Source organism: Salvia miltiorrhiza, chromosome 4 (assembly GCF_028751815.1).
Source record: "Salvia miltiorrhiza cultivar Shanhuang (shh) chromosome 4, IMPLAD_Smil_shh, whole genome shotgun sequence".
NCBI classification, from domain to species: Eukaryota; Viridiplantae; Streptophyta; class Magnoliopsida; order Lamiales; family Lamiaceae; genus Salvia; species Salvia miltiorrhiza.
Genome location: NC_080390.1, coordinates 42,511,433 through 42,583,521, shown reverse-complemented (window position 1 = coordinate 42,583,521; position 72,089 = coordinate 42,511,433). Strand labels below are relative to the sequence as shown.

Sequence of the window (72,089 nt, the reverse complement as noted above, 5' to 3'; positions counted from 1 at the left end):
CTTCACATAACTAAAGAAATACTAAATCCTCATTAATAATGTAAATACGAATAACATATATACAAAAAAGAAATGAAAACTAATTAACTAGCATATGGTTTGAGCTAATAACTGATATGAACTAGGATTAATTACTTAAATATATTAGCAATAATATCTAATATTAAATGGAATTTTATTAAGGAAAACTATAATATCTAATAATACATAATAAAATCAAGTTATAATTAAAAAATATTATTAATAAAGAAACTAAAACAAACAATCCATAACATAATTTAAAAAGTAAAATAAACATGGAAAGTAAATTGCAAGGTGATTATAAAAAAAAGTTACATTTACAATTCAAAATTTACTATTTTCTTTATGATCGTTCATTATAGATAATTCAAAATTCAAATTTACTCTTTCAATAAAAAATAATAACAAACAATATAAAATAACATCAACCTAAATTAAAAAAATATTGTGAATTTATGATTGTTTTAAGGAAAAAAATAGAATTTTTTTAGAATTAAAACTGCATATATTTAACTAAAAATATAAATATTACTATAGTACTATACTAGTAATTATTTTGAAATTTCCAGTGGGGCCCAGTGCCCCCACTGCCCCCCCCCCCCCCCCCCCCTCCCTCCGTCACTGATTGTTACCTTCGTGTGTGCAATAAGATTCATTCCCAATAATAAGTAGACGTTATAAATTATATAGGCCCCAAACCACACACATGCATGCACATACGTTGAAATACACGAACTCCTTCTTCATATTCGGATATCGTCTCGTGGTGTCCCCTTTTTTATCTATTAATTTTCTCTTCTTTTGTTGCAAGGGAATTAATTAACCCAGCTATTGGAGTAACCGATAGTCGATTTTCGGGCTATGTCATATATATTAGCATACCTTCCAAAATATATAATATTAGTATTTATTTTTTGTATTTATTATTTATTTAAAATATTATTTAATTGCGATGATTAGTGTGCTACTAATATTTATAAACTAATCTCTCTCTCTCACACACACACCAAGAATGCGAGACTCTAGATTTCGTGGCCCATATAAAATTACAAGAATTGCATATCCAGAGTGAAACTTGAGAAGTTTACCAAGTAACTTATGATTTTCGGGCCTTGAAATTTGAATTATGGATCGTGCTTGCAGTTGCAGCCTTTTCCATTCAGTAGATGCATCGTTAAGTGACTTAGACTAGCCACAACGGTGACTTTCCTTCAAGGTCACTCATATAAGACAAAAATCTTGATAATTAAAATTAAATGGAAAGTCAAGCATATTAAATGACCTGGGAGCTCTGCCGCCCCAGGTCACGCCTCTCTCCCTTCATCTCCTTTTGTCACATGTCTTATTTTGATTGGTGTATTATATATTATGATAGATAAAATTTTATAATAATTTTCCTTTATAAAAAATATATTAAAATTATATTAAATTTTTTCTTATTTATAGCTCTATAAATAGAGCTTAATTTCACTATATTTTCACACCCAAATAAAAATTCTCTCTTGCTTTAGTTGTATTTTTAAGTTTCACGTATTGTACTTTCATATATTTAATTTCAATTATGTGTTTAATTTTTGTAATCTTCCTTTGTGATTGAGTTAAATATCAATTACAATATATGATGATGTTTAATTATAATATGATTATAATTTTTTTTAAAATATTTATTTTATTTTATTAAATATAATAAATAATTATTTTATTTTAATTTATATTTTATTTTAGATATTAGATAATTTAAAAATAGAGTGAAAAGAAAAAATATGTAGATTGAGATGGTGTCACCATTGGGAGTAAAAATTGAGTGATGCTAATCGGACAAATTTGTCTAGACAAAAAGCTTATTTTGGTTTACTTCTTTTTCAATTAAATTTATAACTAAAAGCAATACATATAAAGTGACTATTTTGCCCTATATTTATTAACTCCATTGAAAAGCTTCCTTCACTTATTTCCTTATTGCACCGATTCATCCAAAAATTAAAAAGTTGGAATAAAGCATTTATATGTTTCATTTCTCCAACGTAATCAACTCCGAGTCTCCCAATGTTATACTGTATATCATTGGACCGTTTGTATTTTATTAGATAGTGTGTTTTATAAGGCATTTTTTCAATTAAATTATCTATCTATCTATATAAGCATTTTTATTCGACAATAACAGTTTCTTTTTATAAAATAGTTAAGAAGAGAAATCTAGATACTTAATAAAATAATACTAGTATACTAATAATTTAGTATGCATAAAATTAATTTCAGGAAAGCCTAATAACAGTACAATTCAGAAATAAATTGTTGCATTTAGGATGTAATTTATTGTTAAACTATTAACGAAAAGCATATACTAAATTCAACATATCTTAATTAAGTATTATACTTTCTACGAGTTACTTTCATCATTCTTGATTTGCCTAACTCAATTAACTTAATTTTTTAATTGAAAGAAAATAAAATCAAAGGATATAATCGAAAGTTTGTAATTAATTAAATGCATAATTGGATTTTTATAATTAAATTATCTATATATATATATATATATATTAGTATATTTGATTACTAATAATAATTTCGAACCAAAAACTCAAAACCGAAAACCGAACCGATGGTGAAAATTGAAACCGAACCGCACCAATAGGGGGCCCGGAACCGAACCAAAACCGAACCGCTAAAACCGTCGGTTTCGGTTCGGTTCACCGAACCGAACGATGAGGAGGGTAGGCCGCGCCAGAAGCCTAGGCTGTTGCCTGTTGGCGACGCGGAGGAGTGGGCCGAGTGGCGGTCGGCAGGGGGCTGTCGCGCCTGGGCAGGGGACGTGGACTGGAGTCGCGCCTGGGCAAGGGACGAGGACTGGAGTCGCGCCTGGGCAGGGGACGAGGACTGCTGGAATGGAGTCGCGCCTGGGCGGGGGCTGTAGCAGGCGACTGACGCGAGTTGGCAACGAGCCGACGCTCACCGGACGGCCGGAGGAGGGGGGCAGAACTGGAGTGATTGGAGTGAAGGGAGAGAGCAGAGCGGGGGATGAAGAAGGGCTGGCGGCTAGGAGATTGAATTGTGAATTAGGCCATTAGGGTTTTACTTTTAGGTAAAATAATTAGAAAAATATTTATATATTAATGTATCGGTTCGGTTTAAAACCGAACCAAAAAATGAAAACCGACACCAAATCGAAAATTTTCGGTTTTCACTTTTCAAAACCGAACCGAAACCGAACCAATAGATTTGGGACCGAACCGCACCAATCCGGTTCGGTTCGGTTCGGTTTTCAGCGTCGGTTCGATTTTTGCTCACCCCTAATCACAAGTGAAACCCCCAATTCGAATTATTCCAATCGAGCATCATAAGTGAAACCCCCAATTCGAATTGGTCAAATCGAGCATCACAAGTAAAACCCCCAATTCGAATTGTTCCAATCGAGCATCACAAGTGAAACCCCCAATTCGAATTATTCCAATCGAGCATCACAAGTGAATCCCTCAATTCGAATTTGTCCGATCGAACACCTCTAGTGAAACCCTCAATTCGAATGTGTCCAATCGAACACCTCTAGTGAAACCCCCAATTCGAATTGTTCCGATCGAGCATCACAAGTGAAACCCTCAATTCGAATTTGTCCGATCGAACACCACTAGTGAAACCCCAAATTCAAATTGTTCCGATCGAGCATCACAAGTGAAACCCCCAATTCGAACTGGTCGAATTGAGCATCACAAGTGAAACCCCCAATTCGAATTTGTCCGATCGAGCATCACAAGTGAAACCCCCAATTCGAATTTGTCCGATCGAGCATCACAAGTGAAACCCCCAATTCGAATTTGTCCGAGTGAAACCCCAATTCGAATTTGTCCGATCGAGCATCACAAGTGAAACCCCCAATTCAAATTATTCCTTTTATATAAGTTTTTATTTAATAATGTTTTTATAAAAAATCAAGTTGAATCCACATTTTATTTTGAAAAATGTATACAAAATATATTATTTTATGACCAAATTAAATTGAAGATATAATTTACTTAATCGCACCAATTTATTTTTAAAATTTGAATGAATTAAATTATGTATTTAATTAAATAAATTTGGTCAAATTGAATTGACAAAGTAATTTAAAATTGTATTAATCATAATCATTCCACTAATCAAATGTAGATTAATCTTAAAATTGTATTATTATTATGGATGAAATTGGAACAAATAAAGTTTTTAGACATGAAAATTATATTTTTCTTCACGATGCAGATAAAATGTATGGATATATTTTATAAAAGTAAAAATAAAATTTTAATTATTAATTTGGATTATGTGTAAAATTAATATTATATATATATTTACTATTAATTATACTCCCTCCGTCCCGGCCAAGACGCTACATTTAGCTTTCGGCACGGGATTTAAGGAGTTGTAGATTAATGTTTTAAGTGTGTAATAATAAAGTGATAAAGTAGGAGAGAGAAAGTGATAAAGTAAGAAAGAAAATGTAATAAAGTGATAAAGTAGGAGAGAGAAAGTGATAAAGTAAGAAAGAGAAGATAATAAAGTGATAAAGTAGGAGAGAGAATGTAATAAAGAAATACTTAATTAGTGTTAATTAAGTGCTTAAATTCCCTTATTTTTTCCAAATATGGAAATGTAGCACCTTTGTTGGGACGGCCCAAAAAGGAATATGTAGCATCTTGAGCGGGACGGAGGGAGTATTTATTAAGATTAATGAATCTAGTTCAAAGATTTAATGAGGCTCATGATATTATTTTCATGATATTGAAATATTTTTTGTTTTTATTATTAAAAAATTTAAAAACAAGGTAATACATATCAATGAAGTATTTCTTTATAAAATTTCAAAAAAAAAAAAAAAAAATCTCAAAAGACTCACGTAATTCATATCTACACAAACCAAGAGAACAAACATATCAATGTAGTATTTCAATCACCACAAACAAAGTAATAATTCCAACGGTAATGCAATATAATTTTTTTTTATCAGAAAAAGAGTTCATTAAAAGAGAAAAAGTCAAGGTACCAGAGGTACCCAGGAATGGTTCTTACAGCAGCTTTGGTAACAGATCAAAGGAACACCAGTTACAGAAATCAATATCTTTTTCCATAATCTTAAACTCCTTAAACCAACTCCAAGATCTAGCTTTAATCTCCATGAGCGTACCTTTGATATTCCACACCTTCCCATCGAACCGACTTGCGTTCCTTTGCTTCCACAATACCCAGGTAATACACATCCACATCGCCTCTAAAAGCTTGTCGCACTTCTTCCCCCTGCCCAGTTTAGTGAACATTTCAAATTGAGAGTTAATGTCGCGGGGACGCACCGAACTGCTCCCCATCCATTTTTGCACTTCATCCCACACCAACCCCGTTTTCGGGCAAGCAAGAAAAACGTGATCGATTGTTTCGGGAGAATGAAAGCAGGCGTTGCACATCATCTCTTCCTCATTCAGCTTCACTTTCCTCTTCCAAAGGTTGTCACATGTTGGTAGCCGACTTCTCAAAATCCTCCATGCACAAACTTTTGCTTTGTGTGGAGCAGGTGCATCCCATATCTTTGCCATTGCTTTCCTGTTTCTAATAACAAACGTGCTGTCAGACTTTGAGGCTTTGATAGTCGAATAGGCTGATTTTGTTGTATACTCCCCACCTTTTGCCGCGCTCCACAGCCACCTGTCCAATCCACCTGTTTTAGGAGCAAAATCAGAGAGAAAAGAAATCAAATTATTAGCAGCCCCAAGCTCCCAATCGAAGAGCTCTCTTCTCTACTTCAACTCCCACACCCAGACGCCATCATCCCACCTCCCAAGATCACTACCAAGAGCCTCCTTGTTCTCACAAAGATAAAACAGTCTAGGGAAGGCAAACCGGAGGGGGCTCGTACCCGCCCATCTATGCAGCCAAAATTTGGTGTTCTGTCCGTCTCCCACTCCTCTCTTGACGTTTTCCAGAAACCACACCCCATTCGGGCCACCACCCTTTGACACTATGTTCGGCCACCAACCACCTAAAGACCAATTTTTCCCCGGGAGACTCAGACCCTCCGCTCCCCAAGTCAATTCCCCATGAATAGATCTCATGACTCTTGCCCATAACAGCCCTTTATCTTCTAAGTATCTCCACAATCATTTCAAAACCAGAGCATGGTTAAACCATTCAAGATTCCTGAAACCCAGCCCCCCCTCTGCCTTCTCAGTACATAACTCGCTCCATTTCACCCAACTGATCGTCCCTGCATCCCCTTTCCCATCCCAAAGAAAGTTCCCAAGCAGAGAGTTAAGTGATTTGACGGTTGTTTTTGGGATGAAGGAGAAGGAAAGCTGAAAGACAGGGATAGCTTGAAGCACCGCTTGAACCAGCGTGATACGTCCTGCCAGAGACAATTTCTGGTTCTTCCACCCGTCGATTTTTTTCTTAACTTTCTCGACGATGTAATTCCAATCAACCACACTTTTGAGTCTGCCACCAACTTTAACGCCAAGGTACTTGAAAGGAAAATCCTCCATATTGCACTGGAGATTGGTCGCCATTATCTCCATACAGGTCTCATTCACTCCAATACCATAAGACTGCACTTACTGTAATTAACCGCCAAACCTGACATGAACTTGAACAGAGACAGTATGTATTTTAACGTCTCCACACTGTCGAACGCCATTCTCTCCAAACAAGATAATGTAACCCTTCGGCAATAATGAGGAAGAGGAACGGAGATAGAGGGTCCCCCTGTCGAAGGCCTCTCTCCAAAAAGAATTCCCCAGAGGGAGACCCATTCACCAGCACGTTTGCAGATGCCTAGACCAGGCAGCCCCTAATCCATTTTCTCCAAACGATATCGAAGTTAAATTGTTCCAACATGATGTCAAGGAAATCCCATTCAACAAAGTCGTACGCCTTCGCGAAATCAATCTTAAAGATGATTCTCCCGATCCCTTTCTTCTTGGCTTCGGCAATGATTTCATTCAGGATCACCACTCCATCCAAGATGTGTCTACCACTGACGAAGGCACTCTGGTTATCCGAAATGATTGAGCTCATCACCTTTTTCAGCCTACCCGTAAGGACCTTTGCAATGACTTTATAGAGACTACTAATGAGAGAAATTGGTCTGAACTCATCGATTGAACTCGCCTCCTCTTTCTTGGGGATGAGAACTATGAAAGAGGAGTTGCACCCTCTTGGAATTTTTCCATTTTTATGAAAATCCTTCATCACCTGAACCAAGTCGTCCTTGATAATCTCCCATGAAGTTTTCCAAAAGTTAAGATTGAAACCATCCGGCCCCGGGCTCTTGCTTCCATCACAAAGCCAGATGGCCTCCTTTATAATGATACGCCCGATTAAATGATTTGCCCGATTAAATGATTTTATTTTCTGCTTAAAGTTTCCTTGTGTTAAAAGTTGTTTCACCAAAATTTCCATCAAAACCTATATTAATATGGAGACAAGGTTGCATGGGAAACTACAAGGCACATTTCTCAAAAAAAAAACTTTGCAACTATTAAATAGTAATATATGTTTCTCTCTCCACGATAGTAATGCGAAGGTTATTTCTGTACATTTAACCAATGCTATAAATATGTAATTATTTTATTTTATTATAAGATGTACCAATTTACCCTTTTTGGCTGGACAAAATTTGTCCAAATAACTTTACCGGTAAAAATTATATTAGGTTGTGGGTTGTGTAGGTGGATGAGAGAGAAATGAATATTTTCTTAAAAAGTAGAGTAAGGTTGAGTTGGATGAGTGTAGGATGGGTAGTCTTATGTCAAATTGACAAGGTTGCCAATAAAGGTTCACATTACTATTTGCAATAACGCAAATATTTGTGTGAAATTGGCCGTATATATGTGGCAAGTTGCGTGAGGCCACATATATAACATTAATTTTCATTTAAGTATACAAAATTGATGTTGTTGTGGCGCAATAAATACATACTTGTATTCAATCTCGAAAGATTCTATCTTCAAACCCCGTTGAAGGTGTTTTTTTTAAAAAAATATTTATTCACAATTTATCTTTTCTTTTAATAAATAAAGTTTTAAATAAAAATCAATAACAACTTTATGGCCCAATAAATAAGTTTGATTTCTAAGTTTGAGGTATTGGTTTACGACCTTAGAGATTCTAAGTTTGAGTTTTTGGTGGAAGTGTTTTTATTAATATTTATATTTTTATCTTTTACAAAATTTTGTGAATTTTTTTATAAAATTAAATAAGATTTTTTTTAAGAATAAATAAGACTTTTATTCATAAACTCAAACAAACTTTTCTTTAAAGTAAATAAGACTTTTTATTCGTATATTTTTGTTTTTTCCATAAAAATTTGTGTGCGTCGTGCCGCATGTAAATAATAATTTTCATAAAATCAAATAAGAATTTTCTTAAGAGTACAGGAGACCTTTTATTCATAAATAAGACTTTTCATAAAATCAAATAAAATTTTAAGACATTTTATTCGTAAATGAGACTTTGGTTAAACGGAAATAAGATTTTTCATAAAATCAAAGAAGACTTACTTTTTATTTGTAAATAGACTTTATTTAAATGTAAATAAAATAAGATGTTTGTTAATAACAAATACTCCATCCGTCCACAAAGATTGTGTGTTTTATTGTTATTTTCATCCATCCATAAAATTTCATTTACGAAATAAATTTATAATAAAAATCAACAAAACCATTGCAGGACAATGAATAAGATATTAGTTTTGGAATCATAGATCTTGGACATATACGATTTTTTGTGAAGGCGTTAATATTAATTTTTTCATACGTTAACACTAATGGTTTGTCTCATTTCTTTTGGGTACGGTTATTAAGGAGAGTATATAATTAGTGTAGTAAAAGTGTGTAAAAGTGTGTGACAATCTAAAAAGGAAAACAAGACAAGATCAATGAGACGGAGGGAGTATTAATTTTTTCATAAACATGGGTTGATTCGTCTGGACCAATGTGGACACCATCACAAGCATCTAATGTTATTCTTGTTTATTTTTACTTAGTTTGGGGGAGCGATGAAGTTTTTTACTCTAGAGACTTCATTGTTTACAAATTAAAGTTTGTATCGCTTGAATATCCCCTCAGTAACAAGCACCTAGGGGTGTGCATCGGTCGGTTCGGCCGACCAACCGACCATTTTTTTCGAAACCGACCGACCGATCTGTCCATAAAAAATGGACCGACCCAACCGACACATAGGTTTCAAACCGGCCGAAAACCGAACCGGTCAAATATCGGTTTTCGACCTACCGAACCAACCCGACTGAGCTTGGCCATCACCACCAACAAGCCCGAAATTGGCAATCACCACCAACAAGCAATCGCTGAACTCTAGTTTTTTATTCTTTCATTTGGGCATTTTGTCGAACACCTGGGGGACATCTTCTCACCATTCTTCTCGCAATCGTCGCCCACGCCGCCGTGCACAAAGAGCGCAAGCAGATTGGGGGGAGGCCGGAGGCCGGCAGGCTAAGGTTTGGGGAGAGGCCGAAGGCCAGCGAAAAGGCTTACGGGCCGGCGGCGGAAGGGGAGACAGACTTCAGTGGCGTCACATGTGGCGTGTTTGGATGGGGTGGAGGAGGCGCCATGGAGTCCTGGTGCGTCTCGCCGGTCTGGATTGACCTGGGGTGGAGGGAGGGGAGTTTGGGGTAGAGGTGGGAGGCGCCGAGAGACAGAGAGTGAGAGAAATGAGATGAAATTAGCGTGAGAAAGTTAGGTTAGGGTTAGGAAAATCAAAATATATATATATATATAAATATATACTATCGGTCGGTTCGGTTTTCGACCAATCAAATTTCAGAAAACCGAACTGGCCGAAAAAACCGATTTTTGTGGGAAAAATGGGCCGAGCCGACCGACCAATGCAAAAAAACCGACCGAAAATCGATCGGTTCGGCCTATTTTCGGTCGGCTCGGTTTTTGCACACCCCTACAAGCACCTAATGTTATAAAGTTTAAAATATTAACTCATGTATCATATAATTAATGTATGATAATATAGGATATATAAAAATGAAAGAGAGGGATGGAAGTAGCTAGCTTGTTGCAGAAATCTTGAGAATATATTGCCTAGAGGACATGAAATCACTTTGTTTTTTAAATAAGATAATCGATAATGATTCTTTTCGAACGAATAATTTTCTAGGAAGCAAAATATATTTACCAAAGGTTAGATGGAGAATAATCATTGTTAGCTTGTAGTATAAGTTTTGATATATTGTAATTAAGAGCATCCACATTTGTTGAGTCAATTGTTGGCTCATTTATGAGTCAGAACTACTTATGAGTCAAGGTCTGCATTGATCTAGCTCATTTGGCTGACTCATATCCATTAGTTTTGATTTTTTTCCTTTTTCATTTAATAAATTGCGTCAATTTAAATATGGACAAGAAAAACTCCTGCATCCAAAAATAGCATCTAAAAAATGTGGGGTTATACGTCGGGTCGTCGTTGAAGTAATCTTAAAGTCATTGATGGTTGGCCTCACGATCACGATAGACGAAGCCCCCCGTTCAAGATAACTCGTTAGGGTGGTGGTTGAGGAGTGAAAAATCGAGACATCATTTCTTGTACATTCACGATGATTTCCGTAATTTTTTTCGGCCCGCCGTCTAACGAAAAAGACGAAGTATCATCGAACCATGAAGTTATTTTGTGATAGAGAAAAAAAAATGAAGAAGAAAAGAAGAGAAATGAGTGAATTGATGAAAGAAGTGAGAAGAAATAAAGAAGGAACGTGTATAAATAAAAGAAAAAAAGGAAAATAAATAAATAAATAAATAAAATAGTGGTTAATCGCCATTGGTGATTTAAAAAAATCGATTTTTTTTTTCAAATGGCGCGTTTACAACACGCGATGAGCAAAAAGGACGGATGAGTCAGGCTCATCCATATGAGCTGCAGCTCGAGTCGGAGGAGGCTGCATCAGCCGACTCATTGCTTGGGCTGGCTCGAGTAAGCCCTATGAGCCGACCGATGTGAATGCTCTAATCTAATTTATAAATGTTTAATTGTAGTTTATGGTTAAACTTCGGATAGAGTGGCAAAAAAATCTGACCTTTGAAATAATGTAAAGATAGTATGATCTTTGGGTGAGTTGTGAATATGGTACGACTATACATTTTTGGGGCTGAAAATTCAAATATGAAAGGTCCGAGTTCGCGATGAATATTTTAATTCAGTTTGTAAATTGGGTGAAAATATATTTTTCATTTGAGCATCAAAATAATGTCATTGATGTCCTAAAACATATTTTTGACGTTGTTTTGATGTCTGAAAATATATTTTCAAGCATCAAACAACGTCGTTTTGATTCTCAAGCATATAAATGATATAATAAATTCACATAATTTAACATATCGTGATTTCTGCAAGTTTATTGAGGACGCTGATTTTATTGAGTCGCCTTCAACTGGGATCTTCTTTACCTGGTCGGGGCGCTGCTTTCTTCCACGGCATATTGAATCTAGATTGGATAGAGCCTTATTCTCATCCGGATTTGCTGACATGTGGTTTGAGATTGTCACTCATGCGTTGCCTAGACTGACTTCGGATCACTCGCCTTTAGTTCTTCAATGTCGTGAGGCTGCTCAGCCGGGGAAGAGATCGTTCAGGTTTCTTAATATGTAGGTGACGCATCCGGACTTCCACAATTTGGTCCAAAGTTCCTGGTCTGGTGAGTTGGACGTCAGGTGCTCTATCTTCAAAGTGATGGCGAAACTTAGAAGACTTCGATCTGATCTAAAAACCTGGAATCGTAATGTTTTTGGCAATGTGGATGCTCAGATCTTGGCTACTGAGAACGCGCTCATGGATGTTCAGCAGCGTATATCCCAGAATGGTTATTCGGATTTGCTTTTTGATGAAGAGATTGAGGCCCAGGCACGTTTAAACATTTTTCTGGAAAGAAAGAACAGTTTATTGCTTCAGAAAAGCAGGGCGAAGTGGCTGACTGATGGTGATCGTAATACTTCCTTTTTCCATCGGCTTATCAAGTTCAGGAAACCAAAGTATCGTTTGGATCACTTGCGTATTGGGGATCATTTTTCGAGTGATAAAGAGGATATCAAAAATCATATTATTGATTTCTTTTCTAATCTCTTCAAGGAGGAGGGTCCGAGCAGAGATGACAGAACCATGCTTGAAGCAATTATTGACCATAGTGTCTCGGAGGAGCAGAACGATAATTTGATACGGATCCTGGAGGATGAGGAGATTAAAGCTTCCGTATTTGGGATGGATGCCTCTAGCGCTCTCGGTCCGGATGGGTTCTCGGGCCGCTTTTACCAGAATTGTTGGAGCATCATCAACGTTGATATCTGTGCTGCTGTTCGTGCTTTCTTCATGCATTCTTATCTTCCGACTGGATGTAATGCCAGCACCCTGATTTTGATTCCTAAGAAAGATCATGTGGATACGGTGACGGATCTTCGCCCTATCATTCTTTCAAATTTTTTCTTTAAAATTATCTCCAAGATTTTAGCTACCAGATTAAGTGCGGTGGCGGCAACCTGTGTTTCTCCTAACCAGTTTGGCTTCATCAGTGGCCGTTCGATTCATGATTGCATTGTGTTGGGGTTTTAATTGCATGAATAGAACTGGTCGTCGTTCGAACTTTGCTTGCAAGATCGATATTCGGAAAGCCTTTGATACGATGAATTGGGGGTTCATCTTGCAGGTTTTGAAGGTGAATGGTTTTCATGACACCTTTATCAGATGGATATCTGTGATCTTTACTTCGGCGCGCATATCTATTCTTTATAATGGGCAGTTGAATGGCTACTTCGCGTGTTCCCGGGGCGTTCGGCAGGGAGATCCCCTCTCTCCCATTTTATTTGGTATTGCGGAGGATGTTCTGAGCTTCCTTCTTCTTAATTGCGTGCAATCGCGGCATCTGGTGCCGATGGATTTTTGCCGCGGTTTTCATTTTCCCACTCACCTGCTATATGCTGATGATATTCTCATTTTCTGCACAGCTTCGATCAAAAATGCCCAAAAGATCAAAGAAATTTTGAATCTTTATGGTGAGCTATCGGGTCAGATCTGCAATCAGTCCAAGTCTCATGTTTTCTTCTCTTCCAACGTTACGAACTCCATGAGAAATAACATTAAGAGGGAGCTTGGGTTTGCCATTGGTAGTTTGCCGGTTACGTATCTTGGAGTTCCTTTATTTACAGGTCGGATTCGTGCGTCATATTTTATGCATATTTATGACAAAATCGTTAATAAATTTGCCAGTTGGAAAGGGCGGCATCTCTCTATGGCAGGTCGTCTCTGCTTGGTTCGTTCTGTGATTCAAAGCTCGGTTACTCATTCCATGATGATCTATAGATGGCCGAAGTCTCTTATTTATAATTTGGATAAGAAGTGTCGCAACTTCATTTGGACTGGGAACGTGGACTCTAAGCCTACTTACCCGGTGAACTGGAATCGTATTTGTGCCCCTCGCACGGAAGGTGGTTTGGGGGTTCGATCCTTCTCTACAATGAATAAGAGCTATTTAATGAAAATGGCGTGGCGCATGGTTCAAGGGAAAGATTTTGCGTTCACTTTATTGCGCAATCGTTACCTCACCACGTTTGGGTATGCAAAGCATAATATTGCCGCTTCTCCTTTCTGGACGGGAACTCGGGAACATGTGAATCATCTTGTTGAGGATTCTTACTCTTATGTGGGCAAAGGGTCGACTACATACTTTTGGAAAGATGATTGGTTGGGTTATAAAATTATTGATAAACTGAACATCCCTGTTTTCATGCATGATTTCCTCAACCAGGCGATTGAGGACTATTTTTTCGACGGAGTTTGGCATTTCACAGAGGACTTCATTATTCATTGCTCGGATATTGTTGTGGACATTTTGCTCATCCCTTTTGGAGAGGAAAAAGATCAGCGCTTCTGGAAACTGTCGCTTTCTGGTGATGTCTCATCTTCTTTGGCGTTTGCAGCCAATAATCATTGTTTTCCCAAAGTGTGTTGGGGTCGTTGGATTTGGGAAAAATTCATCCCAGAACGTAGATCGCTGCTCACTTGGAGAATCATTCATAGGCGTTTACCTACACAAGATCTTCTCATCCGTCATGGCATGCTGATGGGGCCGACTAGATGTGCCCTCTGTGGTATGGACGAAGAATCTCTAAATCATTTATTTTGGTCCTGTTCGGCGGCAAAGATAGTTTGGCGCGAGTTTTTGGAATGGTTTCAGAAGGCCGAGTTTATGCATCATGTGGACATTCATGATTTCTTGGTCACTGCTTGGAATGCTCAATTCAGCTCGTTGGTTAATTCGTTCTGGAAAGCGGGGGTAATCAATACCTTATGGAAGATTTGGGATTGTCGTAATCAAGTTACTTTTGAAGATAAAAACTTCTCGCCTCGGGATGTCACTTGTTTTATTAAGGTGGCTTTCAAAGAAATTGATGTGCATTTTTCCAAAATTGGTACCTCCAATAACTCTTGGTCGGACTATTTAATTTTACGTAGTATTGGGGTGGCCACTCGTGCTGCTCCTCCACCGGTTATGATTGAAGTTCATTGGTGGCCTCCGGTGGGACAATGGATGAAAGTTAATACAGATGGTTCTGCGATGGGGGCTCCGGGAAGCATTGCAGCTGGTGGGGTTTTCAGGGATCATTGGGGCTGGGTTCGAGGCTGTTATCATTATAAAGGTGGAACGGGTTTTGCTTTTGAGGCGGAACTCCTGGCCGTGATTTATGCTATTAACATTGCGCATCAAAGAGGCTGGCTAATGTTGTGGATTAAAGGGGACTCTGCTTATATTGTTCGACTTTTGGAGTCTAGGTCGCTCGATGTTCCCTGGCGTTTCATGGCTACTTGGAAGAAGGCCCTTCGGCTTTTGGAGGATTTTTCGGTGCATGTCTCGCATATTTTTCGCGAAGGAAATTGTGCTGCAGATCTGATGGCTAATCAGGTTATGCCGGAAGGTTGGTGGCCTTATGCTCGGGACGAGATTAAACTTGCCGTGGCCAAAGACATGGCGACCCACAGTCATGTCCGAATCAAGCATTGATTGGTTTTTTGGGCAGCTCTTTGCGCTGATGTTTCAGCGGTTGATTTGCTGTTGCGGTTTTTCTTCGAACAGTTGGTGGTCTTGCGGGCAGAGCTGCTGTTTCAGAGGTTGGTGCGCTGCTGCGGGTTTTGGTGGGCTTGCAGGCAGAGGTTACTTCTGAGTGTGGTCGTAGCTCGTGGTCTGAGTTGAGTGTCGAGCTGGGTTTTGGTCTGGCGAGCTGGGTTTGGTCGAGTTTTTGGCCTCTCGTTGAGGGTTTTTCTCATACATCTGGTGGTCGTTTTTTTTTTTTTTTTTGTTATGGAGATGAGTTGGGTTGGTCTGCCGTTTCTTCTCATTTCCGTTTTCTTTTTCCTTGTGTTCTTTATTCTCGTGTTCTTTTCTCGTGTGGTGAAGCCGAGAATATCTAGGAACGATGGTGCGGCCGGAGTTTCTGAGATTTTCTCATTTCCGCTTCTCACACCTTTTTCTTAGACGAGTACTCTTTTTCCTCTTCCTGAGGTTTTAACGAGGCTCGGCCCTTAGTTTGCGTTTCTGTGCATTCAAGGGTTTAGGTTTTGTTCGTACGTTTTTCTTCTTTCCTTTTTTTTAATATAACTCTATTTTAATAAATGTGCATTGACAACATATAGTATATAGCTAAAATAAAAATACCCCCTAGAATATAAAATAGGAGCCATTTTCGGCCCTTATATGATTAAGATCTACGGTTGATTCATCAACTTTTTGGATGAATTTATGATCCCGAGTTTGAATCTCATAGGTAGCAAAAAAATTATTTTTTGCAATTCATATAGTTACACAGAAAATTCATACGTGTTCTACATAAAATTCATACATTCTAGCTAGTTCGTATTTTATATGTTAAGAAGTGTTTATACCGTAGCCCCCCTATATATATATATATATATATATATATATATATATATATATAGGAAGAGGTTCTAATAAAAACCTCTGTTAAAATAAGAACTAGGAACCTAATCTTGACCTTTTAAATATTAGATCTAATGGTTAGGAATTAGTCAACAAAAGAAACTGTGCATCTATTATATTTTACTGTGCACTTGAAAAATATGCAATTTATGCAATTGAAACCAACAATGCAAAATACTCAAGCAAATCGAAATTGTGCATCTATGCAATTGAAACTGTGCATCTATGCAATCGAAATTGTGCATCTGTAGTTTAATCTCAGCCCTCTATTTTATTTAAATCAATGGCTTTAAATTGGTTCCTAGTTTTCATCTTAAGATGGGTTTTTATATTAACCCTACCATATATATATATATATATATATATATATATATAGGGTGTGGTTATAATGAGAACCACACGTATCGTGAGAACATAAGAACCATTAAAATCAATGCATCTGCTATATAAATTAATGCATTCGCTATTAAATTTAATGCATCCGAAAATAATAAAAATTTTGCTCCCTTCAGGATTCGAACCCAGGATCTGCATTCATCCACCAAGATGATGCATCCACCGTCGATCTTGATGATCGAATGGCTTAAAATGGTTCTCCGTTTTAATTTTATTTAGTGGTTCTTATTTGAACCTCTCCCTATATATATATATATATATAAACTTTCTCTTATATATGTGTGTGTGTGTTCGATTTACATTTTTCCGTATTAGAATTTTAAGCCCAACAATGTAGGTCGGGCAATGCTTGAAACTCACGGTCAAAAGTTAAGCTATTTTTAAAATTTTTTAAAAATTAGTCATAAATTAATTAACTCTTTTATAAATAATTAAGGGTGTGAAAAGAAAGAGAAAAACGGCTCTTGAAAAGTCGATTAGTCACTCCCTTTGCGCCAAGGCACTGGACGAGTCAAAAACACATTTTCCACGGATAGATAGAGTGTAGTGAATGATGAAGCTCCACATGTAGCTTTGCCACCCATAAATCTTTGAAGAAACTTCACAGTTGAATTCCCATCTACTTAATTATTTTATGAAATAGACTTATAGGACAGCCTAACCACCCTCAATTTTCAAGAACACACGAAATCTTTTTTTTTAAAAATTAACAATATTAAATAAGAAATTTAAAGACTTATCATAGAGGACTCGAACCCAAGACCTTTGATCTTAGACATTAACTTTTTACCGCTTGACCAACACACGCACACATAACACACGAAATACTCGAACTCATGACCTTTGATCTTAGGCATTAACCCCTTACCGCTTAGCCAACACACGCATACATAACACACGAAATCTTGACTCTATGGGTATGGGTTAATGGGTTTGGTTTTTAAGTTAATTTATATTTATATGTTTGGATCAATGATATAAAGCTGTAAAACTAAATTGTGAAAAACGAATATATAGTAGTTTGGATTGATTTATTTTGATGGTTTCTGAATTGTCTTGATAATCTTGCATGAGTTTGGTACATGTTTCAACAGACACTATCTCATGCAAGCATGATATATATGTTTGGATCAATGATATAAAGCTGTAAAACTAAATTGTGAAAAACGAATATATAGTAGTTTGGATTGATTTATTTTGATGGTTTCTGAATTGTCTTGATAAATCTTGCATGAATTGTCTTGATAAATCTTGCATGAGTTTGGTACATGTTTCAACAGACACTATCTCATGCAAGCATGATATCATTGTTCTTTCATCAAAAGATATCATCTAGCAATATGTATATATCACAATCATATGCTGTTAGGTCTCCTAGAATTTTCTACACCTAGAATTTTCTAAACCATAGTGAATAATAAATTTTGATTAGTTTCACATGGATCTTGATCTTGTAGCACCCATACATGGGATTGTTTGTTGCTTCAGATTTGAGTAAGATGTTGGCAACTAAAACATGATATGATAACAGAAATAGTAGATAGATTTTATACAAACTAGGAGACAAGTACAAGGGTAGAAGAAACAGAGAGACATCTCTATGATCTAGCATGGAACCAAAAACAACCAGCAGATCATGAGTGAGAGATCCTATCTACTAAAACATCATACACTATGACTAAGCCATCTGCACATGTCTAAAAATCCACTGCAGATGCCAACAAAACAACACATTACATTACAGAGACGCCCAATCAATCTCCACAGAAGGGTACTTCTGCAGCAAGAAATTGTCGAATTCATCGTCGAACAATGGCTCCACGAAGGTCACATCCGACTCCGGCGATGAAGATGACGAAGATGTTTCATCAGAGGGAGACGGGGACGGCGATGCAGAAGATGAGGACGTTGCGGCCTCCACCTTGACATCCTCGGCCTTGGAGGTTTGAGGGTCTTGATCAGGAGCGGCACCGGATTTCCTCGAACTCCCCTGTTTCTGCTTCTGCGAATTGGCTGCGAGATTCTGGCAGATGGCCTGAAGCTTGGCGTCGACAGAGGACTGCAGAGGCTTGAAATCGCTCGAGTCCCGGCACAGCTGGTGGCGGAGGTGAGGGAAGTTGAGCCTTGCGAACTCTCCGCGAAGCTTATAGGCAGCCTTGTCGTAGGCCAAGGCGGCGTCCTCGGCGGTGTCGAAGGTGCCGAGCCAGAGACGGGTGCGGTTCTTGGGGAGTCTGATCTCAGCCACCCATTTGCCCCAGTGCCTCTGCCGAACTCCCCGGTAAAGCTTCATGGGCTTCGAGGGAGTTCCGGCTTGCTTCATCGCCACGGGCTTCGGCCCAAGAAAGCTCGAGTTGTGGTGCCGCTGCAACCGGAAATTGTGCTGCTGCTGCTGCTGCTGCTGTTGGAGGTGGAATTGAGCTTGGATTTGATAGATTTGATAAGGGGTGAGTTGATTCAAACCGACTGTGTTGCTGAGTGTTTGCTCGTTCACCATCTCGCTAAAATTCGAGAACCCTGGTGAAATAGGTTGGGTTCTTGATGGAATTGAGCCAAACCCAGCGTACACGTTGGAATCGGAGGAAGAGGTAGAGGGAGAAAGAGGAGAGAGAAAGGGATCGGAAGAAGAAGCACTTTTCATAAAAGGCTCAAGTGCTTGCATAAGCTCTTCCCTCAAGGGATCTCTAGAGAAACTGCTACAACCGTAAAAATCTAGAGCTGCCGCCATTGATAATCTGGTCGAGAAAGCTACAGATTTCGACAGAAATATATCAACAAAATTAAAGCAAGGAGAAAACGAACCTGTTTCTTATACCAAAACCAAAAAACAGGTAACTTTTCTACACAGGCAAACGATCAAACAGATGAGGGACACAAAAACAAACCCTCAAATCTTGATTAGATCAGAGAAAGAAAATTTAAAACAGTAAAAATCCAAACTTTATACTAAAAAAAAAGATCTCTATTCTGAAAATCACCTGGCTTTCAAAAACTGAATTCGCCCAAATTAAGGTTTGTTTTACCTCGTTTAAAATTTAATCAAGAAAATACAAACCCTTGAAAATCAGATCAAAAACTTTGAAAGACAGACGATGACAGAAAGGGATCCAAGAAGCGGGGAATAGTAGAAAGGGGGGGAAATTAAACGAAAATGTAAAAAATCACTCTTTTAAACTGATTGCCTCACTGATTTTTTTCTCTCTATGGAAATGGTGGTGGAGGCCGCCTTATAAAGGCGAAGAGGGCAGTGCTTTTTCACTCTCTCCCCCCCTACCCGATTAATTTTTTCTATTTTAGGGTTTTTCTCTCTCTAGCCGTAATTTTTTATTATATTTTTTTTATTTCCTCCGCGTAAAGATTCCTCATTCTATGTTCCCATCAGCGAATGGAAAGTCCACACGTGTTCTTATCTCCAAAGCGATTGGCAGCTGTAGGTGGAATTAAGATACGTGGCGATCTTCCAATGGGTGGAGGTTTGGGTGACTGGCCGTAGTCGGTCACTTTCAAGTTGGGGCAATTTCAGTTTTATTTATAAAATGTGCATGAGAGATTCTGAATTGTAGTATAACAGATGTATATTTTTTGACCGTTTGAATGGGGTGAGGTTCCGTATGTGTGGGGGTTGTATAACTCTTGTAATTTAAAAAAATATATATGTGTGTGCGCTATTAGTGCTTAACTGCGTATACACAATTTTATTTTCACAAACTCGAGGTAAATATTCTTTTTTCAAAAATAAATGGATAGTAATTTTTAATTTCAATGACTTTTCAAGAAAATATTATAAATACGAATCAAATACCAACCAAGATATTGAATAATAAGAAGCTAGAATTTCTTTTGAGTCCCCCTTGCCGGGGTTTATTAATTACAAATTAATTTAGTAATTCTGAACTTTTCCAACATTCAAGAAAATGTAGACATCATCATTTTCTTTATTTATAATAGAAAAAATCTTTTTTTCACGGTATATGATGAAAATTTTCATTTGTAATTAGTTTCACATTTTTTATTTAGGTATTTCGTTTTCATTTCATTTTTCCTCTTTTCATATAGCTCCAAAACGTGGATAGTGGGATGGGATTCCATACCTACCGCGGAGAAATCTAGACCACTGGATGTGCATCAACACACATTTTTCTTGGTTTCGTGGGCCCATTTCATTAATTTCGTAAAGCCTCTACCTCCTTTTAATCAAATTTCAAACGCGGAAACCGTATAGTAGTGTATGTAACGTTTTGAAAGTATTTCATTCAACATATCTTTTCCATGGTATAAAAATTGTGTCATAAGAATAATAATCAATTCCAAAGATTGAATAGTTGGTCGGAATATTAACATATGGTGTAATATTTCAAATTTAATCTAATTATTATATCTTGGGAATAAATATTGTAGATTAAAATACCTATAGCGGAACATTATTATCTTATGGGTAACGAGTCTGACTCTTGCTTCGGCTCGTCAATAAAAATAACGTTATTATTTTCGTTTCGTTATTATTATTATTCAAATTCAATTGTACGTTTTTATATTATTCCTTCTGTCCTGTAAAAATAGTTATAGGAGGGAGTGACACGAGTTTTAATAAAAGTGATTAAGTATATTATGTATGAAGAAATGATCCTATTATAAAAGTAGTGTTGATAATGATAATTAATTGCATTATGAGTGGAAAGGGGGTTCAATAATTTGGTAGAATATGTAAATATAAGATAACATATGGATGATAATTTATTGTGTAGTAATTTTCATAAATAAAATATAACTATTTTTTGTAGATAAAAATAAAATAAAATAAAATAATAAGACTAATTAGTTTGTTTTTTGTTATTTCAACACTTACCATATATAACAGCTACTCCATGGAACTACCAAAAATTGACTGACACACAATTAAAATTTCCTTTTTTATTTCTTATCCTTGACAAATGCCACGTAATTTTAATAGGTCTGTGTTATTGAATGATTATTAACACAGGATTAAACATCGTTTCATCTAAAAATTCGAAAAGATGATTCATCATTTCATTGTTAAATTTTGTATAACATGACATTTTAAAAAAACTTTTCTACTAATATTTTTTTAATAGAAAACAAAAAATTAGGAACATTTTCTAAAGATTACTAGAAGTGAATTTTTAAATAACCGTCCAACGAAATTTGAACAATTTCTTTTGAGCACGGGTTTTAAGAAGTTGATATTTTGTGTGTTAAGTGTGGTAGATAAAAAAATGAATATGTAAATAAAATGAAAAACTTTTTTCTTAAAAGAAAAGTGCTCAAGTTTTGTTGGGACAATTCAAAAACAAATATTTGTTCAAGCTTCGAGGGACAACTAAAAAAATTATTGTTCAAGCTTCATGAGACGAAGAGGATAAAAAAAGTTAAAATATATTTTAAAAACGTTAAAAGTTAGAACACAATATATAATTATACCTAAACATTTTTCCCAAAAAAAGTTATAGTATTTAAAAATATAGCATGTTAATTAATCTATTCTTGACGAGTAACGATCATATTCGATAGACATGTGACAATGAAGACAAACCAGATGGGCCCCGCCACTTTAAGCAGAAACTTAAATTAGTTATTACTGTCTCATCTATATAGCCTTTGTAATTAAATAAGATAACAGGATATATCCAACTTCATTATGGATCAGTTAAAATAATTCATTGGATTCAAACTCATTAATCATTGTTACTGTAGTATAACTTAAATATATAATAATTGATTTATATATTACTCCTTTCGTCCAACTTTAAATGATACAAACAAATTATGGACACTAAGATTAAGAATAAAGAAGAAATTAAGAATAAATGATTAAGAATGTAAGTAGATTAGATCATTTATTTAAAATGTGTAGAGTGCATATGCACCATTTATTAATTAAAAAGTTATTATAAATGAGACACACTAAAAAGAAAAATATGCTATTATAAGTGGGATGCATGAAATATTTAAATGCGGCACAAAATATACTTCAAAAAATTGGTCCACAAAATAAATACTTTCAGATATAACATATATCTTGACGATAACAACTCATTCAATTGATAAAGATACTTTTCTCTAATTAATATGTTTTTTTTTTTACCAAAAAGATCAGAACGTACAATATCCAGAAGCGAGCGAGGAAAAGTGGACTTCCAGATCATTACATCCCGAGAATCACAAGCAAAGTAAGCTAATAAATGCGCCAGCCATAGTTCACGACGAACATGTCATAAGTCTATAACAAAAGAACTCTTAAACGCCTTCATGCAATCAGAACGTTACTTCTCCTCATGCAACACGTGAACAACAAAAATGGAGTCAGTAAAAACCTCCACATGACCCCTATCCATCTCAATGCACAGCCCAATCCCAATCATAATCGCGCAGTGGCTGCAAATCCTACCCTTGGGCTCATAGCAGCAATCGTCACATCCCCTTGCCAAACCTTCGAGCCTTCAATACGGAGAAGACGTCATGTTTCGGTTCGAGAAATAAAATAATAAAATGTATTTTTTTTTTTTTTGATCGGTAAAATTAAAATTTTATTAAGATAAAAAGCAAGGCACCAGGGATGCCAATCAAAACAAGAAGGAAAGATTGAAACCCTTTGAGCACCACATGGTGAAAGGGATTCTCAACTCCAAAACTTTATAGACCTCATTCCAACTCCAAAGTCTACCCTTGATCTGTAAAACAAGTCTCTCAATATCCCAAATCTTTCCTTGAAAACGACTCTCATTTCTTTTTTCCCATAGTGTCCAAACCGTTCCCACCCATAACGCATTTAGCAATCTTCTTCCTTTCTTCTTTTTGGCAGCAGAGATGAAGGAAGTGTAATGATGGAGAGTACCTCTAGGATTTGCCGTTTTTATGTGTAACCATTGGAAGATTTGGTCCCACACCGCCGCAGCTTTCGGGCAATGAAGAAACAGATGTTCCGTCGTCTCCTCTCCAGCGACGCAGGCGTTGCATCCTCTCTCTTCCCAGCTAATTTGAATTTGTCGTCTTCTTAAGTTGTCACAGGTAGCCAAACGATTTCTAAGACATCTCCACGCTGTCACCTTGGCTTTGTGCGATGTTGGAGCCTCCCAAACCATAGCCATCTCAGTCGGTTGAGTTTGTTGCGCCTCACTGGAAGCCGCCACCAAATCATAAGCCGACTTTGTTGAGAATTTACCGTCCGTAGTTGCCCTCCAACTCCATCCATCAGTTAAACCTGTAGAAGGGACAAAAGCAGCAACAAGTCTCAAAAGTTCCACCACCTGTCCATTCTCTCTTTCCCTCAAATCCCTCCTCCAATTCACCGACCACACCCACTCTTCTCCTTCCCAAAACCCACTCTCTCCGACGAGGGCTTTCTTATTCGAGCACAAGTTATACAATCTCGGGAAAGAGAACTTGAGAGGTTTGTTAACAGCCCACACGTCCTCCCAGAACATTGTATTCATCCCATCCCCGAGCCTGTGTTGAAGGTGATCAATGAACCATCTATCGTCGCTTCCTCCCCCTTTCTCCACAATTTTCGCCCACCACCCCAACTGCCCACTTCTTCCCACCATCGAGCAATCCCCCTCTTCGCCCCAGACAAGTTCCCCATAAATCGATTTGATCACTCTCGCCCACAAAGCTCCCCCATCCACCAAAAATCTCCAAAGCCATTTAATTAACAGAACATGATTAAACAATTCCACATCCCGAAACCCAAGACCTCCTATTTTCTTATTGGAACACAAGGAGCTCCATTTAAACCAGGTGATTCTTCTCGACTGAGAGTCTCCACCCCACAGAAATCTGGAGAACAAGGAATTGAGGTTCTTGAGCACAGTCTTGGGAATGAAAGCGTAGGCCAGTTGATATACCGGAATAGATTGAAGCACCGCTTTGACAAGAGTGATCCTCCCTGCCAACGAGAGAGGTCTTTTTCTCCAGCTTGCAATTTTGTTTGAGACTTTATCCACCAAGAACTTCCAGTCGCTAACACCATTGCTTCGGCCTCCAATTTTGGTTCCCAAGTAAAGACACGGGAAGTAACCAATCTTGCAATGGAGAAACGAAGCCCATGTCCTCTCGACTGACACATTCACTCCCACCGTCATCAGGCTGCTCTTCGCGAAGTTGACAGCAAGACCCGAGACAAAATGAAAGAGAAGCAACAGACTTTTCAGTGATTCCACATTACGCTCATCAGCCTCTAAAATAAAGATGGTGTCATCCGCGTACTGGAGGTGTGTAATCGGCACTTCATCCTTACCAATCTTAACAGGAAACAATAACTGTCGTTCCACTGCTCTCTCAACAAGCGCATTCAACCCTTCCGCAACAATGAGGAATAAGAAGGGAGACATCGGGTCACCCTGTCTCAAGCCTCTCTCCATTTTGAAATCTCCCATTGATGACCCATTAACAAGGACACTTGCCGTGGCTGACTGAAGACACCCTTGAATCCATTTCCTCCAAATCCCATCGAAGTTCATTCTATCCAGCAAAGTATCCAAAAAATCCCATTGAACTGAGTCGAAAGCTTTGGCAAAGTCAATCTTAAAGAATATCCGGCTTCGTCGCTTCTTTTTTGACTCAACAACAACTTCATTCAAAATGACCGCACCATCGAGAATGAACCGCCCTTTAACGAAAGCGCTTTGATTATCAGAGATGATCGACCCCATCACCTTCGTCAGTCTCCCCGCCAAGATCTTTGCAATGATTTTATACAAGCTGGTAATGAGAGAGATTGGACGAAATTCGTTCAACGAATCAGCCCCTTCTTTCTTCGGTATTAAAACGATGAAAGAAGCATTACCTCCTTTAGGAATTTTACTGTTCGCGTGGAAGTCCTTCAAGACCTGGAGGATATCCTCCTTAACCACATGCCAAGCCGATCTCCAAAATGAAAAGTTAAAGCCATCAGGTCCTGGACTCTTATCGCCAGAGCAGCTCCAGACCGCTTCTTTACCTTCTTCGGGTTCAAAACCTCTAATCAGCCAATTTCTCTCCTCATCAGAGATTTTCCTTCTCACAAAGTCAATGGGAATAACAGGCATCTGTCTATCTTTCCGCTTGAAAAAGGTTTCAAAATGATTTCTCACCCTAGCTTTTACCTCTTCCGGTTTGGAGATCCATGAGTTATCAAAGATCAGTCCGCCTATGTCATTCTTCAACCGCCTCCCTTTAATCGCCTTATGGAAGAAGCCAGAATTCACATCTCTCTCCTTAAGCCATTTCAGTTTAGCCTTCTGTTGTAAAGTCATCTGCTTATGCTTCATCTGAAGGGAAATGAGAGCTTGGAGCTCATTTCTCCTGATAACATCCACTTCGCCTAAACAACTCTGCTCGTCAAGCTCATCTTTCTGTTGTAACTCCTTCTTTAATTCGTGAATTTTAGAATCAATCTCACCAAAGGATGTACGATTCCAAACTTTTAAAGCCTCGCGAAGTTTCTTCAATTTCTCCTTAACCACGAAAAAGCTCCATCCCTGACAGTCAGTCCCCGTCCACACTTTCTTTACAACATCTTCAAAGTCCGGGTGATTCGTCCAAGCATTTAGGAACCTAAAAGGTCTTGGTCCCCAATCCTCCGTTCTAGTAGTGAGAACAATTGGGCAGTGATCCGAGATCGAACGCTGAAGACCGCGTGCAGAACTTCCTTCCCAAGTAAGCATCCAAGTTTCGTTAACAAGGAAACGATCGATCTTGCTCTTGCATTTGCCATTGGGCTTGTACCAAGTGTACTTTCGACCTTGTGTATGAATTTCCTTCAGATCGTTCCCCCTAATAAAATCCTCGAAAAACCTCGCATCCGACGCTCGAAACGTCTCCCCGCTGCCCACCCTCTCTTCTCTTCTCCTGACTGCGTTAAAATCTCCCAAAATACACACACTTCGATCCGCATTCTGTTCAACAATAGAACCAATTGCATCCCAGAGAATCCTCTTTTCCTTTGATTCAGTTGGCGCATAAACATTGATAATGCAACACAAGAGACCGTCCTCCTTGTACCTACCGTTAACAACCAAGGCCCCCGGTAAATCCCAAGAACTAGATGCTTCGAACACCTCCCTATTCCATAAACACGCAATTCCCCCAGCTCTCCCGTCAGAGTTCCTGATTGCCTTATCTGTGTTTTTAAACCCCCACCAAGAATTACAAAAAACATCACTAAAAGTCTCCATTTTTGTCTCTTGTAAACAACAAATATCAATGTTATGCCCTCTTACAAGTTCCATAACATCTCGCTGTTTCGCAATACTCCCCAAGCCCCTAATGTTGTATGACAGTAAATTCATGGACAATTCATCTGACTCCCAACATTATTGAAGGAAAGGAAGTTACCTTGCATCTCGATTTGGCGGACAATCACCTCTTCTTCAGTCTGACTTGAAAGACCTAACTTCTTCCCAAAGTCCCAGATTTTCTAACCTGAAATTCCCCCCTCCTCTGTCAAAAGCAACCCTTTTTGTCTCTCCCCAATGTCTTCCTCCTCTGCGGCCTCCTCCTCTCTCCCATTTAGTGGTTCTATTTCAGAGATGAAACGCCCCCAATTCTCCTTCTCCCTCGCTCTATTATTCTTTTTCCCTTTACCTTTTTTTCCTTTTGTGCATCGGTGATCAGCCCTTTTGTTATTGGAAGGCAGCCTAACTTCCCCTGCTTGGGAGCCCGAAGAATCATCCTTTTCGGTCCTAGACACTCCCTCAGAATGGTTGTTTTCTTCTACAAAAACATTCACGTCGAGACTTTCACTGTTATCTTCCGGATCATCAATACCCCCTTGTAGAAGAATGGGTTCCTTTTCTCTCTTTTTTCTCTCAGCAGGAACCGTGGGCAAGGAAATAGGTACCTCGCAAAGAGTGGCCTGCTCGGCCCTGCAAGAAGACTGGCTTAAAACTGCGGCAGTAATCGCATTCAAAAGCAGTCTCGAGCCTCCCAACGTTGTCTCCTCATGATTGGTAACCTCGACTGACGGATCTGCGGCGGTTTGTTGCGAAGGAATCGGAGAGTTCGATTCTTGGAGAACTGAGACGTCTTGCGAAGGAATCGAAGAGTTCAATTCTTGGAGAACCGAAACGTCTCCATCTTCCACACCGATGTCATCCATCATTCCAATGGTAGCGATAGCCTGATCCATGGATTCCACTCCATCCGACCATCCTGGATCCGATTCCGATTCCGACTCGTCTAAATCCAGTTCTCCGAACAAGGACGAGAGTGGGTTATCCTGAATTTCTTCAATGCGAAGTGTGAAACTAGCTCCATCAATGCAGCACTCCACTACTTGCTCAATGGATTTGAGACCTGTAGAGATTTGGATCAAAGCTTCGTCCAATTTCTCTCTTTCTTTCGTGAGTTCGTGAATTTTCAAAACCCGCCCAAATTTTGCCGTCACCAAATCAAAGAAACGAGAGTTCCATGCATGAAGCGGGATCCCAATCCATTTAGTCCAAATAGATCGCTGCTGGTGAACATCCACGAAGTTCCATTTCCTCTTCCAAAGAAACCAGAAGTCACTCCATTCATCTAACTCCGTGAGAACTTCTTGTGTTGGTAGTTCGCAAATACTTCGGATGAGCACCAAACTTCCCCCCATCGTCGAAACTTTCAGTTTCCCGGCACATTCGCTGTTGATTTCTTCTTTGATTTCATCCCAGGAGAAATCATCTTTGATGAAACCTGTGAATGTTCCTTCAAGCCACTTTGAATCCTCCTCCGAAGTTTTGAATTGTAGCTTTTCTCTTGTGCTGGGTTCTCCTTCACAGACTCCAGTGAGAACTTCTTTAAAGGAAACTCCCGGCTTCTTCTTTGCAGAATCCAAAAAATGGAAGTAGTATTCCGGTTTCTTTCCAATATCTCTTTTGGCGTCGAACCCCTTTTTTTCTTCATCCCTCACCACCCTCTCAAACCTTGGTTTAAAAACTCTAATTTTGTAGCTTCCAATCCAAAGTTGATTCAACTGTTGAAGCAAACCTTCTGTATCCTCGACACCTTCGAATCGGACAAAGCCAAAAGGCTTCCCTTTTTTATCTCTCTTATTGGGACAGAAAATGTCAGTCGGAACGCGGACGGCACCAAACTTCCTTCTTAAGAAATCAAAGCTGCAATGTTCGGGGATGTTGTTGAAGAAGAAGGTGACTCTCTGTGATCTCGGAGGAGGTTTAACCTCTCCAGTGGATCGACCAGCTCCAGTCCTCCAAGTCTTCGGCTGTCTATGAAAATTATTGCTCCGTTGATACATCTCATTGCCTTCTGCTCTGGTCCTCTCGTGCCCCCTTCTCCTCACCACCCTCCAAACCTCCTCACGACTCATGCTCTCCGGTCAAAGAAATAGAAAAAACTCTCAACCAAGCAACTTCAAGTTACTCCACAATTAATTCAACTCAACAGCCACTGGTCAGTTGTAAAACATTCAAGGTAATCCACTATTGCAAATATCCATTCCAGTAAGCATTCATATCCAAGGAATCCGTAAACTGTCTCTATTCAAAGTGTTGTGAAATCCAAATCCCAAACTCCAAACCAAACGCCATTTTCATAGTATAGAAGAGACTACGATAAGGATGAAGGACGGCACAACGACAGAGCTTTCAACCATTACTAGATAGCTTACATTGGCGTCGGAACTCGGCCGAGAGAGACTGCAGGCGTTGAGATAGGTGGCTGGTTGGCGAGATTCAGAGCATAGTGTCGTGACTACCGGTATTGACCGATCTTGCACAGAGGTGCGGCTCCGGTGGCTGCGACTGCAGCAACGACTCTGTCTCCTAAGCGTCGGAGGTCTGCTGGGAGCCGATCTGTTGGGTGGCGGAGGAGCGGCGCCGATCGATCTGCTGGGTGGCGGAGGAAAGGCGCCGGCTGCTGCCTCAAATCTGCACGACTGCAGATCTGCTGGAAGCCGAAAGGTGGATGGCGGCAGAACTCTGCAGGGAGATAACCGATCTGGTGGATGGCGGAGGAACGGCGCCGATCTGCTGCTTGGAGCCGATCTGCTGGGTGGCGGAGGAGCGGCGCCGATCGATCTGCTGGGTAGCTTTTGAGGTGATATTAATGGCGGTGCAAAACAAGAAATGACATGCTTAGATCAGGACTAGTGAACACGTCGAGCACTATCTGCACGGGAGCAGCCGATCTGCCGTCCCTCGCCAACTACAGAGCAACAGCACCGGCGTTCACTCCGGGCAGCAGTGGCTTTTGCATAAAATCACGATATTGCAAACTTTTTATTTATAAAATAATAAAATGTATTGTTACATACTTAAAGTAAATATACATTTAATTTGCCATATCTATTTAAAATTTATGTGACACAGAGCATTTTATTTAGGTGTTAAACTTAGATGATTTTTTTTTTCTTGAAATTTGGATTTATATCTGTTATTGAATTAGATGTGTCATTTATACATATGCTACGTCAAGAAATTAAGAAATTGAAATTATGTTTTTTTTTTTTTACTTAGAGGAGGAGACCTCACTGTCCATAAACAGAAGTCTTGTTGTCCTCTTAGGACAAATTAAAATTATGTTACATAACTGCGTCAAAATATTATGCGGAGTTTCCAATTTAACATCATGGGATCCTGAATATTCCACGTAATATTTTCCATGCCTATCCAGTTATCCTCCGGTTCTTTACCATTGATTGCTTTTGCCTCAAAATATGGAGTATCATTTTTGTTTCCTTGGAGTTATTTTTGTTATTATTATTATTATTATTATTATTATTATTATTATTATTATTATTATTATTATTATTATTATTATTATTATTATTATTATTAAATAAGTATCTACACTACATGCAGATATGACCTCTATACCATATAATGTAGGACAATACTATGCCGCCATGAGGCGAGATTGAACCAAGCAATGGAGAGTATTTGGATACGAAACTTTGCCACTTGAGCAAGGTTTCATTAGAAAAAAAAAATTAAACAATAAATATTATAACAAAAGGAATTTGATTTGATATTCTCTGAAATAGAGTCATCAAGAAGGTTTCATAGATTCCGAGCTCTAAACACGAATTCCTCGGTTTCCTGGGCTCCGAAGTCAAGAATTGGATGAGTTTCTTTTTGTGGTTCAACTGCAAAGTGGCTATACGAGTTAGGTCCATGAACAGCTTGGAGGTTAGACGGCAAAGTCGCAGTGAAAGCCTTCTTTCTTCATCGGGGACGGAAGACACAGTAGCTTTAGAATGAGAGAAAAAAGCAAGTGATCAAGCCGAATTCAAAGTTGTTTGGATTGAAAAGGTTTGGAGCAACTCAAACGAGGAAAGCGAAAAGCATCTGATTTGAGAGATAAAGTAAGATTGATAAATAATTTAATTTAATCAAGTATTATTTGATTTATATGATTTGATACATGATGAATAATTTGATGCGTACTCTAATAATTCAATTGGATAAGTATTTATCAACTCAAAATTTAATAACTTATTTAATTATTCTCAAATTTTATTAATTTTATTTATTTGGTAACATAAACGTACTCCTAGAAAACCAAATGGGATCCTCTGTCCCAAAATATAGTGTGTACCACGTGTACCACTCTTCATTTCTTTATATTTATAAATTATTTTTTATTTCATTTTAATTTATTATGCTTTTATATATTATAAAGATAATTAACAAGGGTTCACTCATCCATTTAGGGTTTATAATTATTTTTTTATATTTATCTGAATTAATAATAGATTATTTGGGTTCATTAATTCAAAGTTAGGGTATATAATTTTTTAAATTTTAATTTTTCAATGATAAATACTAATTAGAGTTTATAATAATATAATAATTTTTATTTTTATAAAAAATAATTTATAAAATAAAGAAATGAAGAGTGGTATACGTGGTACACACAATATTGTGGGACAGAGGATCCCATCTGCTAGAAAACTTACATCCACCGAGTAATTAGCTGGAAATTGCATTGAATGATTTGAATTAATTTGACATCACGTTAGGCAAAAAAGTCAAATTTGTGAGGAAGACGTGAGAGGAATAATAATGAAAAATAGTTGAAAGTTGATAATGAAGGTGTAGAAGACAATCCCACGTCAATTACGGCGGCGCCAGTGAGTTCTATTACATTGATTGATGATATAACTAAATTATTTGGAGCCATTTCCACTCGATCGATCAATGAACTTTTTTTTATCAATAGACTTTTTGAAAGGCCAATTTCGAGTCTCTCGTGGAAAATAAGTTATACAAAAAAAATGATGCATCTATAATTCAGTGAGACACTTTCTCGTGCAATCGGTTGTACCGTGCCATTGATTTTTAAATAACACTACTTTAATATACAAATGATATTTAAAGATCTCTAAATATCATTTGTATGTTGAAATAGTGTCATTCAAAAATATTCAAATGTCATTTCTTCAATGAAGTAGTGTCATTTTAAAAACCAGTTGCGCATGAGTATTTGTGTAATTTAATTCAATTATTTATGTGTAGTAAAATAGCAAACGTATTGTTGTAGAGTAAGTTAATGCGTGGCGTGACGTGTGTAAATGAACTTTCAAAATCAAACCCATAACCCATAGTCTAAAATAAAGAGAGTTATTTTTAATTATGGATGTTAGACCATAGAGCTCGTCCTATACCCAGGGGTAGAAGTTTGAAGTTTCACACTCATATTCAAATTTGGGTTTATGCGTTAACACAGGGATAACTCAAAAAAACAAAACAAAATAATTAATAATTGTATTTGAAGAGATTAAGAGGTGTTTGACTAAGCTTATAAACTTCTTTAAAGTATTTGGCAAAATAAGCTTCTAAAGAGCTTGTAAGCTGTAACAATAAGTTCTAATAGCTTATAAGTTGTAACAATAAATAAGTTCTAATAGTTGTCCAAAAAATAAGTTCATCCACCCTATTATTTTCTCATTAGCTTATAAGCAACACTCATTTTACAAAAATAATACAACGATGATTTTTTATTTTCATTATATATCATTCTAATTTCACATCTCTTTGATTTTCTCTCTCTAATATAAAGGTTTTTTAGGAATGAGATTAAGTGTACCACACTTTATGTCCCACTTTGTGTCTCACTTTCAATTTTGTTTAATTTCTTAATACTTTATGTCCCACTTTCAATTTAGTTTAATTTTGTGATTATTAACTAGGGTTAATTTATTCCATCAATTTATGGTATATAACTATTTTTTATAATTTAATTTAGCTTTTATTAGTTAATAATAGGTTGATAAATTCAAAGTCATGGTATATACTTTTAAAAAAATTTATTTTTTAAAAATAAAAATATTTTTTTATAAAAAATATTTTTAAAAAAATAAATATAAGCATGGGACACAGTGGTACACATAAGATTGTGGGACACTGGATCTCATTCCGATTTTTTATCTCTAACTTAAAATTCTCTATTTGACTTATAAGCTCAATTATCCAATCACTTTGACAACTTATAAGTTCTTAAGAAACTCCATCTTTTTTTTTTATCAGGAAAAGATTTTATATTAAAATAAACTTGGTACCAGAGGTGCCCAACACATTACACAATAAGAGACGCAATGTCACTTGAACACCAGGAGGAGGAACTTGGCTCCACATCTAACAATTTAAAGATTTTGTTCCAACTCCACTATAGCTTTAATCTCAAGTATCAATTTCTTAGTCTCCCACGCCTTACCTTCAAATCTACTGTCGTTGCGCCTCTTCCACGGTTGCCAACAAGTACACATCTAGAGTGCCGTTAAAAATTATTGGCTCTTCTTCCTCATGCCTAAGTTTGTGAAGGAGTCAAAGTGAGAAGTGATGTATTGTGGCCGCACCGTGGGCATCCCTAGCCACCTCTAAATTTCATCCCACACCATCCCAGTCTTCGGGCACAAGAGAAACAAATGGTTGATCGACTCATTATGATGAAAACATGCATTGCACATTGCATCCACCTCATCCAAAGGAATGCTTCTCTTCTTAAGGTTGTCGCACGTCGGCATTCTATTCCTCAGGATCCGCCAAGCTGTAACTCTCACCTTTTGGGGAGCGGGTGTTTCCCAGATTTTCGCCAACATCTTCTTAACGGTTGATGGCGTCGCACTCCGGTTCCTAGTTGCCGCGATGCATGCATACGCTGATTTTGTTGAAAACTTCCCATCTCTGGCCGCCTTCCAAGTCCATCCATCTTTATTACCTGTATTTGGCACCACACTAGAAATGGCAGATAGAAGATCGTTAGAGATCGCGCTCTCCCTATCGAAGAGGGCTCTCCTCCATTTCAAATCCCACACCCAACCTCTATTCACCCACTTCCCACAGTCACTGATGAGGGCCTCCTTATTGAAGAAACTCCATTTTATAAGCTCTTGAAACTTCTAATTACTCCAAAAACTTATAAGTTCTTAAAATAAATTTAGCCAAACACCCTCTAAATTACATTACATTTAATTCAATTTTTGACTGGCCTGACAATTTGGCAGTTCTATTCTATCCATAGGTGCTTTTTGAATAGATTTAGTTTTATTTGTATTAGTATTAGTCCCACACCACACAAGGTTAAATTGACAGCCTGGAGATGTTTGCAAAGTAGATTACCAACCTGCCATAACCTTCTCAAGAGACACGTCGACATTCCGGTCGAAGAAGCAAGCTGCAATGCATGTATTTTGAGAGAGGAGACCTCGGATCACCTCTTTATCTCATGGGCAAAAACTGAGCAAATTTGGGATGATATCCAACGATGGATTGGCTTCACTACGGCTAGACCAAGAGGCGTGGCACATCATTTCATTTCTTTCTGTCATCAAGGTAGAGGTAAGAGAAGCCGCAAAATCCTTAAAGCTTTGTGGATGTGTGTTATTTGGCTCATCTGGAAAAAAAGAAACGAGAGCAGATTCGAAGATAAATTTTGGGACGTCAAAAACCTTGTTCTGGAAGCTAAAGTCAGATTATGGAGCTGGCTTTCTTCGTTTAAAGTGTTGAAAGATGGGTTTTGCCTCGAGCTCTGGTGTTCTCCGGATTTCTCTCTGGCCTCCTGCTTATCTGCTTAGTTTTTGCTCGGTTGTTTTCGGCCCACACTGTTCTGGCGTGACAAGGTTTGGGGCGCTGTTCTTGTCTCTGTTCCGACCAGTTTTTCTCATGAGCCTTGGTGCAGTGAGTCGACTCTTGCTGAGATTTTGTTGTGTCTTGGGGTTTGGATGTCGTCTTTCATCTCTCCGTCTGGCTTTGGTTCTCTTTATTTTTTCTCTTTGCTTGTTTTGGGGTGGCTGTTGGGTTCAGTCCGTGCTCCCATTTTCTGTTTTCTGCTTTCTTGTTCCTGTTCTTCTCTTTGTGGTACCTCTGGTGCCATTTTGATTTAATGCAACTCTTTTTTTCCGATAAAAAAAAAGTATTAGTCCCACAAAGGCATTACGTGTAATGAATTAAGTCTAAAATGCGCTTCTTGGATCTTTTGAAATACAACAAGGAGTTTACGAGGGTTTAGCATATTGTGATGTCAATAGAAACACATGCTCTGTCTATCGAGAAAAATCAAATAAAAGAAGACACCATATTATTTGAATAAAAAAATTACGTTAATTATAACAAAATACTCCATTCGTTCACAAAAAAATAGTTCTTTTTTTTTTTGATCGGGCAAAGTCATGTTAGATGTTAGTAATTAGTTCCTCATCCACTCCAAGAACCACCTTATCTCTCCATTCACCAAAATCCATCAAAAAAATAGTTCTAGAAGGAGACAACACAACTTTTAATAAAAATAATTAGTATATTGTAAATTGAGAAATGATCCTATTTAAAAAGTAGTGTTAATAACTATAATTAATTATATTGTGAGTGGAGAAAATGATCCATCATGTGATAAACTTTGCCAAAAATAAAAAATGAACTAATTTTTACGAACGTCTCAAAATAACAAAAATAGACTATTTTTTATGAACAGAGGGTGTGAAATTTATTTCTCCAAACTGAAAAACCACAACAATTGCCACTCAAACAACACTTACTTCCGCGTTCATCGAAGAGCCAGCATCTATGTCTACCCTTTCATAAGATATTTAAAGAGAACTATTTTTTCTTTTGAAAAATGAAAATAATGAGAAGAAAATTTATTGAAGGTTCAATAATTGAGGGAGAAAGTCAAAAGTTGGAACGGGATTAGGAAATTAAAAGAATGGCGCATGCGTCGGATCGTAAGTTGCGTGAGAGCGAAGCCGGTAAAAGTAGGGCCCACTTTGACGTGGAGCTCACTTATACGCCAAGCAACGGTGGGGCCTTCGCCGTCATTCTACTTGCATGCTTTGCTCATTACCAAGATTTTCTTTTTGTGCGTTTCAGAAAATATAGATTTTCTTTTTGTTTCCTTCTGTGATTTTGATTTCAAGTGCATCTTCTAAGAATTTCTAGAATTGTAATTTTAAATTCGATATTCAAACCCAAAGTGTTGAAATAATCACATTTAATAATGTCTTAATAGGTAAAAATATTATATTCATTAAATTGTATGTTAAAAATACCCTACTTTATAAATTTAACACATTTTATGCTCAAATTTAAGTGAAGAATCTATTTCACTCTTTGATGTTGATGAGTTTGCTTGATTTTTTGTGAAAATCTTACACATTTGACTGATTTGACAACTATCAGTCAATAGTACATATGTTCGGTGGGTGGCTAGATCATGCGGCCAGTCGGACTAGATCATGTGTCCGACCAGTAAAATCATGTGTCCGCCCGACCGGCCGCATGATCTAGCCACCCACCAAATATATGTACTCTTGACTGATAGTTGTCAAATCGTTGATTGATAGCTGTCAAATCTGTCAAATTTATAAGGCTTTCACAAAAAAACCAAGCAAATTCATCAACATCAAGGATATTTAAAGAATATGGCATAGAAAGCTTATGTTTATAAAAGATGACATTTTCATATATAACTTAAGGAATAAGACATTTTAAATTTTCACTCTTTAATAATAGTCCCTCCGTCCAATAAGAATGTACATCACTTTTGATGATACAAATTTTACTCCCTCCGTCCCAATGAAAGCGGTGCGTATTCATTTTTGAGCCGTCCCAACGAAAGTGGTGCATTTTCTTTTTTGGTAATAATTTTATACTACAAATAAAGTGGCCCCACACACCTTTACACACTTTTACACTATAATATTATTCTCCTTAAATCTCATGCCGAAAAGAAGCGCACCGCTTTCGTTGGGACGGAGGGAGTAATAAAATATAAGATAAGTGTATTAAAAGTTGAAAAAATAATTCACTTTATTATAAATAAGAGTACGAAATAAGAAGTTAGTGCTAGAGTAGTATCTAAAAATGACAAATGCACACTCTTGTGGAACGTTCGAAAATAAAAATAAGGGTACACTCTTATGAGACGGATAGAGTATATTTTATTTTATTAAAAACATTAAATTTGGGTAAAGGATCTTGTAACTTTTTTAGATATAAAATATATACTATTATATCATGAAATTAGATATATATTACAAAAAAGGATAAAAACTTTTTACTATATAATAACGAGGTTCATGGCTCAAACTCCATCGTATCACCCCCTTTCCTAAGTAACTAAGCTACGATACTAATTATGCAAAAACAAAATACTCGGAGGGATCTGTCCTTACGATAGTGAGCGGCCTGACTGCTGCATGTTATCTCAATTAGAAATATCATATTCTCTAAAAAGAATATTAGAAATATCATAAATATGTATTCTACTTAGAAAAACAAGAAAAGGAAAAAGAAAGGATAACAAACCTCCTCCCCAACTTGTATAATTATATATCTATTTCAGTTCAAAAACATGTACTAACCCTCCCTCGATCAGTACTATATATATGTTCAGAAAAAAAATCTAATAAGTAAATGTGACAATTATTTCAAATAAAATTAATAATTAAAACTGAAATTGTAAAGTAAATTGACGAAGAAATTGCGATGAACACAAAAGATTTACGTGGTTCGGGCTGAAACCCTACATCCACGGGACCAAGAAAGGGAGCTTCTACTATTGATTCGCGAACTGAGAATTTTACAAGGTGTTACAAGTGTTGACTGGTGTTTTTACATTAGACACCCAATTGCTCATTATATAGCAAGCTTTGAAAATAACGAGCTGTAAACAACCATCAAAGAAACCGTTATGCAAAACAGTTAGCTCTGCAAAAGAAACTTTGACTCTGTCTCTGGAGTGTTGACGCTGCCTTGGCAACTCTGACTCTGATATGCCTCGGCTCTGACTCTGGCATCAGCGCGACCTCTCTGCTCTGCCAGCGGCGCGATCTCTCTGCTCTGGCAGAAGACCGATTCCTCTGACGAACCGATTCCTCTGGCGAACCGATTCCTCTGGTCTGCCAGCAGCGAATCCTCTGACGAACCGATTCCTCTGGCGTACCGATTCCTCTGGTCTGCCAGCAGCGAATCCTCTGACGAACCGATTCCTCTGGCGTACCGATTCTTCTGGTCTGCCAGCAGCGAATCCTCTGCTCTGGCAGCAGCGATTCCTCTGCTCTGGCAACTTCACCAGAGTAAACTTTACAACTCCAGAGTATACAAACTAGATTATAAGCTTACGAAATCATAGACAACAAATCTCCACCTGATTTCTAAGCTAATAATCGACAACAATAACAAAGGCTCCAGTTCTTTCTCCGAAACATTTTAATTCTATATCAAACTTCAAATCAGCAGCCAACTTAAGACAATGCTCAAACTTAGCAGTAGGCAAAGCCTTAGTCAGCGCATCAGCTGCATTCTCCTCTGTCCCAACTTTTTCCATCTTCACCAGTCCTTGATCAACTATATCCCTTATGAAATGCATTCTGACATCTATGTGCTTAGATCTCTCATGAAAAGTTTGATGTTTCATAAGATACAAAGCACTCTGACTGTCACACTTCAAAGTTACAGAACTTTCCTCAATACCAAAATCGTGCACTAATCCTTTGAGCCACACAGCTTCCTTGACAGCTTCGGTTGCAGCCATGTACTCTGCTTCAGTGGTTGATAATGCAACTACAGATTGTAGTGAAGATTTCCAACTAACAGCTGATCCAAAGAGTGTGAAAATGTAACGTGACTGAGATCTCCTGTTGTCTGTGTTAGCAGCATAGTCAGAGTCAGTGTATCCCATCAAGAAAGGCTTGCTGATGTCTTCCTTCCTCTGGAACAAAACAGCTCTGTCTGCACTGCCCTTTAAGTACCTCAGCACCTTCTTGAGAGCTTCCCAATGCTCTCTACCAGGATCCACCATATACCTGCTCATAACACTTATAGCTTGTGCAATGTCTGGCCTAGTGCAGACCATTGTGTACATCAAGCTTCCCACTAAATTTGAGTAAGGTATATTTATCATTTGGTGTCTCTCTGTGTCATTCTTTGGTTTCTATTTATTTTAGAGTTGCAGATGAACAGCTAGGGGCACTGTAACAGCCTTTGATTCATGCATATTGAATTTCCTTAACATCTTCAATATGTAATCTTTTTGACATAACCATAGCTTTCCAGCCTTCCTGTCTCTCACGATATCCATCCCAAGAATCCTTTTGGCTGCACCAAGATCTTTCATTTCAAACTCTTGATTCAAACCATCTTTGATTACCTTGATTTCAGCCTTATCTTTGCTAGCTATTAACATGTCATCTACATATAGCAGCAAATATGCAACAGTAACTTCATTCATTTTCTTCAAATAAACGCAGCTATCATATGCAGACTTTGTGAATCCCATCAACTCCATATGCTCATCAAACCTTTTGTACCATTGCCTTGAACTCTGTTTGAGACCATATAAGCTTTTCTGAAGTAAACACACATTGTTGCTTGTCTTTGGATGTACAAACCCCTCAGGCTGGACCATATGGATCTTCTCCTCCAACTCTCCATGTAGAAATGCGGTTTTAACATCCATCTGCTCAAGCTCCATATCAAACTGAGCTACAACTGACAGCATAACTCTGATGGAAGTATGCTTAACCACAGGTGAGAATACTTCAATATAATCAATTCCCTCCTTTTGAGTGAAACCTCTTGCCACCAATCTTGCTTTGTACCTGGTCTGCTCCTTCCCAATAACCTCAATCTTCTTCTTGAAGATCCATTTGCAGCTTACTAATTTCTTGTTCAGTGGCTTTGACACCAGTATCCAGGTACCATTCCTTTCAAGAGAGTTCATCTCCTCCTTCATGGCTAAGAGCCATTGTTCTCTCTCTGGTCCCTTCATAGCCTCTGCATAGGATTTGGGCTCCTGATACTCCAGCTCCTCTGCAATGCTCAAAGCAAAGTATACCATCTCAGCTTGGTTATATCTCTGAGGTGGCTTGGGCTGCCTCCTTGCTCGATCCCTTGCTAGTTGGTATGAGCTTAGATTATCAGAGCTGCTCCCAACATCTTCATCATCTGCAGCTTGTTGAGAGACTTCAGTTGCTCCACCTGATTCATTATCAGCATGGTTTCTATCAAACAATTCATCCAACAGAATTTTACCATCTGCATTTTCTTTCTCTGGATCAGATCCTACTTTATAAGGCATGAGAGCTTCATCAAAAACTACATCTCTGCTGATGTATACTCTCCCCATTCCTGGTTCAGTGCACCACAACTTGTACCCCTTCACACCCTTGGGGTAGCCCAACATCACACATTTTAAGGCCCTTGGTTCAAGCTTCTCTTGTCTGACATGTATGTATGCTCTGCACCCAAAAATCTTCAAATGTGAATAGTTGGATGTAGAACCATACCAGAGCTCATCTGGAATTCTGAATTCAATAGCGGATGAAGGAGATTTATTGATCAAATAGGCTGCAGTGATAGCAGCCTCTGCCCAGAATTTCTTTGGCATCCCTGAGTCAAACAACATACACCTTATCCTTTCCAGAATGGTCCTATTCATCCTCTCAACAACCCCATTCTGCTGTGGAGTTCCTGGGACTGTCTTGTGTCTCTGGATTCCCCTTCCAGAGCAGAAATCATTGAATTCCTTGGACACAAATTCCAAACCATTATCAGTCCTCAGGCACTTCACCTTGGTTGCCCTTTCAGTCTCCACCTCATTACACCACACTTTGAATTTCTCTAGTGCCTCAGTTTTATCCTTCAAGATGAAAATCCACAACTTCCTAGAGTAATCATCCATTATAGACATGTAATATCTCCCTTTTCAAAGACTTTCAGTTTGTGTTGGTCCCCACAAATCAGAGTAAACATAATCCAGAGGAGCTTTAGATGTATGTTTACCTGTATCAAATGGGAGTCTCTTACTTTTGCTTAAGATGCACTGCTCACACATGTCCACCTTGAATAGAATAGGGTTGCTGATCTTGTTCTATTTCAGCAACTGATTGAGCCCTTTCTCTCCAACATGAGCCAATCTTTTATGCCACAAGATTGAATCATCCTTCTTCATGGAGTCAGACTGCCCTGTGATGGCTGTGGCTTCTAAGTAATACAAACCATTCCTCCTCATCCCCTTCAAAATGACCTTGTTGTCTTTGGTGACAACAACTCCACCCTTTACAGATCTCCATTCATACCCCTTCGTTTCAAGAGATCCAAGGGATATCAGATTCCTTTTCAGACTAGGGATGTACCTCACCTCCATCAAAGTCCTGATGGTGCCATCATGCAGTCTGAACTTTATACTCCCCTTTCCTTTGATTTCACAGGTCTGGTTATTTCCAAGAACCACTATTCCTTCCGATTGAAATTGCAAATCAGTAAACCAACTTTTAACTGGACACATGTGGAAGGAGCACCCTGAATCCAGTATCTATTGGTCATCCAAATCACCTTGCATCACATTCAAAGCCTCTGCAGTGTCACACTGCTCTTGCTCCTTGGGCTCTTGCTTCTTGGTAGTGTTGGACTGCTTTTGGTTTTTCTTCCAAATGTGGCAGTCCCTCTTTCAATGGCCCGGCTTCTTGCAGTGATAGCAAGTTTGAACATCATCATCAGAGTTCTTGTTTCCCTTCTCCTGTTTACCCTTCTTGAATTCCTTCTTGGATTTCTTGGATTTATCCCCTTTCTGTTTTACAGTCAAGCCCTCACCAACAGACTCTTTCTTGTGAGCTGATGTTGATGATAACTTCTGCAGTTCCTTAGATTTCAGAGCAGACTGAACCTCCTCCACTGTGATGTCACTTTCTCTCCCATACAACATAGCATCCTTGAGTTGATCATATGAACTCGGGAGAGCATTGAGTAGGATAATTGCTTGATCCTCATCTCCTATTCGCACATCAACATTTTCAAGATCATCAATGATCTTATTGAATATCTCCAATTGATCATCAATCGGTTTTCCATCCAAGATTATGTAGGAGTACAACCTTTGCTACAAGAACAACCGATTCGCAAGCGATTTCCTCATGTAAATCGCCTCCAACTTTGCCCACACCGCCGCTGCAGATTTCTCCCTGGCTATGATTACTAAATTATTAGCAACAAATTACCGTAACTAACACGGTGCAATTGTAGCACAAATAACAAGTAACCGAGTATCGTATCCACAGGGACTATTATAACGAATCACTCTAAGTAATCCTAATTAAACTCTAGTAATATTCAGGCAAACGAAAGAAGGAAAGTTTAATTAACTTAAACTAAAACACTAATAACAATAATTAAAATCACGTAGGAAAATTCAAGTATTAAAAGACAACTGATCCTAGGGTAGTAAATTCATCAATTAAATCTACGCAATAAATCTATTAATCCTATGTACCAGTTTAATCCAGTTATGATGAGAAATCACTTAATTAATCAATTACTCTCGCTAGAGCAGCAACGATCGTAGATTAGTAAATTCCCTATCTCCGTTAGGTCTCAAGAAAATCTACTAACTCCCAATAGCTCCTAAGAATAGCTCCCTATGATCCACCTATCTCCGCTAGGTCTCAAGGTTAAAATCATATCATACATTCCTGAATCCGCTAAACAGTTATCTCCGCTAGGTCTCAAACCGAATAGCTAAACATGCTAACTATTGATCAGATAATTCACAAGAAATTAAGCACCAGGAATTATGAATCATAAACTGAAAGGCACAAAGGTATTAACAAATAAATCACATAAATTCAATCAACTATTTACAAACCCTAGAATCAGCTAAAGGAAACTAGCCATACATAGCAAAATAAAACAAAAGCATAATTAAAGAGAACGCAATTGAAAAAACTGAATTATATAAAAACCGAATAAAAACTGAAATAGCGGCTTGAATCTTCAATCTTGATCCAAGCCTTGAAAACTGGAAAGCTAAACTATTCTAAAACTATAAAACTAAAATATGAAAGTTGAATGCTCGGGTATTAGGGTCTGTCGAATAGGTCAAAAGAGGACCTATTTATAAGCTTCAAATTTCCTTCGGATCACCATGGAAGTTGCCATGCAAAGTAGAATTCTAAAGGTAATAGAATCGTGTGAAATAAGGCAACTCTCCAGCTGGATGCGCGCTTCTGGAAAACACTCCTACTCTCGCCAACTTCGCAGCTCTCGCCAGAGGAATGGATGATTTCCCTGACCTCGCCAGAGAAATGGTTTGCCAGCTGAATGATGATCTCTCTGGCATTCGCCAGAGGAACGGTGAATTCTCTGCTATCGCCAGATGAATGGTATCGCCAGAGGAATGGGTGATATCTCTGGTACTTCGTCAGCGGAATGGGTCGCCAACGGAATGTCTTCCGCTCTGGCCTCCCTCCGCTCTGGTAGCGGGGAAGTGAATCCTCTGGCAGCGGGGACTCGATCCCACTGCGCTGTACTCCTCTGGTGATGACTTCGCTGGCATGTTGATTTCTCTGGCGCGACTTCTCTGGCATGTTGATTTCTCTGGCGCGACTACTCTGGCGTGACTTCTCTGCTCTGGAGATGTCGGCTCCTCTGGTATTCGCGGATTTCTCTGGACTGGCTTTTGATTCCTCTGGCGCGTCGATTCCTCTGACGCCAGAGGAATGGTGATTTCTCTTCTATGAAGACCAGAACACCTAGAAAACGCCAAATTCATCCAAAGTTCTCCAAAATTGCATCCTTTCATCTTGAAAGCCTAAATCTCCTGCAAAGCATAGAATACACCATAAATGCACCAAATTCCAGAAGATTATCTTTAAACACGCACGTATAAACCCTCAAAAATAGAGTAAATTAAGCATAAATCAACTCCCCCACACTTAGTCTTTTGCTTGTCCTCAAGCAAAATCTATATGAATCCTAGGAAGAAATTGATTTCAACAATGTTCATTTCCATCCACTCATTCACAAAGTCAATTCAAAACTTTACAATCAACACACATTTCTCAATCATGCAAGTAACTCAAAGTTTAAGAAGCAACAAAAGAGTAATGCGAGTAATTCGATCAGACCCAATTCTCCGCTAGAAGTGAATTCCCTAATGTGATCGCCTTTATAATCAATATCACCATTTTTTTCACACTTTGTGTGCTTGAGATTTCTCGACAGTTGAGCCATAATTCATGAAATAAAACCATTTGGATGTAATCCAAAGTCTTTTCATGTGGTTTCCCATGCTCATAGTTAGACTAGAGGAGCAGAGACTCAGAGCTATCACATTTCAGAACAGGCCAGATGTTTCAGAGCTAGCAATTTTTAGAGTTGGCAATTCGTCCAACATTTTCACAGATAAGATACGATCGTAGGCAATCACAATGACAACACTTCTTCTAGCATCTACCGGACAAATCACGTTTTACTAACTTACAAAAGTGTTGCAACAAAACTCATCGTTCTTTGCACAATCAAGAAACATATATTAAAAGTAAAATAAGAATAACCACCAAACAAACACAAACCCGAAATTCACATCGAAAACCTTATTTTCTTCCACAAATTCATACAAACTAGCAAGATTCGAAACCAAAAACTAAGCATAGAAAAATAAATTTCGCCCAATTTTTGAAAAATATAAGCTCCAAAACACGCTCCAAAACACCAATTGAAAAATATAAGCCCCAAAACACGCTCCAAAACACCACCCCCACACTTAAAGTATGCCATGTCCTCAGGGCATAAAAGAAATACAAAGAGTTGAGAAAACGTCCCTGATTATCAGCATTGAAAAACTGAACCATCGTGAGAGGCGGTGAAATGAGAGTTTGCGGTCTTGGGCAGAGGGGAGAGTGGCGGCACTGGACAGGGCAGCGAAGTGAGCGGCTGCACTGGAAACATGAAGACCTCCAGAAAACTGGCAGAGAAACACCTGCCCCAAACAAAACAAAAAGAAACAAAATGAAACAAAACTATACTAAAAGAACGAAAAATAAAACAAAGAAAAACAGTTGGGTTACCTCCCAACAAGTGCTTAATTTAACGTCTAGAGCTCGACGATACCTCATGGCTCATGGAGGTCGGAAACAGCACTCTAACCATTGGAAAGCTTTTCTACTCTTGGGTGCTTTCTCCACCAAAACACTTCTCTTGGTCCTAACATCCTCCACAAGCATTGCCCCTTTCTCATTCTTGTTCCGAAAAATCCGGAATTTCACTTTCTTCTTCTTGGGGGTATGGGTTTTCAAAGACCCCCCATCATGCTCCAAGAACAAACACATCTCAAAAGTCAAAACTTCTTTTGGTTTTGGAGTCTTTTTCTTGGCTTCATACGTGGGCAGCTCATTTTTCTCAACTTCTTCATCCTCCGACTTTGCTAGAAAACTGTCAGCCAAATTAACCACTTCATTCTGGGGAACTTCCTTTGGTGGAGGTTTCTTGAAAATCACAGTTTCCCCATAGGCTCCCAATGTCATCGTCCCTCTTTGCATATCTAGCTTTGCTCCACATGTGGCAAGGAAAGGTCTCCCTAACAGCAAAGGCATCTTTGGATCCTCCGGGATATCCAACACTACAAAGTCGACTGGGAAGAAAAAATTACTCACCTTCACAAGTACATCTTCCGCAACTCCTAGAGGTTTAGAGCAAGACTTATCAATAAGTTGAATTGTCTTGTTAGTTGGCTTCAAATCCCCCAGCTGCAACTTCCTATACACTTTGAGAGGCATGACATTTATGCTTGCTCCTGTGTCACACATCACTTTCTCAAACAATGACTTCCCAATCTTCACAGGAATATTGAAGCTGCCCGGATCTTCTCTCTTTGGAGGCAACTGATACTCCTTCACTGCGAGCACCTCCTCAAATTCATTGAAAGCACTCTTCTTTTCCATCACCGCCTTCACAATTTGCACCTCATTTGGCTTGATTCTCAAGATCTCCACAGAAGGAATATTCACAGCCAACTTCTTAAATGTCTCCAAAAATTTGGAACTTTGCTCATCTAATCTTGGCCTCGGAGATGGAAGAGGGAAAGGTGCTACAGGCTTGTACTCTGGCCTGGGAAACGTAGGAGTAGGAATATGCTTCTTAACAGCAGAGGTTCCATTCTGGCCGTCCCGCTGCTCTGCATGATCTCGCTGCTCTGCAGAGAAATGGTAATTCCTCTGCTCTGTATGATCCCGCTGCTCTGTATGATCCCGCTGCTCTTCATCTTCAACTGAATTATCAACCACCCGTATGGAATGACATTGCTGATTTTGCTGAGGCTGTTGATGTTGGCTCTTCGGATTGAACTGAGTGTTGCTAGGAAACTTTCCTGGTGTGTGCTGCGCAGCTGCTTGGTTGGCCATCTGACCAACTTGAGTCTCCAACATCTGCACTTGCTTAGATAGTGCTGAAAAATTTTGCTCCATGTTGGAAATTTTGGTCCCCAGGTTTGCCGAGTTTGCCTCCATCCCGGTCACCTTCACCAACACTTGCTTCATCATCTCCTCTAGTGAATCCTTCTTCGGCTCATTGATGACTCCCCCACTAGAAACAGAAAATCCTGGTGGAGGTTGCAAAGCATTGTTGGGATTTGAATAGGAAAAATTTGGATGATTCCTATTATTTGGATGGTACGGTGGATTTCCGCCCTGATGTCCCTGATAGTTTGGCCTATGGAATTGGTACTGCCGCTGGACAAAATTAGTATCTTCAGACTGTGCCACATCGGATAAAATCGGCTGCTGAGGGATTTTGGCTAGCAGTGCTTTTCTCTCCAACTCATACTGCTTTTGAAGAGCTTCGTATTTCTCTTTAAAATTATCTTTCTCCTCGTTTACAGTTGCAATTCTTCTCGTAGAATTTCGGTCATTTGGCCATTGATAACTATTGGAGGCCATCTCTTCTATCACACGATAAGCCTCCTTTGTATTTCTATGGAGAAGACATCCACCTGCAGTAGCATCCACCATACTTTTTGTCAGACCAGTCAAACCATTATAAAAGTGAATGATTTGCTGATCCTCCGTGAAACCATGTTGTGGACAGTTCCTGAGCAGCTCACGAAATCTTTCCCAGGCATCATGAATGGTCTCATCTCCTAACTGGGAAAAGTGAGAAATCTCCGCAATGATTTTCTGAGCTTTAGAAGCAGGAAAGTATTTTGCTAGAAAAGCTCTACACAGATCCTCCCATCCAGTAATAGCACCTCTGTCCAAACTCTTGAACCACTCCTTTGCTCTGTCCCTGAGAGAGAATCCAAACATCTTCATCCTGATGGCATCAGGTAGCACTCCATTCTGCTTAATAGTGTCGCAGATATCTAAAAACTGAGTAATGTGAGCATGCGGATTTTCAGAAGCCGCTCCACTAAACTGTTCAGCTTGCACCATGTTTATCAATCCCGGCTTCAGCTCGAACGTGTTAGCCTGCACAGTTGGTCCCCAGCTGCCTCCTTGAAATTGATCAACCCGAGGCTGATACATGTGATTCAGTGGTGGCTCTGGTGGAGGAGTTCGGTTGCGCTCTCTCTCTTCGTCTAGCTGCCTCTGAAGGTGTGTCACGGCTCGCACAAGAGTTTCAAGGTCCATGTTATTCTGTTGCTCTGCCATTACTTGCTTCTTTTTGTCGCGGTTGTCTCTTTTGTACTGCTTTTCGATTTCCAAGTTCAAAGGTACTAGATGTTCCTTTCCTTTGGATCTCGTGATCATACACGCCTGAGACAACAAACAAAAACAGAAATTTAAAAACTAAAAATAAAATAAAATAAAAACTTATAACGCCTGAACTAATGCTTAAGTCTAATTAGAAATATTAAAGTAAATTCTAAATAGTCCCCGGCAACGGCGCCAAAAAGTTGATCACTAAATTATTAGCAACAAATTACCGCAATTAACACGGTGCAATTGTAGCACAAATAACAAGTAACCGAGTATCGTATCCACAGGGACTATTATAACGAATCACTCTAAGTAATCCTAATTAAACTCTAGTAATATTCAGGCAAACGAAAGAAGGAAAGTTTAATTAACTTAAACTAAAACACTAATAACAATAATTAAAATCACGTAGGAAAATTCAAGTATTAAAAGACAACTGATCCTAGGGTAGTAAATTCATCAATTAAATCTACGCAATAAATCTATTAATCCTATGTACCAGTTTAATCCAGTTATGATGAGAAATCACTTAATTAATCAATTACTCTCGCTAGAGCAGCAACGATCGTAGATTAGTAAATTCCCTATCTCCGTTAGGTCTCAAGAAAATCTACTAACTCCCAATAGCTCCTAAGAATAGCTCCCTATGATCCACCTATCTCCGCTAGGTCTCAAGGTTAAAATCATATCATACATTCCTGAATCCGCTAAACAGTTATCTCCGCTAGGTCTCAAACCGAATAGCTAAACATGGAAACTATTGATCAGATAATTCACAAGAAATTAAGCACCAGGAATTATGAATCATAAACTGGAAGGCACAAAGGTATTAACAAATAAATCACATAAATTCAATCAACTATTTACAAACCCTAGAATCAGCTAAAGGAAACTAGCCAGACATAGCAAAATAAAACAAAAGCATAATTAAAGAGAACGCAATTGAAAAAACTGAATTATATAAAAACCGAATAAAAACTGAAATAGCGGCTTGAATCTTCAATCTTGATCCAAGCCTTGAAAACTGGAAAGCTAAACTATTCTAAAACTATAAAACTAAAATATGAAAGTTGAATGCTCGGGTATTAGGGTCTGTCGAATAGGTCAAAAGAGGATCTATTTATAAGCTTCAAATTTCCTTCGGATCACCATGAAAGTTGCCATGCAAAGTAGAATTCTAAAGGTAATAGAATCGTGTGAAATAAGGCAACTCTCCAGCTGGATGCGCGCTTCTGGAAAACACTCCTACTCTCGCCAACTTCGCAGCTCTCGCCAGAGGAATGGATGATTTCCCTGACCTCGCCAGAGAAATGGTTTGCCAGCTGAATGATGATCTCTCTGGCATTCGCCAGAGGAACGGTGAATTCTCTGCTATCGCCAGATGAATGGTATCGCCAGAAGAATAGGTGATATCTCTGGTACTTCGTCAGCGGAATGGGTCGCCAGCGGAATGTCTTCCGCTCTGGCCTCCCTCCGCTCTGGCAGCGGGGAAGTGAATCCTCTGGCAGCGGGGACTCGATCCCGCTGCGCTGTACTCCTCTGGTGATGACTTCGCTGGCATGTTGATTTCTCTGGCGCGACTTCTCTGGCATGTTGATTTCTCTGGCGCGACTACTCTGGCGTGACTTCTCTGCTCTGGAGATGTCGGATCCTCTGGTATTCGCGGATTTCTCTGGACTGACTTTTGATTCCTCTGGCGCGTCGATTCCTCTAACGCCAGAGGAATGGTGATTTCTCTTCTCTGAAGACCAGAACACCTAGAAAACGCCAAATTCATCCAAAGTTCTCCAAAATTGCATCCTTTCATCTTGAAAGCCTAAATCTCCTGCAAAGCATAGAATACACCATAAACGCACCAAATTCCAGAAGATTATCTTTAAACACGCACGTATAAACCCTCAAAAATAGAGTAAATTAAGCATAAATCAGGCTACCTCCCTCAAAACCTTATCACCTAGGCATAGGATGATAAGGCTATGGGCCCTCTCACGCATTTCTGCTTTCTTGAGTTCTGCCTCCACAGCTGCCGCAGAATCCCTTGTAACCGCCGATGAAGAAGATTCATCATCCCCTTTCAGAGCTGCCGCCAAACCTTGCTGGGTCAACAATGCACGCATCTTGATACGCCATAACCCAAAATCATTTTTCCCCGTAAACTTCTCGGTCTCAATTCGTGGCATCGACATTCCTGCGTCGATTGTGGATCAAGAATTCCCACAGACGGCGCCACTTGTAAGGTAAATTGACGAAGAAATTGCGATGAACACAAAAGATTTACGTGGTTCGGGCTGAAACCCTACATCCACGGGACCAAGAAAGGGAGCTTCTACTATTGATTCACGAACTGAGAATTTTACAAGGTGTTACAAGTGTTGACTGGTGTTTTTACATTAGACACCCAATTGCTCATTATATAGCAAGCTTTGAAAATAACGAGCTGTAAACAACCATCAAAGAAACCATTATGCAAAACAGTTAGCTCTGCAAAAGAAACTTTGACTCTGTCTCTGGAGTGTTGACTCTGCCTTGGCAACTCTGACTCTGATATGCCTCGGCTCTGACTCTGGCATCAGCGCGACCTCTCTGCTCTGCCAGCGGCGCGATCTCTCTGCTCTGGCAGAAGACCGATTCCTCTGACGAACCGATTCCTCTGGCGAACCGATTCCTCTGGTCTGCCAGCAGCGAATCCTCTGACGAACCGATTCCTCTGGCGTACCGATTCCTCTGGTCTGCCAGCAGCGAATCCTCTGACGAACCGATTCCTCTAGCGTACCGATTCCTCTGGTCTGCCAGCAGCGAATCCTCTGCTCTGGCAGCAGCGATTCCTCTGTTGGATTAGAAGCTTGCGGGCGTAGTACAATGAAACAGAAATGTAGAAGTTTAGATTACAAGGGAAAACTGAATTGAAATTACAGAAAGCTGAAACCAGGAGAAAGCCGAGTCGAGGAGGGTCCTCTGTCCGCAAGACGAGATACGCCCCGGTAGTGCTCTCGGTTTGGCGTGTCGTCCCCAAAGATGAAACGGCTTCGTCTCGTAGGTAGCAGCACCGCACACCAACGAGCTCCGGCGAACTGGAACGAGGCGAGAACAGAACTCAACAGTGCAGTATGCAGAATGTCAGAGTGATGTTGCTTGTATGATGTTCAGGTGAAAAATGATGCATGGAGGCTGTCCTATATATAGGCACAGTCCACATCAATAGGGGGAGCCTGCTGGATTAATACCATTGATGGTATTCAAAAGGTGTCGGGAGTTACAGGTGTAACAGCCCTGCTGTTTGAATCTGCCATGACTCCTCCGACAGCAGTTACAGAGGTAACAACTCTACAGTTACGTGGGAAGCTTCCTGGGAGACCAAGGGTCCTCCCGGGCCAAGCCCTAGTGGGCTTCGTGTGCATGCGCGTAGGCCCAACCGAGTTGGGCCTCGTCCCCTTCGAACCAAGTTTTCGTTGGTCCAAAAAGATAAGGATCGATGTGGGCCTAGGGTAGGCCCAAAGGCCAGCCCAAAGACCACCCAAAGACCAATTGCCAAGATCCAAGTCCACGGCCGCGCGTCGGGTGACGGGACGGGACGGGCCGGGACCGGGACCGGGACCGGGACCGGGGCCGGGGCCGGGGCCGGGGCCGGGCGACGGGCGTCGGGCGACGGGGCCGGGGCCGGGGCCGGGCGCCGGGCGTCGGGCGACGGGGCCGGGGCCGGGCCGGGCGGGCGGCGGCGGCGGCGCGCGCGTGTGGGCTGTGCAACCCGTCACGTGTGCACACAGTTTTATTACATCCTGTGATGTAATAACTTTTATACTGTAATAAATGTGATCCACATTCCAATGTGGGATAAGCATTAAATCTTATTTAATGCTTGTCTTTTCCCACGACTCCATGTTTCAAGTACCCAACTTTAAGCAATTATTTCTCACTCACCGGAAATCGGTTTTGAGTAAATAAATATACTACGATCATCTACTCGGAACGTAGATCGATCCTGTCCCATTTAATTATGCTAAATTAAATGTTTTCGGTACTCGAAAAATTATCAAACATTGGTTACTCACAACCAATTTCCAACAATCCCCCACATGAGTGGAAATAGCCAAATGCAAATGCAGACACAAGCTCTGTTCTCAAGAGACCTTAGTGCATTAGAATAGGTGGTTTGCGGCCTTGAACCATCCTTAGTTAATACTATCGGATATACTGGTGAATTGGTAGAACTTGATGTCTTTGAACCATTTCTCCTTCGTGTATACCGAGACAACAGTATTAACACACTAACGCCTCAACCTCATTTCGTTCTCACGTTTTTGTCCTTTGCGGGCCTTGGACAGCTCTTTGGATTCATAAGTGTTAGGTCGATGCGGCCCCCACATCTCACTTATATAGGTGATTCTTTTCCGAGTATCCTGCTATACTCAACCTCCCTGAGGTGTTTAGGAATCATTAAAAAGTCAAGGACTTAACCTTACCACTAAGCAGGTTTCAACACTCAATTGCTCTCTAGGGAATGCAAGTAGTTGAGTGTTCTACTTGGAATCTTATAGCTTAGTTTTCCCATTGAACCACGTTCTTGGGATCTCCAGTCATCATGGTTGGGTTACCACTATAATCATCCTTATTTTGTGGATTTTACACCCATTCCCTCTAGCAGTTTATACATTTGATCTCGATTCAAAGCTTTGGTGAGCGGATCGGCCAGATTATCTATTGACTTTATATAGTCAATTGAGATAACTCCACTTTCGATCAAATGTCTTACGGTATTATGTCGTCGACGTATGTGTCGAGACTTACCGTTGTACAACCCACTTTTCGCCCTCCCAATAGCTGCTTGGTTGTCGCAGTTTATCATGACAGGCGGCACGGGTTTTGACCAACATGGAATATCTTCCAAAAAGTTTCGTAGCCATTCGGCTTCTTCACCTGCTTTGTCTAAAGCGATGAATTCTGATTCCATGGTGGATCTAGCAATACATGTCTGTTTTGTAGACCTCCACGAGATTGCTCCTCCCCCTATAGTGAACACGTAACCATTCGTTGATAACGAGTCTTTCGCGTCGGATATCCAGTTAGCATCACAGTACCCTTCAAGTACCGGGGGGTATCTCGTGTAGTGTATTCCAAAGTTTAGAGTATACTTTAAGTATCTCAAAACTCTCTCAAGCGCTTTCCAATGTTCTTTACTTGGATTGCTTGTATAGCGACTTAGTTTGTTCACTGGGCATGCAAGATCAGGTCGAGTGCAATTTGTAATATACATAAGGCACCCAATGATTCTTGCATATTCTTCCTGTGCGACAGGTTCACCCATGTTTTTCTTCATGTGAACGTTGAGTTCTAATGGGGTTTTTACAGGCGATTTGTCAAACGCATTAAACCTTTTGAGCACTTTCTCAATGTAATGAGATTGTGTCAAAGTTATTCCATCAGTGGTCCTGAGAATTTTCATTCCAAGGATCACGTCAGCTAACCCCATGTCTTTCATGTCAAAATTCCTTTTTAACATGTTCTTCGTATCAACAATGATACGATTGTTGCTTTCCATAATCAACATGTCGTCTACATAGAGACACACCATAACGTACCCATTATTAGTGCTCTTGATGTAGACACATTTGTCACATTCGTTGATTTTGAAGCCATTTGACAACATGACATTGTCAAATTTCAAGTGCCATTGCAGCGGCGCTTGTTTCAGTCCATAGAGAGACTTTACTAGCTTGCATACCTTTTTCTCTTGTCCAGGTACTACAAACCCTTCAGGTTGTTCCATATAGACTTCTTCTTCTAGATCACCGTTTAAGAACGCAGTTTTAACATCCATTTGATGAATCTCAAGATTGTGCAGAGCAGCAATCGCGAGAAGCACTCGAATGGATGTAATCCTCGTCACTGGTGAATAGGTATCGAAAAAATCGTACCCCTCACGCTGCTTAAATCCTTTAACGACTAAGCGCGCTTTATACTTGTCTATTGATCCATCAGCTTTATATTTCCTTTTTAGGATCCATTTACATCCTAAGGGTTTACAACCTTCGGGTAAATCAACCAACACCCAAGTGTGGTTTTGCATGATTGAATCAATTTCACTCTGGACTGCTTCCCTCCAGAGTAGTCCGTCTGGTCTAGAGAACGCCACTTTGATAGATGAAGGTTCTTCATCTAGCATGAAGGCGATATATTCTGGACCAAAGTCCTTGGCAATCCTGCCTCGTTTACTACGTCTTGGTTCTGACACTTCAAGGTCAGGGCCTGGTCGCTTTCGCGATTCGGGCACTGTCTCAACAGGTTCAGAACTAGTAGCTTCTTCTCTAGTATCGTTGCTTGTACTAGCTGCTTCTTTTCCCTTGTCTTTACAAGGAAAGATATTCTCAAAGTAGACAGCGTTATTTGATTCCATCGTCATTCCTACAGTCATTGTTGGAATATCTGATTTGTGAACCAAAAAGCGATGTGCATTGCTGTTTAGTGCATACCCAATAAAGATACAATCAATTGTTTTAGGACCGATTGTGACTTGTTTGGGTGGAGGCACTTGTACCTTGGCTAAACACCCCCACACTTTAAGGTATTTGTATGAGGGCTTTCTGCCTTTCCACAACTCATAGGGAGTGACGTCCCTTCCCTTGAGTGGTATTTTGTTGAGGATATAGTTGGCTGATAGAACAGCCTCCCCCCACATGTTCTGGGGTAACCCAGAACTAATCAACATGGCATTCATCATCTCCTTAAGAGTTCGATTCTTGCGTTCAGCAACACCATTAGATTGAGGTGAATATGGAGCAGTTGTTTGATGTATTATACCACTAGCGTTGCATAATTCCTCAAACGGAGCAACATATTCTCCCCCTCTATCACTTCGAACCATCTTAATTCGACTACCAAGTTGATTCTCGACTTCTGTTTTGAAGTTCTTGAAAGCTTCAATAGCATCATCTTTACTTCTTAGAAGATAAAGATAGCAATACCTTGTGCAGTCATCAATAAAAGTGATAAAGTACTTCTTACCACCTCGAGTTTGCACAAACTTTAGATCACACACGTCGGTGTGGATTAGTTCTAAAGGTTTAGTGCTCCTTTCCACAGAATGAAACGGAGACTTCGTCATTTTTGCTTCAACACAAATTTGACATTTGTTTTGAGTGTTAAACTCGTTTATTTTTAGTAAATCCATATTTACTAATCTTTTTATCGCATTTAGATTAACATGTCCTAATCTACAATGCCATAAATCACAACACTCAACCAAGTAAGAGGAAGTAGTAGCATTTTCATTGATAGTTTTGCCAATTACACGCTTGACAGGCTGAACATTAAGCTTGAAAAGCCCATTGGTGAGAAAACCCCTACCAAGGTACTTTCCAAACTTGGTTACAACAACTTTCTCGGACTCAAATACTAGTCTAAAACCCTTATTAACTAGTATGGATCCCGAGATGAGATTCTTGCGGATGTCCGGGACATGCAGCACATCCTTCAAGGTTATCTCCGTGCCGGATGAAAGCTTGAGCACCACATCACCCATTCCGGCAACTTCCGACGACGCTTGGTTACCCATGCTTAGCTTCCTCCCTTCAACAGCCTTGTAGGTAGAGAAGCGCCTCTTGTCGGAGCACACGTGCACAGTTGCGCCCGTGTCAATGAACCAAGCACCTTGGTTCTCAACAAGGTTGACCTCCTCGGTGATCACCGCCGCTAAGTCATCCTCGTTCCACTCGTCGAAGTTCTTCTCGACAACGTTGGCATCTTGCTTCGCCTTCTTCTTCTTGGGCTTGCGACAGTCTTTCGCCAAGTGGCCCGGTTTGCCACAGTTGTAGCAATCACCTTCGAACTTGCGGGCAGGAACTTTGGCTTTGCCCTTGCCTTTGTCCTTGGGATTAGGGCGCCCACGTTTGTTGGAGTTGGATGGGCCACCACGCTCCAACAAGTTAGCTTTGGCCTCAACTTGGCCCTTCCCCTTGCCATTGATCCTTCTTTCCTCGCATTCGATGCGAAGCCTCACGATCAAGTCCTCAAACGTCATCCCCTTTCGTTTGTGTTTGAGGTAGGTCTTGAAGTCCTTCCAACTTGGGGGCAATTTGTCAATCACCGCCACCACGGTGAATGAGTCGGAGACCACATGTCCCTCGGCGAGTACGTCGTGCAAGATGAGTTGGAATTCTTGCACTTTGTCGATGACGGGCCTCGAGTCCACCATCTTGTACTCCATGTACCTGGTTACACAAGTATTCTTAGTGCTAGCATCATTTAGCTTATACTTTTTGTCTAGTGCCTCCCACAACACTTTGGAGGTCTTTACATCAACATAAACTTTGTACAAACTATCCCCTAGACCACCTAGAAGGAAATTTTTACAAAGAAAATCGCCATTATGCCACGCATCATAGGCTGCACGAACGGTGAAGCTCGTCTCGTTCTCCGCCGGTGTGGGCGGCTCGTTGTCCGTCAAGTATCCCGCATACCCCAACGTCGTGAGGTAAAAGAACATCTTTTGACGCCAACTCTTGTAGTCGGAGCCACAAAACTTTGGTGGCTTGTCGGCGGTTGCGTTCGCCCTTGGGGGTTGGGTTGGAACCGACCCCACCACATGGCCATAGCCCATCATGTTGGTCCCGAAGGCCCCAACGTTCTGTCCAAACATGGACCCCACGGAACCACTCGAAGTGGAACCAAATGTTGACCCAAACGGAGTTTGGCCAACCGTTCCTTGCACGGAACTATCTCCTCCAAGTGTGGTTTGGTTAGCACCAAACATGAAAGGAAGTGGTGTTGAACCACCAAAAGGACCACCACTAAAAGTGGAGGCAGCAGCGGCAGAGGTGGCGGGTGCCACGGTTGATGCGGCCGCGGCGGAGGCGGCCTCGGTGGAGTTCGCAGGACCGGTCGACATCTCCAGCAAAGGTGTTTAAGTTACGAAAGTTTTAAGTTCAGTTTTCAAGTTCAAACTCCCACGTTGCAAGCTTATCTCGTCTTGCGATTGTTGGATTAGAAGCTTGCGGGCGTAGTACAATGAAACAGAAATGTAGAAGTTTAGATTACAAGGGAAAACTGAATTGAAATTACAGAAAGCTGAAACCAGGAGAAAGCCAAGTCGAGGAGGGTCCTCTGTCCGCAAGACGAGATACGCCCCGGTAGTGCTCTCGGTTTGGCGTGTCATCCCCAAAGATGAAACGGCTTCGTCTCGTAGGTAGCAGCACCGCACACCAACGAGCTCCGGCGAACTGGAACGAGGCGAGAACAGAACTCAACAGTGCAGTATGCAGAATGTCAGAGTGATGTTGCTTGTATGATGTTCAGGTGAAAAATGATGCATGGAGGCTGTCCTATATATAGGCACAGTCCACATCAATAGGGGGAGCCTGCTGGATTAATACCATTGATGGTATTCAAAAGGTGTCGGGAGTTACAGGTGTAACAGCCCTGCTGTTTGAATCTGCCATGACTCCTCCGACAGCAGTTACAGAGGTAACAACTCTACAGTTACGTGGGAAGCTTCCTGGGAGACCAAGGGTCCTCCCGGGCCAAGCCCTAGTGGGCTTCGTGTGCATGCGCGTAGGCCCAACCGAGTTGGGCCTCGTCCCCTTCGAACCAAGTTTTCGTTGGTCCAAAAAGATAAGGATCGATGTGGGCCTAGGGTAGGCCCAAAGGCCAGCCCAAAGACCACCCAAAGACCAATTGCCAAGATCCAAGTCCACGGCCGCGCGTCGGGTGACGGGACCGGGGCCGGGCGACGGGCGTCGGGCGACGGGGCCGGGCGCCGGGCGTCGGGCGACGGGGCCGGGGCCGGGCCGGGCGGGCGGCGGCGGCGGCGCGCGCGTGTGGGCTGTGCAACCCGTCACGTGTGCACACAGTTTTATTACATCCTGTGATGTAATAACTTTTATACTGTAATAAATGTGATCCACATTCCAATGTGGGATAAGCATTAAATCTTATTTAATGCTTGTCTTTTCCCACGACTCCATGTTTCAAGTACCCAACTTTAAGCAATTATTTCTCACTCACCGGAAATCGGTTTTGAGTAAATAAATATACTACGATCATCTACTCGGAACGTAGATCGATCCTGTCCCATTTAATTATGCTAAATTAAATGTTTTCGGTACTCGAAAAATTATCAAACATTGGTTACTCACAACCAATTTCCAACATCCTCTGCTCTGGCAACTTCACCAGAGTAAACTTTACAACTCCAGAGTATACAAACTAGATTATAAGCTTACGAAATCATAGACAACAGAAATCAACAATTTCATATATACAAGTGGCAATTTTTTGAGTGTGTGGTCAGAGAGATCCCCGTGAGTGCATTGTGCACCTCATATTTTATATGAATAAACCTCCCTTGAATAATGATATGCCAATTCACTCTGGATAATCTCAAGCTATCTTAAATAATCAAATTCGAGCTTAAAAAAAACTGATTAAGTACTAACTTTGACTTGGAATTTGGAAAATATTATCTCCTCTTTTTAACTTTTTGTTGAATATTTTAGGTCGGATTATAAGTTTATACATGTCCCATAAAATAGAGTACTTTGCTTTGGAAAATATTCACGCTCCTCGTTTAGCTTTTTGTTGAATATTAATTGGAGGTCGGATTATAAGTTTATATATGTCCCATAAAATAATTCTAATACTTTGATTTGGAAATTATATTATCTCTTCTTCTAAACTTTTTGTTGAATATTTCAGGTCGGATTATAAGTTTATAGGAGTACAACTCATTTTGCACTATTAACACAATATTTCAGGTCGGATTATAAGTTTATACGAAGACTTTTGCAAGTGATCTGCAGTAAGCTGGGGGGGGGGGGATAGAGTTCGTCCAATTACTCAATTAGTCAATTATATCAAGTTCTTAGCAGCTAGGTCCTTAATTTTCATGTTTAAGTTATAATCTTATTTCATCCCCAGCAGCTTTCAGGTACATACTCTTGGATATATGTAATATTTCGTCTTAGAAGTTTTACAAGCAACGATGAAATAATTTTATTAATTAAGCCTTTTATAAATTTGTATATTTTGTAAAAATACGTGTCGACTAAATTAGACCTTATTGTGAAAAGGTGGGCAAGTCCAACGCTACAACAAAATGTTTCAGGAGTGATATAATTTTTTATAAATAATGATACTTATAAATGTAACTAATTAAAATTGTGACATGTCATAGTTGTATAGCTATTATGTGTATCACAAAAGTAAAGACATGTCACTATATTAGTGACATTGAATGAGTAACTATTTTTATGACATGTAAAAGTATAATTATTTTTGTGACATGTGAAAGTGTAGCTATTTTTTATAAGAGAGAGAGATATATATATAGAGAGAGAGAGTTTATTGTGACATCTGCATGTAACAAAAATATTTTGTGATAATTTTGGATGTCACAAAATTTGTTACATGAATAAATATCACAAAATTTATTACATTTTTAAATTTAATAATATTTATTTATGTTTTATGTATAGCTAAAGTATATTGATACACGTGTTAGTGTAACTAAATTTTATTACGTTGAAAGATGTAGTAAATTTTATGACACAATTTTTGATGTCACTGAAATTATATCACTACTAAATAATTTTGTTGGAGTGAAGTTACAAATCAAAATTTCTTCTTTTAATGGTCAAATAAAAAATAACAATATTCTGTCTAACTTTAATCAAATGCACCTATTATTTATTGGATATTTTAATTGCCCAAGTCTTTATTGTTATTATATACTAATGCATGTATATTAATCTAAAATTTATTGTTTTTGTACTGTAAACTTTTTTTTTTTTTTTTTTGAGGGATTGTACTGTAAACTTCTAATACACTATTATTGCATTATGGGGCACGTAAGAAATTATAGAAAATTGGGGGATCCATGTGCCTATTTTCTTGAAATATGAGTTTAGGAATTAAGTAATTATTGTCAAACAAGAAAACAATTTGTTAGGTAGTGATACTGTTTTGCATGTGAAGTTAGCACGAGACTCGCCTTAAAAAAATGTCACATCAGATCATGTGCAGTTTGGTTTCATGCACAAATAATAATAATAATATGGAATTTTGAGCGAGTTTATTGTCAAAAGGTTATGAATCTAATTATCTAAATTTTACTAATATAGTTTTAGATCCAGTCCTTAGACTGGGATGCTTTTATATACAATATGCATAACTAGAGCACATCCTTAAGTAATGATCGTAATTTTCTCCCTTGTAAAAAGAAAGTGACAACAATCATAGTATTTTCATTTTATTAAGAAGTTTGTCCGTTTGAAAGATCTAGCTAGAACTCAAAAGATTGATTTTGAAACAATTAATATGATAAGTACGACTAGTTTATGTTTAAAATTGCAATATAATTTTAACTGCAGATGTCAAACTATGTTTGGAAAAACTGTTTCAATAAATAGTTGTGAGTAGAAATTAGTATTTTGAAGCAACATAATGTTTTTGGTTATAAATGTGAAATCATATATGAAAAACAGCCATAAAAGAAAAAGAAAGGTATCTTTGTGCTTAAAGCTGATTTTGCAAAAGCCTACGATTCTGTTGATTGGCTTTTCCTGGATACTATGCTCGAGAAAATGAACTTCAGCCATAAGTGGAGAATGTGGATTGCAGGGTGCCTTGGTTCGGCTACCACTAGTGTTTTGGTAAACGGAAGTCCGTCGGGCGAATTTCAGTTGGAAAGAGGACTCAGACAAGGAGATCCCCTATCTCCGTTCCTCTTTCTCATTGTCGCAGAAGGGCTGAATGTGCTTGCTGAAAGAGCTGTTCTCAAAGGACTTCTGGACCCGGTTAAAATTGGGAGGGAGGAGATCGGGATTTCTCATCTTCAGTACGCGGATGACACTATGTTTGTGGCGACCGATAAAATTGAAAATGTCTGGGCCTTCAAGTGCATTCTCAAGCTCTTTGAAATCCTCTCGGGCCTGTCGGTGAACTTTGAAAAAAGCAGCATTTTGGGTGTCGGTATTGATGGATCGAAATGTGCTGAAGCGGCTGACATTCTTGAGTGCAAGATTGGAGAGCTTCCTACTAAATACCTTGGTATCAAAATTGGTATGAGTTTATCCCGTTCTTCGGAGTGGAAATATCTCACAGATAAAGTTAAAAAGAAAATTTGTGGGTGGAATCATAGGAAGTTCTCTTTCGCGGGTAGATTAACCTTACTCCGTTTGGTGCTCTTCTCCATTCCAATCTACCAACTGTCCTACTCTAAGGTACCTAAAAAAGTGCTTTCTGAATTACGTTCTGTTTTGAGCAGGTTCCTTTGGGGAGGGGGAGAAAACGAAGCTAGGAAAATTCATTGGGTGAGCTGGAAGGAGGTCTGTTTTGATCAATGTTCTAGTGGCTTGGGTATTAAAAATATGGAATGGTTCAATCAGGCACTTTTGTCAAAATGGATTTGGAGGTATCTTTCGGAGAGGGATTTGTTGTGGGCGCGAGTTATCAGGGCAAGCCAGGGGGAGGTTGGATGGGACGGGGAGGGATTTCGAGCAGAGGGGAGGAGGGGAATGAGAGCAGGATGGTGGAAAAATGTTTTGAGTTTGAGTTGGGGGGAAGACGGGAAGTGGTTCAGGGAAAACATCGGGCCACAAATCGGGGAAGGAGATAATTTCCTGTTCTGGCAGCAATGCTGGATTGGGGAGAAGAGGTTGATGGAAGAATTCCCGCGACTTTATCGACTTAGCAACAACCAGAGAGGGTTGGTAAAAGAAATGGGGGAATGGATTGAGGGTGAATGGAAATGGAAATTGTTGTGGACTCGTGTGCTTATGGGAAGAGAACTTGATCTGCTTGAAGACTTGCTTTCGAAAATTCAGAATTACCGTTTGGTTGCAGGAGTTAAGGATGGCTGGAGATGGAAAGCTTCTCCAAATGGGCTTTTCTCGGTGAATTCTGCCTACAAAATGGTGAGTTCTGCTGCCTGTTCCATGTTGGTTAGCAGACAAGCTGAAGAGTGGAGCCTCATTTGGAAAGCTCCTGCTACATTTAAGGCGATCACAACAGCTTGGAAAGTGTTGAAAGGGCGAGTTCCTACTTGTGACAACCTCCGCAAGCGACAAGTGATCATCCAGGATTCGGAGGAGCTTTGTGTTTTTTGCAAAGGGGCTGTTGAAACCATTGACCACCTGTTCTTCGAATGTCAGGAAACCGAGGAAATTTGGAGCCATTTTTTACGATGGGCGGGGAAACAATCTGTTAGACATCATAAGGTGAAAGATCACCTGTTGGCTTTTGTTAATCTTGGTAATAAGAAGGACGCTCCTTTTCTTCTCGGAGTCTGGATCTGCACGATTTGGTGCCTGTGGAAAGAGAGAAATGATTGTAAATTCAATCAAGGTACGTGGAGCAAAGAGAGAATGATAGTAGAGATTAAGAACAGGCTTTGGGGGTGGAGGACAGCTTTCAAAGTGTCTTCTTCTCCTTTGGATTTCAGGCGGTGGATTGTTGCGGTGAACTTGGATGGATAGTTTTTGTTTCTGAGGCTCTCTGTTTGTGGGTCTTGAGACTCGCTTCCCCCTCTTTCTTTTTTGTGTTTTGTTCTCTGTTTTTGTTCTTGGTACTGCTGGTACCTCTATCTATAAAATTCTCTTTTTGACTGATCAAAAAAAATATATATGAAAAACAAACTGTAGAATTAGTTTAGAAGTTGCATTTCTTGGTTTCAAAATAAACACCCGCGCTTAAATTTACATTCCCAATTGCAACCTTTGTTGGCATTGTTGCTCGTTACAATTTATTCATATATGAGCGTCCAACGAATAAATAAATAAAATAAGATTTCCAAAAAAGCCACCCCAACTACATTCCCCACAATCCCCCTAAAAAAAACTATATTCCCCACAAGATGTGATTTAATTTTTACCCAATTCTTTATTACTAGAAATATGCCAACACCGTGTGCTCAGTGCGACTCCATCCGTTGTATCAATCCAGATCAGTTTTAATTATTTTATACTCTAATATTTTAATGTGTTAATGGACAAAAATACTTTGTTTCTTAAATTGTTTGCGAAAAATATTTACTTTATAAACTTAAATATTTTATGCTCGAATTTTACTGAGGAATTTATTTTACTTTTTGATGTTGATAGCTTTATTTAATTTTTTGTGAAAAAAAATTATATAATTAATAATTTAACAACTATCAATCAGAAATATATAAGGAAATTTTAAGGAAAAAAAAATGATTTGATAGCTATCAATTAATAATTCATTTAGCCGATGACTACATCATCTAGCCGCCCGAACAACTAAATTATTTTACCGGGTGGCTAGATGGGTGGTTACTGGTTAGATGAACTCTTAACTGATAGCAATTAAATTGATCAAATGTGTAAGACTTTCACAAAAAATCAAGCAAAATCATCAACATCAAGAGTATTTAAGTCTTGGACCTTTTTCATATATAACTTAAGGAGTAAAACATTTTAAATTTTCAGTCTTTTATAATCTTCCATCTTATTTTATTAAGTAATTTTTTTCGCAATAATAATAATATACTATTCAAACGAAGTATATTCCAAACATAAAATAACGCTACAATACTTCACATCTATCTCAAAAGATCATTTGAATACAAAAAAGGTTCAAAGTCTTCAATTAATATTCCCTTGGTTTACGAAACATATTCTTTAGTTTTTGGACACAAATTTTTAAAAAAATTGTTGTGTTTGGTGAATGTATAAGGGCGCTCCTACAATTTAGAAAAGTAATGATAATTAGTGTTAGTGCATGCTTCTGGAAACTAGTTACATCAATTAATCATCATTTTAGGAATTTTGGTATTTATCAAAACATTATAACTTTTCCAGAAAAGTTTGAGTTCAAGTTTCGGCCCCTCCCCTATAAATATTGATAGATATGAGCTAGGCCATCTATGGAGATAAAGCTTTGTAGAGACTAGAGAGAGAGAGAGAGATAAGAATGCAGGAAATGATCATTTTCTCATTTGTATTTCATCACATATATATAGAGTTTACAAAGGTAACTTAACTAGCTAACAACCGGGGACGGATCCAGAATTTTTTTGTTATGGGGGCACAAAATAATTATATACACGTTCCAAAAAATTATTACATAATAATTTAAGTCTATTATAATTGAAATTTACGAGTTTTCATTAATTGAAACATTTGAATGATTGACGATGAAGCGCAGTCTGTTGGTAAGACGCTTCCCCTCCAACCAATAGGTCGGGGGTTCGAGTCACCCTAGGAGCTAGAGTGTGAGTGAGTTTTTTCCTTTCTTTGGTTGTAACAATTTTTGAAACATTTGAATGATTGACTCATTATCAATACTATTAAAAATTGTCTTTACTGTGTGCATGTGTTGGCCTAACGATAAGAGGTTAATGCCTAAGACCTAAGGTCCTGGGTTCAAATCATCCGTCGTGGGTCTTTAAATTTCTTTATTTATTTATGTAATTTATCAACTAATTCAATAAATTAAAATTAGAATAGAATTCCCGAAAGAGTGTAATTTTATTATTTTATATTATGATATGAAATATTTAATCAAATTCGATGATATGGAATGATGAGAGGGCTCTCTCAAATTCAATCTCTGAATTTGTGCAATTGTGCTGCACCGCCTGAATTGAAAATTTGGTTAGTAGGGTATGACCGTGGGTTTGGGATTGGGATTGGGAATTGAGATATATATATATATATATATATATATATATATATATATATATATATATATATATATGGGAGGGCTACGGTAAAAACACTTTTTAAAATATAAATATAAATGTTTTTTAATGTACGAATTTTATCCAACAGGGTTACGAATTCATCAAACATGGTTACGAATTGTGAAAAATAATTTTTTGCTACCTTTGGGATTCGAACTCAGGACCACGAATTCATCCAACAGGGTTACGAATCAACCGTAGATCTTGATGATCTAAGGGTTGAAAATCATTTATATTTTATACACTTAAGAGTGTTTTTATTCTAGCCCTCCCCTATATATATATATATAGGGAGAGATTCAAATAAGAACCACTAAATAAAATTAGAACAGAGAACCATTTTAAACCATTCGATCATCAAGATCTACGGTGGATGCATCATCTTGGTGGATGAATGCAGATCCTGGGTTCGAATCCTGAAGGGAGCAAAAAATTTATTATTTTCGGATGCATTAAATTTAATAGCGAATGCATTAATTTATATAGTAGATGCATTGATTTTAATGGTTCTTATGTTCTCACGATAAGTGTGGTTCTCATTATAACCGCACCCTATATATATATATATATATATATATATATATAGAGGGGGGGTCCTGTGAGAATGACATTTTTTTGTGACACCTAAGAACTAATCCTACCCATTCAATTTCTTAATCTAACGGCTGGCAGAATAATTAACATTCAGCATGTTAAAATGGCGATTAAGGGTAATTATGGTTATTCATCTCACACTTATCCGTTATTTCCATAATGTCATGCAAATGACATCTTATAATTATGGTAATTTAGATTATGGTCAAACAAACATATCCACTAACTCACGGTTTTTTAGAATTATCATATCTTTGTGAATCTCTCCTTTTCTTCATCAAGAATTGGTTTCCCAAAAATTTCAAGAGATAACTTACATCCTCTAAACCACGCCTGCTTATTGTTCGCAAACAAATCATCTGTAGTGCTTCAATTTTATTGTTCACAATTGAACAATGTCTGACGAAGGTTAGTGGTTCGAATTATTATGTGTTAATTATATTATCATGTGTTGATAAGTGGTTCTCAGTTTTCATTTTTATTCTCTCATTTGTTGTGTATGCATCACTTGATTCTCTCTTTTTTGTATAATAATGTGTGAACTCTTCATATATATTTTCTGTATAATTTTGTATGGATATTCAAGTCTGAATATGGTTGATTGTATGGTGTGTCATTTTTAATCCACTTATGTTCATTCGAATATGTTAAGATTGTTCATTCGTGTTATTCATATCACAGTCATATTCAGATTATTCACTTGAACATAGTAAGAAACTCAACATAGGTTTATTCAGCTGAACAATATTCATGCACATTATTTCTATGCTCACATGCTCAAGTAATTATAGTCTTGAACAATGGAACATATTAAAAAAAATCAACATATATTTATTCATAACCATATGTGAGTAAAGTAGAACAACCAATATGCATAAATTAGATTCCAATTGTTGAATTGAAACATATATTTATTCATAACCATGGCTTGCATATTTGATATAGGTACAAATTGATGTGGTGGTCGGAGGAAGTCGACGAGGGAGAAATTAGTTGAGCAAGCTTTGAAGCCCAGGAGAAGATGCAAGAAGTGCAATAAGTTGGTTAATCACGAGTCTAGGAACTGTCCAGGAGTTGACGTAGTAGAAGAATGAACTACTATGGTTTTTTTTTGTTCTTTAGTTGTGGAATCCCTCATCCAAGTTTTAATTTTCACATCTATTTATCTCTCGTGAACAATGTTTGGAAGTTTTATTCATTACCTTAGTTTATTGTTTGAACCGTGTTGAACTTACCTTCTATTCATAACTGTAGTAATTGATGAACAGACATTTTTCAATTAATGAACATGTTCTTTGTTCATGTATATTTTCACATGAATAAACTCGAATGCTGACAGGGCTTGTTCACATGAATTTGTAACCTCAACATATGTTGTTCGCGCGAACATAAAGTCACATTCATGTGTGTTGTTCACTCATGATCAAATTGTTCATGTATGTTGTTCGTGTGAATAAAATAAATGTAGATTTATATATTACATTAGTTGTGCTTTGAAAAAGTTTGACCTTACCTTTTATCCATGACTGTATTGAATTATGAACAAACATTTTTCAATTAATGAATATGTCTTTGGTTACGAATTCCGAACATGGAACATCATTTATAAAACATTTAAAAAAAATACAGGGATAAGTCTTTGATATTGCTGAACAACGGTGCATAACCAAATTTCTGCACATCTTTTCAAAAGTATATGTGAGTAAAGTAGAACAACTAAAAATGAATAAACTTTGATTTCAACTACCAAATGTAATCATGAGTCTGTGCTTTATTGAAATATGGCATAAAACATAGTATTTTTTGGAAGTTTATAACTTGTTCATATTACTGACTTGTCTCGTCTAAGTAAAACATAGTTAGCATTGAAGTTACTATTCTTGCACAACTCTCGATAATGTATAGACACACATTTCAGCTCGCATACGGCTCATATGTAGACACATCATTGTACTTGCAATTTAAAATCGCGGCACAATATCTAACTCGCATACGGCTCATATGATGTGGAGACGACGACGACATTCCACACTTCAAACTTTTTGATCCATCGCCCATAAAAATCTCCAAATGGCGCATGAGGTATAACCCTGTGCCTATTCACACCTTTAAGCAGACATGAACAACATTCTGAAATTCAACTCATACCATATTCATGGTCAACAATAGACATGAATAACGCATATTATATTCAAATACATTATATTCATAGCATTTTTCATACATGAACAACCCCACATCATATTCACACATTCAATTAGCACAAACAAAATCTTACGTGAACAAATAACTCATATTCACATTATAATCATTGCAAAAAATAATAATGATCAACGAATGATATATTTATATTTAGTAATGCCTAAAATATTCACACAAAAAACATACATTAACATACGAACGACCCGTAACCACTGATCATGTTCATATCCAAATAAAGATATGAACAAAGCATTTTATCATAAATAAGTACTATGTTCACATGAACAACAAACATGAACTACAAACATAGACACATGAACATGAAAATGCTATGTTGGAAATAAGTACTATGTTCTCAAGAAAAAATGCTTCAACCACATAGTGACATGTTCACCGGAAAATTCCCGATCGGAAACAAAAAAAACCCACCGAAAATAAAAAAATCATAGATTTGCAAAAAATACATACATTCACCGAAACAAAACTCCCTACAATCAACAATGTTCATATAAACAAATTGCAAAAAGTAAACAATGTTAAATGCATACACTCACCCAAAATTGCAAAAAACATAGCAACAACGTTCATATAAACAAATCTCCCTACAATCCACAGAAAAAAAAAGGCTGTAAATGAACAAATCTTCCTCCACATCTCCGGATTTACAAAAGTTATACAAAAAAAACAAAAACATGCATAGCAGCCTCTGTAAGTGACGGAAATTTCTTGTTCATCGAAACATGGAGTATCAAAAAAAACAAAGGTAGGCTCTCAAACCTTGTTCGATTGCCGGATCTTTCGGCCGATATAGATGAATAGAGGACACCCAAGTGACGGAAATTTCTTGTTGGCCGGAATACTTACTTCTTCCTCAGTAATGGTGGCCGAAAAAGAGAGATGAAGATGAAAGGGGTAAATGGGCAGTGAAAAGACACTAATTTAACTCAAAAAATGATTTCTTCCTTTTAGTCAACGCAATAAATGGGATACATTAAATCTTGATTATGATTCCTTTTTTATTCACATAGATAATTACTTGTATGACCCTATTCATACTAATCGACAATTTAGATTTAATAAGGTACTATAATTTTTAATAAAATTCAATTAATGACAACCATTGGATCAACTATAATCAATGGTCTATGATTGTTCTTAGGTGTCACAGATTTCTAAATTCTCACTTGATATATATATATATATATATATATATATTGTAGGTTTGGGGTGTTGGGTTGGGAATTGAGATATGTTTAACTAGTAATAAAAACAAGGGTAATTGGTTTTGGGTTGGGGTTTGGGTTGGCAACAATATAATGACATATAATAAAATCTATATAAATACACATATATAATTAATAAAAAAATTAAAATTGTGGGGGCACGTGCCCCCATACTAGTAGCTGTGGATCCGTCTCTGCTAACAACTCCACTAACCTCTCTTAACAGAATGGCCACGTCACTAAAGAGACTAACTAATTCATTTACTGTTACATTCAATACAACCCCGAAAAACTAAAGATTCAGCCTTTTTCAAATGGTAGCTTATCAAGTAACAACTGAAATCGTGATATAGAGATAGGTTTGGTAAGCATACCAGCAAGTTGATCCGAGGTTGAAATGTGTTGATCCGATTGTCACACCAAATAATGGGTGTTTGAGACAGATTAAAGCCAAGCTCGAGTAAAAGAGATTTTATCCAAACAAGCTTTATAGAGGTGTAAGCTAAAGACCGATATTCTACCTCTGTTGAGCTACGAGAGACAATACCCTGCTTCTTGGAGCTCCATGAGAGAAGATTTGGACCTATGAAAACCAAATATCCACTGGTAGACTTGCGATCATCCAGTGAACCAGCCCAATCCGCATCAGCAAAAGCATTTAGTGTGAGATAAGGAGATGAGCAGAACTTGAGGGTATGGGTGATAGTTCCCTTGAGATACCCAAGAAGACGTTTACAAGCTTTCCACTGAAGTTCAGTAGGCTGCTGGAGAAACTGCTGAGCTTATTAACCATGAATGATATATCGGGCCGCGTAATAGTAAGATATTGAAGAGCACCGATTGTGCTTCTATAGAGAGTAGGATTGGAGAAGTGTGGACTGTCATTGAGATGAAGTTTACATCCTGAATCATACGGTGATAGCTGCGGCTTGCTATCAAGTAACTTGGTTTTAGCAAGTAGATCACGAATATACTTAGCTTGAGAAAGTTGATAAGCATTATCTTTCTTTGATACTTCTACCCCAAGAAAAAAGTTCACACTACCGAGAGTTTTCAAAGCAAACTCATGAGACAAGCTTTCAAAAAACTGATGAACAACTCTAGAATCCTCCCCGTTATTAATATGTCATCCACATATACTAAGACCAACAGTAAACTACCAGACTTGCGCATAAAGAAGAATGAGTGATCAGAAGTGGAATGCTTGAAACCATACCTGAACAGATGAGTTTTTAGCCTTTCATACCAGGCTCTGGGGGCCTGCTTGAGACCATAAAGGGATCTCTTCAATTTACATACCCAGTCTGGATGTTTAGGTTCTGCGAATCCAGGAGGCTGCTTCATAAACACTGGTCTGTCGAGATATCCATTTAAAAATGCATCATTGATGTCAAGATGCTGAATATCCCAATTAAAAGAAGCAGCTAGAGAGAATAAGAGCCTCACTGATACAGGTTTAATAACCGGGCTAAAAGTTTTAAGAAAATCTAAACCAGCCAATTGTTGGAAACCTTTTGCAACAAGCCTTGCTTTGAGCTTGTCAAGTGTATCATCTGGATTTAGTTTGACCCTGTATACCCATTTACAATCAATGGGGTTAGTACCTGCAACAAGAGGAACAACTTCCCATGTTTCTTTTTGTTGAATGTCACGAATTTCAGCCTCCATGGCTTTGTACCACAGTGGATCAGCCAACGCAGCAGAGTCAGAGGAAGGCTCAGTGTACTGTGGACTAGAAATAGTGATGTGAGCCTCTAGATATCCAGAAAAAGAGGAGAATAGAACTGAGGGAGGGAGATTTGAGATAGCTAGATAGACTTTTGGTTTGATTATGCCAACTTTAGCTCTAGTAGTCATGGGGTGAGTATTTTTGACTGGATGAGGGGATGATGAGGATTGAGGGGGTGATAAGGATTGGAAAACTGGAGGTGGTGACTTAGTAGTTGGTATGTGGTGAGTATTTTGGACTGGAGATGGTGACTGAATAGCTGGAGATAGAGAAGCAGCAATTTGGGATGTTTGTAAATATGTATTGAGATAAGATGATGATGTAGAATTAATAACTTGGGCTGTAGTGGGAGTTATATATGGGAGATATGGGAAAGAAGGTATAGGTATATGATATAGTGGAGTAGAACTATAAGAGGGAGAGGGTGTGGTAAACAACATCTCATATGGAAACTCTTGTTCATTGAAAATGACTGTTCTAGCCACATAAATTCTGCCAGAAGGATGTAAACACCTATAACCCTTATGCTCATGACTATAACCAATGAAAAGACATTTTGAAGAGTGATATTGAAGTTTAGAAGTGTTATATGGCCTGAGATAGGGGAAGCAGCTACACCCAAACACCTTTAAAAACTTATAATCTGGACATTGCTTGAAAAGCACTTGATAAGGTGATATGTTTTGAAGAGAGGGTGTGGGTAAACGGTTTATAATGTATACAACAGTGGTGAATGCATCCCACCAAAAAGATTGAGGAAAAGATGCATTGGCAAGTAGAGTAAGACCAAGTTCAACAATGTGTAGATGCTTCATCTCAGACTTACCATTTTGTTGATGCGTGTGTGGACAAGGGTGCCTAAATTGAATGCCTAGATTTTCAAGAAAAACTTTTAATGGTCTATATTCTCCACCCCAATCTGATTGTACTGTTTTGATTTTATAAGAAAATTGTCTTTCTATAAAAATATAGAACATTTTAAAAACAGATAGTACTTTAGATTTGGCTGTGAGAGGATATATCCATGTAAATCTTGTAAAACCATCTATAAAATGAACATAGTACCTATATCCATGACTAGAAACAATAGGACTCAGGCCCCAGACATCAGTATGAAGTGTTTGAAATGGTGCAGTAGTTTTAACTGGAATAGAAGGAAAAAACATAGCATGAATTTTTCCAACTGCACAAGAGTTTCAAAATGTGGGAGAAGACAAGTTTACATTCATGTGCATTATTTTGAAAGTGTTTCTAAGTACATTTGGGCAAGGGTGACCTAAACTAGCATGCCAAATGTTTACATCAGAATTGGAAACAGAACATTGCATAGACTGAGGTTTTGTTACAAAAGAAGAAATAGCAGCAGTTGATACTTTTGAAGATGCTTGTGGAAGATTGAGATGATACAACCCATCTTTTAGAGTGCCCTCCAGTAAAACTTGGTGAGTATTTTTGTCCTTGACAAAACAGAAAGTAGAGTGGAACTCAATAAACACATTGTTGTCTTGTGTAATTTTAGATATACTCAGTAAGCTTTTGGATATGTGAGGAACAAACAAAATATTACTAAGATGAATAGGATCAACTGGATTATAAGAAGATAAACTTGATGACCCAGTGTGAGTAATTTGAATTTGAGAGCCATTACCTACAGTTAGGGACTCAGATCCATGGTAAGGTGTTTGAGTTCGCATATTCCCCATGTCTGCAGTAACATGTGCAGATGCACCAGAATCAAGGTACCATTCATATGTTGGAGTGGAGTAAGAGTGAGTAGTGTTGGTGTAAGCTGCAGGAGAAAACTGAGAAGTAGAGTTAGAGTTTGAGGAGGAAGTATTGTAAGGAGTATGAGAGACAGTAGTGGATTCAGTGTTTGGTGAGATGAGCTTGAGGTGTGTTGGAAGGTGGAGCAGATTCTGGTCCAGTAAAACTCACATCGCATCTTTTGAAATACTTGAATGCCACATGATTTGTCTTACCACAGAGTTGACAAATCGGTTTGTTTCCAGTAGAGTACTTTCCTCCTCCTCTACCACGATTGCCGGAACCCCTGCCATACCTGCCACGACCTCGATTTGGACCATTGTTGTTGTTATTTTGTTGATATGCATCATTTGCTTGAGGTTGAAAAGTGATATTTGCCTTTGCGGAAGTTGCAGCAGCTTGATTTTGAAGACGCAATTCGTGCGTTTGAAGAGAAAATTGCACCTCATGAAGTGTCATCTCATCGCATCGAGATGAAATCAGAACACTGATGCTCTCAAATTCCACCCCTAGTCCTTGAAGAATGTAGGATATCAAATTCGATTATGAGATCGGTTGACCGATATTGAATAATTGGTCAGATATTTCTCTGAATTTGAGAATATAATCATCGA

General features: G+C 38.7%; 1 protein-coding gene, 2 long non-coding RNA genes and 1 other non-coding gene across 4 annotated transcripts; 1 reads left to right on the top strand and 3 right to left on the bottom strand.

Moving 5' to 3' along the window:
• Window positions 1-17,900: 17,900 nt before the first annotated feature.
• LOC131021810 (ethylene-responsive transcription factor RAP2-4) lies at window positions 17,901-19,728 on the bottom strand. The gene has a single exon (XM_057951098.1). It carries the CDS (start codon window positions 19,101-19,103, stop codon window positions 18,117-18,119), a length of 987 nt encoding a protein of 328 aa, XP_057807081.1. The 5' UTR covers window positions 19,104-19,728; the 3' UTR covers window positions 17,901-18,116.
• Window positions 19,729-34,347: 14,619 nt separating this feature from the next.
• On the bottom strand, window positions 34,348-35,723 carry LOC131021809 (uncharacterized). The gene is made up of 2 exons (XR_009101077.1): window positions 35,340-35,723; window positions 34,348-34,698 (listed from the first exon to the last, which is right to left on the bottom strand). It is a non-coding gene; the product is annotated as an uncharacterized LOC131021809 (long non-coding RNA).
• Window positions 35,724-46,641: 10,918 nt separating this feature from the next.
• Window positions 46,642-46,748, top strand: LOC131024043 (small nucleolar RNA R71). The gene has a single exon (XR_009101638.1). It is a non-coding gene; the product is annotated as a small nucleolar RNA R71 (small nucleolar RNA).
• Window positions 46,749-66,327: 19,579 nt separating this feature from the next.
• On the bottom strand, window positions 66,328-67,939 carry LOC131021808 (uncharacterized). Its single transcript, XR_009101076.1, has 2 exons — window positions 67,537-67,939; window positions 66,328-66,653 (listed from the first exon to the last, which is right to left on the bottom strand). It is a non-coding gene; the product is annotated as an uncharacterized LOC131021808 (long non-coding RNA).
• Window positions 67,940-72,089: the final 4,150 nt, after the last annotated feature.

What these genes read in the sequence shown, in the direction of transcription:
- LOC131021810 (XM_057951098.1), bottom strand. Translation starts at nt 19,103, where the DNA reads ATGGCGGCAGCTCTAGATTTTTACGGTTGTAGCAGTTTCTCTAGAGAT.